This window comes from Barbatula barbatula (assembly GCF_947034865.1).
Source record: "Barbatula barbatula genome assembly, chromosome: 4".
Taxonomy (NCBI): Eukaryota; Metazoa; Chordata; class Actinopteri; order Cypriniformes; family Nemacheilidae; genus Barbatula; species Barbatula barbatula.
The window spans coordinates 4,450,089-4,519,455 of NC_136768.1; the positions used below are offsets into that span (position 1 = coordinate 4,450,089).

At 40.3% G+C, this 69,367-nt stretch overlaps 2 protein-coding genes across 2 annotated transcripts; one reads left to right on the forward strand and one right to left on the reverse strand.

Annotated features, from left to right (window-relative positions):
* The first annotated feature begins 7,563 nt into the window (after positions 1 to 7,563).
* podxl (podocalyxin-like) lies at positions 7,564 to 16,146 on the forward strand. Its single transcript, XM_079455441.1, has 8 exons — positions 7,564 to 8,016; positions 12,506 to 13,243; positions 13,533 to 13,708; positions 13,818 to 13,844; positions 14,198 to 14,309; positions 14,438 to 14,490; positions 14,567 to 14,698; positions 14,864 to 16,146. Exons 1-8 carry the CDS (start codon positions 7,980 to 7,982, stop codon positions 15,056 to 15,058), a joined length of 1,470 nt encoding a protein of 489 aa, XP_079311567.1. The 5' UTR covers positions 7,564 to 7,979; the 3' UTR covers positions 15,059 to 16,146.
* A 439-nt stretch (positions 16,147 to 16,585) lies between these two features.
* Positions 16,586 to 33,173, reverse strand: mkln1 (muskelin 1, intracellular mediator containing kelch motifs). The gene is made up of 18 exons (XM_079455039.1): positions 33,019 to 33,173; positions 30,922 to 30,991; positions 29,314 to 29,456; positions 29,093 to 29,181; positions 28,388 to 28,497; positions 27,698 to 27,890; positions 26,718 to 26,795; positions 26,405 to 26,470; positions 25,790 to 25,902; positions 24,940 to 25,152; positions 24,593 to 24,814; positions 24,316 to 24,445; positions 22,350 to 22,497; positions 21,129 to 21,243; positions 19,757 to 19,896; positions 19,100 to 19,202; positions 18,932 to 18,986; positions 16,586 to 18,825 (listed from the first exon to the last, which is right to left on the reverse strand). The coding sequence occupies exons 1-18, from the start codon at positions 33,096 to 33,098 to the stop codon at positions 18,704 to 18,706; spliced, it is 2,190 nt and encodes a 729-aa protein (XP_079311165.1). The 5' UTR covers positions 33,099 to 33,173; the 3' UTR covers positions 16,586 to 18,703.
* Positions 33,174 to 69,367: the final 36,194 nt, after the last annotated feature.

Sequence of the window (69,367 nt, forward strand, 5' to 3'; positions counted from 1 at the left end):
CTGCAGTTAGTACACTAGAGGGCGCACTGGTTTGTCTTTCCATGTTATAAATATAATACATTTGTTGGAATATGACTTTCTAATCACTAGAAAATATACATAGACATTGTGTAGCCTCCTGAATCCAATACTAGCACTTTGTATTTGTTTAATTGCAAACATGTAACTTATTTTATGTAAATAAAGTATTACTTTGCAAAATGGTACTTTGACTTAATGACTTTTTTTTACAACATACAAAACTATATTAAGGCTTTTGGTTAGCATGCATGGATTTCTGGAAAATGCAATTGGTACACTTTAAGCTAAGACAAAAGAAAAATAATTTTGCACGATTTCAGACAGTGAGCATTTAGCATGTCAGCCGTACAGGTTGTGGCTACAAGCTTTGTCTTCAGAAGGGAAGCATGGAATGAAGTAAAGATATATTTCTTAAACTGCAGGTGGTTTTGGATAATGCTGGCAGGTTCCTTTTAGAAGGTGAAGTTTGGGATAAATAACAAACCTGGTTTGCAAACAGTCAGACAAACAGTATCTATCATCCTTTCCTCCTTTCATGACTGCAGGGATTATCTGAAGCATGGGTGTAATGCCTAAAGAAAACAAATTTAAGAAGAACAAAATATATATATATATATGTTGTTATGCCTATGTTGTTATAATTGCTTCCAATGTTTCCTCATCTGTAAGTCGCTTTGGATAAAAGCGTCTGCTGAATGACTAAATGTAAATGTAAATGTATGACCATTGCTTTCCCTCTCAAAATACTAAATACAAATTTAAAAGTTGATAAAGTGCCAACCTGTCCCTCCACCACGCAACCATGCTTTGCAGTTGTCATCACTCAGGGTGATTTCCATCAGGCCTTATATCAAGTGATCATGCAGAAACATAGAGCCTGTAAAACATGTGTCATCATCATACTTCATATAAAAAGGAAACAAGTTCTTACATTTGATCATTTGAAAATCAAATAAGTCTTCAACACAACAGTGACATGCTGCAGTGATGCAGAGGAAAATAAAACACACAGCATTTCATGAACTGCGACTATGTCGATTACGCAATGAATTACCTTTATGATTGATACTGTCTCTTGTGGTGTTTCCAGACACAATATTACCGCTGACGGCACAAATTACTGTATAAGTAAACACAACACTGACTTCCAGCTGATGCTCTCTTTCTGAAATGCAGTTGGCCCCGCCCTTTCACAATTCTAAGCCCCTCCTCCAAACGGTGTAAAACTATCTATCTATACCAGGGCCACGAGTAGTTCTGTCTTGTTACCATGTTTTATTGTGTTTGTTCGATGTACTTTTTTATTTATTGTTGATTAAATCAAAACAAACCAAATGCATTTCGATTGATATTAATTGGAATAAAACATTTTTTTTTATCTCAGTTCATTTTGGAACCAAACTCTTCATATAATCGTTTTAATAGTAAAAATATATACAATCAGCTAATACAAATGATATAATAAACCATTACAGGAAGCCATACCTCAGGGTTATTACGGTTTCAATGTTGAATAATGTACATAGACAATATACACAATACAGCCAAAAACAAAAAAGGGAAAACGCAATCTTGTGCACAAATAACGCAATTGGATTTTTACATTTTGTAGAAAGCAGTTGGATTGGTGCACAAAGATATGAAAAGCTATTTAGTCTAAATAGCTTCCTGTGGCGTTTCCAAAGAGAACCGTCTTATCTGTCCAAAAAAGCAACAAGTCCCTCTTAAAGAAGATTTTTTTAATTGAAGTGATGGTCTCACTCTCTCTTATGGAGCTGGATTTAAGGAAGCCCAAAACTGCAGGCATAAGTTGTATTTTTTCATTGTTGAATAACATCCACATTGACAACATAAACAATGCTGCCATATGTAAGCAGACGAATGGAAGTTATCTTGTGGACTTGTCGCAATTGCGATTATTTGAGGAAAATTTGATCCGAGACGACTTCCAATTTATTAATAATATGACTAATAAACTGTACTAAAACATCAATATTTAAAGCTAATGGATCTTGTCTTAAATTTAACGTTGAAGGCCAGCTAATATTTCTTATTTTTCTGACCATTAGTATTTGCATTAGTAGGATAAGTAGAGCTTAGTTGTTTTGCATTGTGGAAATGTCTTTGTTTTATATGGGTAAAAAAACTTAACAACATTATACTTGATGAAGTCAAAATGGACAGCAGCCACGGCTACACTTTTTAGTTAGCCACGGAATGAAAAAATAAAAGGCCCAATGTGCCTTTTGTGCATATGCGATGCTTCAACACTTTTCACAAGTTGTTATGAAATTCAACATTAATGAAAACAGATGCAGTCATAACTGCTCAGATAGTCGTTTATTTACATAACATTCACATATCATGCAGTTCAGAAAGCAATCAGGATCAGGAATTAAACAAACAGATATATAAGAGAACAGACCTCACACAGATAAATGAGGAGAGAATTCCACACATAGATCTCAGGGTCAGGGGATAGTGGGAGAGATTTGGTTGTGGGAATGTGCTGTCCTTCAAAGGAAGATCTGTCAAAAGGATGCCTTTGATGAAAGAAACCATATTATCACAAAAGACAGGCATTCTACCTAGATTATTCGCTAGAACTAATCAGATTGTGCTCGTTGTAAAAGAGAGAAAGATAGAGAGAGATTTCCCAGAGGTGGAATGTGTAAAACTGTGACAAATATAGGTGTGTGGAATGGGCAGGAAAGTATTTCCACGGTGTTACGATTTCAGTTCCATTTACACCCGCTATGAACATGACTTTGATGGGAGCTTCCTAACCACAGTTCAACATGTGGCTGTGTCTGCAATGGAAAGCTAATGGTGTCGTATAAATAGCTCCTTACCTCAACGATTCCTGCGTCTGCCATCTATCACCCAGCCCACACTTCCTCTCCATAATGTCCCAAGGGGGCCGGCAAACTCTATCCCTCTCGATTCTTTCCTTTTCCCTATTATGTAAACAGTTATTATTTTATTACATCATTGATGTCTTAAACAAAATAATATTATATGCTATTAAACTTTAAAAGTCTTAATATCATGATCCCTCTGGTGATTTAGAAGTGCAATCACAGGCTACGAAAAAAAAGTTAAAAAGAACTTTACCACCAAATAATAAATGCCCCCATGATTTACTCACCCTTAAGGCATCCTGACTGAAATGGTTTTCTTCTAGAAGGTCAGAGGTATACGTGTAAGCGGTAGAATGGGAATGCATGGGTGTTGACTTTTTGTAGCTCCAAAAAGTGCATCCATCTTTCAGAGAACTGCTGGACACGGCTCTCTGGTCTTAACAAAGGTCTTCTGATGCAAATCGAGGCGTTTGTTTAAGAGAAATGTCCATATTTATAGCACTATTAACATTGATGGGGAAGTGTTTAAGGGGGGCGGTGCTTAACTAACGATAATGTCACAAAGCATAATGGTCTTTAAAATGTATTTTATCAGCCTGTTATTTATTATTAGTCTTTTTGACTGGTGTGAGATATGAACTGAACAATTTTCTACAGATATTGCTGATCATATGCAAACGAGAGCATTTCTTAGCTCTTTGATCTGAGTAGACTGTGGTCTCTTATGATGGATGAGTGTGTTACATGAGTTGCACGTTCACTGCGCGCATTACCACAAAGCAGCAGACTGGAAGTTGCTTCTGGCAGACCCACGCCCACACTTCCCATTTCCTCCTATAGAAACGCAGGGATCGCAACCGTTTCTGCCTGCTTCCTGTGCCCTGACCACACTGTGAATACGGAACATGGATCTGGATCTGACTAATGGATGTCTGGAGCTAGAAAAACTGACTTCTTCCGCTCTGATTGTCTTTCCTTCCTACTGTGACCTTCTATAGTTGGCGTAGTCTTAACTGCGCTGGGCGCTCCCATCGTGTCGCATTTGTCTCGTAAAAATAGCCCAAAACAACTGCATCCTCCTTTGGAGAACACGCCCAGGAAAGGGCCCCATCAAAGGTGACCCAACGCAACTATGGAGCCACCTTGTCACTCTTCTTGTCATTGGGAAGGCCGGTGTTGAACCTGTGTTAGCTCCGTCAGCCTCGCAAGGGGGCTTTACAGTAGCATTCTGAGATAATCCACAGATTACGGGGTATCAGAGCAGAAGCTGACTGATAAAATTCTTGGGGTCAAAGGTCATGTCTTGGCAGCTACATACTGATTGTTTCCTTTGGGAACTTGTGACCTATTCTTGATATGGTTAGCCTGAGGTCTTGAGAGCCTCTCACAAAACATCAATATTTTAAACATCACTAGCTGCCAATATGTTAAGAAATTATAATAATATAGTTTCATCAAGAAATGTTTTTTCCGTTGCTTGCATCAAAATAGCACATTTGTTTACATCTAAATGTTATGACCAACATGCAGATGACATGCCGGCATATATGAATTTAGTGCTTGGATCTGCTTGATAAAGAATGTCACTAAAAAGCTCAGAAATAAGTTTCACGTCCACTTATCAATTTACTTGAGAAGACATGTATTAACCCACAGGAGTGGATTAGTAATGATAGATGTTTGTGTTTTTGGATAATTTTGAGTACCATAAGCGGATAAGAGTCTTAATCAAACAATATACCCCTTACAAAACAAAAATATACGTGAATATACTGAAAAATACAACTCAATAAATAATACATTTCCATAAACCTTAGCCAAGTGCCTGCCTTTTTTTAGAATATATGCAAAGTGACCATTCCTTAGGAATATTTTACTCTATTTTTGTATATAAACTTTACATTTTCATGTTGAGCAAAGCTGCTGTTTCAACCCCCCTGTCTGTTTGAAATGTGGGAGGTTTAAAACACATTAAACCTGAAGTGGTTTGGAATGAAAAAGAGGTGAGATTTGTGGAGAGTGTAACTGTCAGCGGGAGGATCAGGAAAAAAAGACTTATCTGGGTCATAGAATTTGAGTTACTCAATCAAACTCTCTCTCTCTCTCTCTCTCTCTCTCTCTCTCTCACACACAGGGGATGTTCTTCTCTCTGAGATCGACTCCGGTTGGTACCAGGCCTCTGATAAGGAGGTACAGAGTGTTCTGTGTACCGTCAACTCCTGAAACACCCTTTCAAGATAACTTGCATACACAGGTACACAAATGCAGAGTTACAGTAGCACACCATAATACACAAACACGGGACATTAAATGTAATTTCTGTTTGGTCACTGAAGAGCCCAAGCAATATTTTATAGTCAAGCAGTCTGACATGTTTTGAATTTGTTGCATTCTTGTGCGTGACACGTTGCCCTTTTAAACTAAACTTTTTGAGCAGTTAGTGCACACATACTGACCACCTGTTCTTCTGACAGCCCTCTCTGTTTAATCTCGGTTACTTACTAAGAAAGCTGGTATGCATGTTAAAAAAAACGTATGATTTGTTTCGAGTATGTCACGGCGTATGATAAAAACGTGAAGAAATTACACTTCAGTATTGTTTAATAAATTTGGTCTGATGAAAAATGCGAATTCACTCACTCTCACATCATTTACAGATTCTAAAGCACCATGAAAGAGACCCATTTCTACAACTACAGATTCAAAGAATGTACAGACATGGTGTCATCGACAACATACTTAATGCAAGTAAAATCTGATTAAGGGTAAATAATAAAGAAGGAGCTGAACATTAAGCAGCTTGAAAAGTGAAACAAAACATGCAATGTCAACAATTTCAGATGTTGAGATTTAACAGAAAACTGGAACTCCGTTTGCACCCCGTAATGTACATTACAAGCTCTCCACATATTTAAAAAACACATGCCAGAATCTTCAATTTGAGAATGTTTATACACCGTATTTATCACTAAGGAGGGGGGTCGTCTCCGCCTTGTCAGTGTTTGGCACAACGTCTCGACGCATCTTAAGAGGGAGAGATTGAAAAAGCACCCACATTCCTTGAATGCCCCTGCCATTGTCACTCTTTAATGAGGCACGGCCAGCGCGCGCTCTCCCTGTGACAACCCCCCCCGCGCGATGGATGGGAGGCAAAGAGCCAGACGTGAGAGCGCGAGATGCACCGGCAGCGGCGCGACCCCCGAGCTGCTTAACATGCGCTCCGTCGCCCTCCACGCGGTGAAGTGTTAGGGGGACATCCTTGAAGAAGTGTCGCAGCAAACTTCTCAAACACTTGAGAACTGTTTTGTGTGTGAGAGCGCGGGTTCGACTTTATATCATCACATTTATCTTGAAACTAATTTTAATTTATGTGACTATGATAATCTGGTGCTGTATGACTGGGGCCTCCCATAGGGTCTCTGTTAACCGCCCCGAAACAAAAGAGCGGCTAAAGTATATAAACAAAAGGATACACAACAATACAAAACAAAATACCCTCTTCTTCTCTCTCAATAAAGTACTAGTTGCCATTATAAAGTAGTTTGGTGCTTTGGTGTGGGAGGCAATTGGAGTATAAGAATTATACATTTAATAAGAATACAAATGCAATACGCTATACAAATGTAAACCATCACATTCCTCAGAGAGCTTCTGGCGTTTGGCACAATTGTAAGAAATGTTGAGTTTTTTTCACTTGAACACCCCCTCCAGACACGCACACACATCTTGGTTAATCTGTTAGATAAGCAATAGAAGCATATGAAGGAACTTTACATTTCAAAGTTTCAAACTGCAAACAGTGTACAACAGCGACTCTTGACACCCAGGAAGACCAACACCCTTGTGATTATCTCCCTCCGAACAACACCCAACACATTTCCCCTCCACCTTTCAAAATAATACCACATGACATGACAGGAGCTTTGTCACTGCACTGATCGAACATTTCCTATTGACTGGTTACGGCGGACGGCTTCTCCAGTTAATGCCGTAATTAATGGAGCATAAGTAGATGGCAACGAGTGGAGGTCACGGAGGGTCGCTGTTCATGAAACTAATATTGAATGGAGGTATTGTCTTTTATGGCACTTGAGTGTAAACATGAATTTTCGAACGGCAGCTTTGAAGTCTGGTTGTCATGGTTATTGGCTTGGTGACTCTGGAGCGCGCTGGCAGGGTCAGACGTGGCCTTCGCAGCCCAAAACCCGGGTAGCCCAAGCAGCTGCGTTCACATGCGGCCTTCCCAGACGAATTAACTCATTAAACCTCTAGCAAAATGTATATTACTACATGAATAGCATATCCTTATATTCTTCTCACATATATAGAGTTTGGTTCCAAAATGAGATAACTCAGAACTTCACGTTTTTCATGTTTTTATGACGTTATAGTGTTTTTTATTGTGTTAGTTAGCAGTATTTTTGAAGTTATTTTGGCTTAAATCAAAACAAACCAACTGCTGTTTGATTGATATTAATTGGAACCAAACTCTTATGTTATGCTATAATAATAATTGTCTAACATAATTGATTTGTGTATTATTTTAATAATAAAAATGCTCAATAAACTAAACAAACATTGACAATAGGCTACGCTTTCGCATACAATTATACATCTATATAAACATCCTGGCCACGCCCCAAATACTCAGCATCCATCGCGTATTATGGGCAACTCTTGTGCCGGTGTCCAACCCAACAACCTGCTCTATCGGATCCCCTCCTCCGCATAATAAACCAGCAGATCTCACACTTGCCTTTGAGATCATCCTCACACGCGTTGCACCAGCAGCAGTCTGAGTAGAGGCACAGCACGTCTCCGACTCACTCCAGAGGACTCCGCGCAATACTGAATAGATCACAATCCGCGCAGCCAAGGAAACCCAGCAAAAACTTTGCCTCCAAATCCCCGGGCCGTCAGGGTGGGGTTGAGACGCAAACAAAAGCACTCTTCTCGGCTCTGAGATAAAAAAGTGCCAGCTGCAAATTCCCTTAGTTTAGATAGAAATTCAAGAAGATAAGCGGAACCGATTGGCGTCTCCAGCGCAAAACTTTTTCCTTCATAAAAACGCGGAGCGACGAGCATCCCACCGAAAGGATGAAAGTGGAAATAACGTGGACAATCATTGTGCTAGGTGAGTTTACGAGTATCTACGTTTCTAAATCTAAATCTAAATGTGTCGGTATTGGAATTATGTTGTGTTTGTTAGAACAGTTTATACGTCTAATATTTACACACGTTTAAAGTTTCTTTCAATTCATTCTACGTAATAACGGAGTACGTCACTGTAGTTTAAATTGTCTAATGTTATAAGGTTTTCTCTTGCTTTATCAGACATTCACATATGCCACATTTTAATAACTTTCATTACTTTTTCAAAAATCGAAAGAATAATCATTATTCGTGTGCTGTTAAGCAATGACACTGAGATAAAAAACTATTTAGGATTTAAGGGAAATATTTGAATGCAGGACACATCAGCTACTCTTTTACGCATTATGCTGTGACTTGGAAACAGAAAAGTGACTGTGATTCGGTTAAAGTGTTTCCTTCTGTCGAAACCATTGGCAACTTATCTTGACCGCAGGTGTGGGAGTTGATATTTTGTGGCAAACAAATACTCCTAAAGAGTTCTGGGAACACGGCATCTGCGTCTCTAAAGATTGTTGTCAGCTGCTTGCTAAAATAACAAACAGTGGCGTGTGAAGGAGGACTGTTATTCTCTAATTATCAGCGGCGCACCTGCTCGTCCAGTCGGTAGATAAACTGTCCTGTTTTGTTTGACCTAAGCACTTCAATAACTATTCTTCCCCTGGTCAGCCTTTTTCTCAGTGGGCTTTGTTTAAAAATGTCATGGAAAAACAGTAGTGCAGCAGTCAGGACATATAACATTCATTATCACATGCTTTCAAAATTCAAAGTTGAATTTGATAAAACATAAGGCAATGCTTTTTTTGAGCGTTTATGGAGGTTCCCAATGTAGGAAAGATTAGAAAGCATCTACTGTCAGAAAAGGACTTTTTAAACAAGACTAAACCATTTGCAAGAATGTTATCCTTAGGTAAGAGATGCAGCCTTACAGGGTCATCTCACACAAATCTTGGGAAAGTGTAGAACAATGGCTAGGAAAGTGTTCTGCCGACACCCCTGTTCCCAGGAAAGGTGTGGCACTAACTTCCTCTCTCTCTCTCTCTCTCTCTCTCTCTCTCTCTCTCTATATATATATATATATATATATCACCCAGTGTGAGTTTTTTTCTCAAAATTATACTCTTACTTAGATAAATGATAGAATTAGGGATTGATTCGAAATCAGGAAAGAGTAGATGAATACTGTGATGTTAAAAAAAGACCCAATCAAAAGACAGAGCTGTTTAATTTCCCGTGTTGATTAATTTCCTATTGAAACAGGAAGTCGTTATTTTTATTTCTTAATAGCAGCTGTAAAGTGTAATGAGCGTGGTATAATATTGTTATATATACTTTCACTCTAGCACTTTTGGAACCAATGTGGACTCAATCTTACTGAGGTCTTAAAGGGACAGTTCACCCAAAAATGAAAATTCTGTCATCATTTACTCACCCTCAGATTGTTCCAAAACTGTATAAATCTATTTGTTTTGCCGAACACAAAGGAAGATATTTGGAAGAATGTCAGTAACCAGATCTCATCCCTAGGGTTGGTTATCATTTGATTTTTATCGATTGCGATTCTTATCAATTCCCAGTTTCGATTCCATAGTTGAAGTAAAGCATTTAGATATCAATCTGTATGGTCATGTAGCATGCTTATTGACAGGTTTAGGCAACCATGTTTTGTCTGATTTATTACAATTTGTTTTAGCTTAGCTACATCATGGTTAAACTAGTTAATATAATGAAACTATGGTCAATTTGTAGCTCTTGTGCTTTATCACAAGATAATATTATATAAAACTTTTCTGAAAATTTGCACACAGGAATTAAAATTTTCGTTTCAAGTATCCGATTCCTAGCCCTTTGATTCCAATGCTCAATCGATTCCAGTTTTCGATACCCAACCCTACTCATCCCCCATTGATTCCCATAGTATTTATTTTCCCTACTAGGAAGTCAATGTAGGATGAGATCTGTTTGGTTACGGACATTCTTCCAAATATCTTCCTTTGTGTTCAGCAAATAAGTTTATACAGGTTTGGAACAACTCTAGGGTGAGTAAATTATGACAGAATTTTCATTTTTGGGTAAACAATCCCTCTAAACCTTAACTGGCACTAAGGTGAGTTGTAATTCAGTCTCTAACGTGGGAGTGTCAAAACGTTTTATGAGGCAGAAAAGCGTGTAACAAAACGACAGAGAGGGATATCTTGAGATTCCTAAAATGGCCCCTGTCATTCCCTCCCCTCCTCGGCTCAGTTTATAACTTCTGCAACTGGCACCACCACGGCCCTCCACTCATTTCTAATCCAAGATCTAACCCAGGCCTCCCCTCTCTCTGCAAACCATGTCAGTTATATTTTACCATGTCATGTACTTTTAAAAGTTTGTCCTTATACACTCTTAGAAATAAAAGTTCCTACTGTATAAGTTTCTGTAAAACAACCACCCAACCTTTCCAAACGTCCGAGTACCCATTTTACACACATTTACATATATGAAAGTATCCCATATCACATCGAAATCATAATCAGTTCGATTTTTGCTTATTACACTACCATCCAATTAACATATGAATTGAATATAAAAAATCAGCAAGTAAACATAGAAGAAATGCTGTTGGGTACAGTTCTATTAGCAGAGCATATTGGGGTTTGAATGTGTTGTGAGGAACTCATTTGAGTCATGCAAACAAATGCCCAGTGATCTTGTCCGGCCTCTTTCCAGCCCTCTCAACTCCTTCTCGCTTTCTGCTGTCTGTCTTTCATTCATTGTGAGCATTTTTATATTCACAGTCATTCGCCTCACCTCTATAGAGGGGGTTAGTTGTGACTCAGCTCTAAAAGGAGGACCCCTCCTCCAAAATCCCCATCCCCCTCCCAATGGAATGGGCCATTCCAATTACGGCTGGGGCATAGACCAAGAATTGGACCCTGTTTTGAAAGAAAATATGTAAATTACATTATAATGTAACTTTAATAATTCCAAAGAGGCAATGCAGTGACATTTTTACAAGCATATGTCTTAGAATTTGACAGTTGACTAACTTTCAGCATTTTAGACCATTTGTCAATGCAACAAATGCACATTGGTTCTTATTCTGAAACTGGACAACCCATTTCTATTTGCTTCTATTGCAGGATAAGTTCGATTTAGAAAATGGTCAAAGATGAAAGGAATTCTTTGTCACACTAATGCAAACACAAAAGACAACCATGTAATATGCCATACATAACTATTCTAGCAGGGCACTAGCAACGTCAAGATGATGGGTTTGAATCCTAGGGAACGCATACACAGGACAGAAAAATCATTCAGACTTCAAATGTAAGATCCCAGTCTTTTAGCAGAGACTTGGCACAATCCTGTTATCTAGGATTCCTATAATGGTACCTGCAGATAATGTGCATTCATGGGGGGTTACCATGAGTGCCGGAGTATCTATTCCACACAGGTGAAACATCTGCATCTTGTCAAAACAGCCTCTACACTGACAGTGTTAGGACCAGCAGCTCTGACAGTGAAAAATAAACAGACGGACAATGACAGCCAGGTCAACGAGGGTCAATAAAAAAACATGAGATGATAAGACACCAAAATACTTCACACTTTTTCACATCCATTTTAACCCACCAATGATCATTTCCTTAAACCCCTTTTAGATTCTGCTGAAATTTTAAGTAGTTTATCTGTAACTAATCTGGATCTTAAATTAGGACCAATGGATTGAATAAATGTGCTTGGTACTTAAATCAAGTCTGGGGCCATGACAGACAGCTGTACCGATGACCAACGGGCATATTCTCGAGACACAAGGCTGCGAGATAAGATGGTGATTGGACAGAAGACCAAATAAAAGAAACTATTGGCCCACCAACCAAAACCAGCAGCCTCTTGTTACTAACCCCCAATCCAGACGATAACAATGCCCTGTTGCTACAACAACTACTACTGACTGCCGTGACAACCCACTGGGTCAAATTTGACAAGATCTTCAACCTGGGTGGCCACTGAGGAGTCTGGGTTAAAGAATCAAGTAGTAGAAATTATTTGTGCAAAACAGAGGTTGAACATACTGGAACAGTAAACCAGTGGTCCCTGTAGATATGTAGTATAAACTCTGGACATAAGTTAAAGAAAGACTATTGTCTACAGAATCTCCAGAGACCATGAAACAATTGAAGACACTATTGTGTTTGGGATCTGTAATTCCACCCATAACACTAGGTGTGTTACTTCCTAAGTTATTCTATTGTTCGGTCCAGTTTACTAAAAAATAAATATAAGCTTCCACTAGACATGAAGATATTAAAATAGCATTGCAAGAAGCAGAAATAAAGAAACACGGATTAACCATCATCTTAAATTCGGGTAAAAGGGCCAGGCATGTCTTTGAAACTAAACATGAACTCTAGAAATATTGAGGTTACAGATAAGAGAATTGCAATTACTCCATTCTTTACAGGTATTTTTTGTATTCTTCCTAGGTACCCTCCTCCATAGCACGCAATCGGAAACACCCACTCAATCTATTCCTACAGATCCAACCTTTCAAACCAATCCCACAGACCAATCCCCTCAATCTGATCCCACAGACCAATCCCCTCAATCTGATCCCACAGACCCATCCTCTCAATCCAACCCCACAGACCCACCCCCTCACTCCAATCCCACACACCCAACTCCTCAATCTGATCCCACAGACCTATCCCCTCAATCCAACCCCACAGTCCCACCCTCTCAATCCGATCCCGCACACCCAGCTCCTCAATCTGATTCTGCAGACCCATCCCCTCAATCCAACCCCACAGACCCACATGTTCAGTCTAAACCGACAGACCCATCCCCTCAATCCAACCCCACAGACTCACCTGCCCAGTTTTATCCCACAGAGGGAGTCCCTCTAACCCATCCCGCAGAGCCAGCCACTAAAACCGGTCCCACGGACCCACCTCATCAATCGAATCCTGCAGATCCACCTCCTCAAACCGATACCACAGACCCACCCGCTCTGTCCAGTCCCACAGACCCACTCCCTCAATCCAATCCCGCAAACCCTCATGCTCCGTCTAAACCTGCAAACCTGCCCACTCAAATGAATACCACAGACCCACCCCCTCAATCCAATCCCGCAGACCCGACAACTCAATCCGATCCTGATGTTCCTCACCGGCAAACCGATCCTACTGATCTCCATAAACAAAGGCATATTGTTAACAATTCAAGTAAGATCTTCACATTATTACAATGTGTCTATTACCGTCATTTACTCACTTATGTTGTTAAAAACTCCTAGTAGAAATTCTGAAGAAATATTAGTAGAACTACTACTACTAAGTGTACCACAGATAATGTGGAAGGCTGCCATCATTACATGTCACTTCACACTTTACAATCCTATCTAGAAAAGAAAATGTATGAGATTTGCATGACATGAACCTAAATAAAACTACTCACATATAGTTATACTATAGGTGAATCTCCCCATCTCTTTAAAAGGTTTTTCATTTTCAGATGCTGAATCAGTCGACCCAGCAGCACCAGATTCTATTTCTACTGTCACTCCAAGTCAACAGACACTGGAAGCACAAACATCCACTATCCCAATGACATCAGCACCGCATCAAACAAACAACAACTTCATCTCTACTTCAAAAACAGAAAATAAAACTACAGAAACCTTCACTCGTGTAATACAACTAGATGATTATTATTATTCTTAGTATCGTTTTTATTGCATATCTGTTTTTGGTTTTCATGCTGACATTCGTAAAGTGATTTTGGTTTTCTTCTCTGTAGGACTTTGATCTGAGCGAAAACAGTAAGGTGAGAGTACAAATGTTCCAACACTTCTGTCACCCTAATTCAAATGAAAACCTCTAGAACGAAGTAATAATGAAAACAAATATCAAATACTATAACAAAGTTATTAAAGTTCAGCTCATAGAATTTCCACTGACATGACAGGAAAGACTGTAAGAAAGGTTGATGTTCTCATGAGGTGGAAAAATGCCCCAATAGGAAAAGGTCCTGCCTCCCTGAAAGCCTCTCTTTTCCCATCCCTCCCTTTGGTGGGAGGAGTGGAAATGTATACAAAGTGCCACCCCTCAAAAAAATCTACCTTAAACAGTAGAAGAGCTACTGTTAAAATATAAGTATTTTTTTTGTTGTTCACACAGGAGGATGTCCTACTTGAAACCTGTAAGACACTCGGTCAGAAGATAATCGGCAAATGCTCTGTGAAAGTTGAAATAAAAGACAAACAATTAGTTGCAACCATAAAAATAGATGGTGAGGACAATGTTGTTGAATCCACATCTAAGTACTTAAGTACTTCTATTTTGATCAATTTTAACATTCACATTTGATTGTTTCAACATTGAAAAAAACAAGTAATTTACCTTGTCTTCTCTTTACAGCTGACCAATACATACCAAAAGAACACTACAAAGCCTCTCCAAAGACAGAACAGGTATTTCAACACGCTAAGGTGAATTCTCAGGATTGTCGTTTATTGTCATACACACCTGTTCTTTTCTCTCCAAAAGGAGGCTGCGATCAAAGAGACAATACCAGACACACTGATCGCCATTCTGGCCTCATGTGGCGCATTGGTGCTCATTCTGTGCTGCTTTGCCGCATACTGCACATATCATCGCAGATCCTATAGAAAGAACCAGGTAAACGTCTTACTCATAAATAATTGGTGGTTAAACTAATTTCAGGGCTACTGTACCTTCTAAGACTTCTATGTAAATATCCTCCATTAAAACATAAGTTTGAATTCAATTAATGCCTTGAAATAAGAGTGTCCAACGTCCCAATGCATTTCTCTACTACGGAAGCAACACCTGACGGAGGAGCTACAGACGGTGGAGAACGGTTACCATGACAATCCCACGTTGGAGGTGATGGAGGTGCAGCCGGAGATGCAAGAGAAGAAAGTGTCACTAAACCGAGATTTTAACGACAGTTGGATCGTTCCCATAGACAACCTACTGAAAGAGGACATGGTAGATGAAGAAGATACCCACTTGTAAAGACATTGCATCATTTGTCAGCGCTGTAAAACGTGCTATTAACGGTAGACCGTGACCAATGTAAGGAGGGCATAGATTGCGGTTAAAAAGACTATTAAATGACCACAGATTCACGGTGCCCTGATGTATATGCTGTAATGAAGTAGTTAAATGTCAAACACAATCTAAAGAGAGTGGGGGGAAAATCATAAAGCGCTTTGTGTGCTGCTTCTATTGAAAAGGAAAACTGGGACTTCTGTACATATGGATCAAAGCACAGTTTGTGGCTTTTCCTCGTGCCTTAACTTTGTCTTTTTCTGTTTGTCACACTTAGATCATAGTTGACCAAGTGAGCCTTTTGCGCCAAGCATCCTCATAAAAAACAAGATCTTAAAAAATCAGGATTAATTGCGATGCACGTCTTGAGAGGAATGTGTATGTAAAGTTGAATTTTTACGCTCCAATGTGTTTTTGTTAAGGGGCACCTAACACTCATAGTTAATGGATTACACTGTGACCAATGGATGAATCATCCTGGTAAACTATAGGCACATGAATCTACATCTTACAAACACGTAAATATTGTTTTTTCATGCTTGACGAATATATTCAATGATGTTTTAGTGATTTAGGTGTCTTGAGACAACCTAATTTGTGTACATAAATAGACAGATTGTTTTTTTACATTTTAAAGACTGCAACCATTTCACAGTAAAATTCTACACAAAATCATTACATTTATTCACAGGTTTGAAATGTTGATGCGTTTTGTCTATTGTCTTGTTTCGTAAGTTTAGTATATGGATCACATCTTGTTTATGTGTGGGGATATTTTATTTAATTGTCAATGTTGATCTCACCAAACATTCATTGTCTTATGTATGTGCATGCACCCATTTTCAGTTTAAGGGACTCACTGCTGCATCATTTTAGCGGATCTTTGTCCACCAAAGTATTTAGATTGAATGTATAGCTGTATTCTTTATTTTAAGTCAGTTTGCTCACGTGTGCGAACGGCAGGGGTCTGATACACTGGAAGCCGCATCTCTGTCACATCAGATGGGGACGGTCATGTCTTCTTATACAAATAAAAAAGCATTTAGATTTTTAAAGAACGCGTTTTCATGTTGTGTCAGAAATAGGCAGAAACTGGACTGTGGAATGTTTCTATTACTTTTTGTATAATTATTATAAGGGATGCTCTGATCCGATTTCTGTATCGAGTATCGGTGTCGATACTGATGACCACTTGAAAGACGAGTTGTGGGGTGTTTTGAAGGAATAATTCCTTTATAAGGGCGTATAGGCTATATATTTCTAGTCCAGGCAGAGACCAGACAAAGTTTTTACCTTAGTATTGGCCAATACTGCATCTCAGGTATCGGAATCTGAAGAAAAAATGGTGGATCGGAGCATCCCTTATTATTATGCATCCAATGTGACTACACAGAATTTGAAGAAACTCATTTGTCACGCACCACTGGACCTTTAACACACAAGTGGATAAAATATTTGTGTTAAAATGAAGACTTAGACAAAGGAGATTTTGTACAAAACTTGAACAAAATACAATCTTTATTCTTTATGTACATTACATACAATGCAGTTCTTTAATAGGTTCTACACATTCATGAGAGCCACAGTGTAGTGCGGTCATCTCACAGCGTCCTCGCTCGAGAGCACAGGGCGTCGTCGAGATGAAATTTCCAGGACAGAGGAAAAGAAATATTTAATCTGACACTGCAGAATGTACACCAAAAGCAAAAACGTATTTGGCATTAAGTGCAACGAAAGTCCCTTCATGTTAATGACAATCCTTCTGTGTATCCTCCATTTAACTCCATATCGTAGTTTTTTTTACTTCTTTCCTGGCACAAAAACAACGCTAACTACAGAAGGCAAAGAAAGCCCTGAAATCCAGATCACAAATGTAAAATTCCTCCATTCCAGCAATGACAACACCATTAATGAACCCTATAAATCACAAATGGTTTAATCACATAGGTGTCAAACTTCCACGCTCTGCTGGGTTAACAGTATACCCCCACGAACGCCTCGCTGCGCAGGAGCTAAAGCTAATACTTATATCAGGGAATTGGAATATGACATTGAGGGAGGTTGGGATGGTTGACACAATGAGCACAGCGTACTACCTCAATGGTCTTTTTGAGCCTTTGGTTTTGCGTGGGTGAGGCCGGGACTACAGAAAATTTAAGAGCGATACAATTACTTGACGTGCACAGTGAGACAAGCAAAACAAACCGATGTTGCACAAAGTTTCTTGGGTTTTTACAAACTTCAGACCTGACATGCGTGCACACATCTAAAACATAGACGACTAGCAGTCCAACATACACTTTTATCTGTCTGAGATTCAAAACATCCCAAAGTTCATACGGAATGAAGGGCACGTCCAAACAAAAGAGATGAAACAAGACATTCATGGTGACGCTCAAGCTAACCAAAATAACATTATTCATTCTAACAATAAATAGTCAGGGGGCTCTTCGGTGGTCCCAGTAAGGTGGAGTTGGTACCAGTAAGTTTCACACTGAAAAATGAACAGTCCTTGCAGTATGAAATGGATATTAAATATCAGATAAAAGCAGCCGCATGTAGACATTTAGTCAATGCAATCAGCAATCTACACTTCTATAGAACTCAGTGGAATTCATTTCATCCACTTCTTCAGTTTCTCGCTTAAATAGGGTCGCTAATCCATTCGCTAATGGATATGATTGTGATGTACAAGATGTTGTCATAAATGTTGAACGGTGAAACTAATGCATTTCGTTTTAATGCACTCAAAACAACACACAGCAACTGACCACCTGCAACCAATATTTACCCTTTTCATACGCACGCATACAGAGGAAAACATTTCTTGTGCATCTAAATGTGTGTAGGACACATTTACTCTAAACATGTTTATATATTATTTATAAATGTTCGTGGTTAACTCGGAATTTGATGTCTCATCACTATTAAAGAATTGACGCATTGACAACATCAAGTAGCAGCAGCAGGTTTACATAGAAGCCAGGATATTAGATTATGTTTAAAGAGTGGACAATTGCATCAGAATGGTTTCCATTTAATATACATGTAAATGTAAAATTAGGATCCTGTTAAGAACCTCGAGAGTTAGACAGAACAGACCTCGGAAGCTGATCTGATGTTTTCCTCCACCGTCTTATGCGCACGCATGTTTGACCATAAGAACTGGATTTTTTAAAAGAATGACGCTGTAATGAGCTCATGCTGATCACACTTCGCTCATAAATCAAATCCACCCCTATTACAATGTAAACTGTTCCGGATTCACATATATTTCGACCTGTCAGAGAGAAAACTCAAATGAAATCAACATCAAATCAAGCATAAAATAAAAGGAAAATAAGTCTGTTTGCATCTTGGCAGATATGTCGATTTAAAAAATCTGACACATCTTCACAAAACAAAATCACAACCCTGGCACTCCAGAGTAATAAATTATATTTCTGCATTTTAAATAAGCATCAGTTATTTGTAAAGTGGTTTTACATTTGTAGAAGAGGAACACAGATAGGTTGGCATGGCATACCTCAGGTGGAAAACATAGAAAAATAACTTCTATTTTGGACTCTGAGAACTATAAAGAGGGTGTGCTCTAACCGACGGGTGTGGCTACAGGGTGATGAGGTCAACAAGGTTACCCTTGGGTGGGGTCATATTGTCAGGAAAGAAATTGACGAGCGTATCGAAGAGCTGCGTGCGCTGGGCGTAGGTCTGATCCACGTCTGAAAACCCTGTGCATAAAACAAGCAAACAAGACAAACCATAATCTGTTTTAAACATCTATTTTAAACAGCAGTGATACAAGGCCAGTTCTCCTTAGATCTCGAGATCTCTTACCTAGAGGAATGAAGTCTGAGCTGGATTTAAAGAGGGCAGAGGGCAAGAGCTGGAACTACAAGAAACAAACACAACAGGGAAGTGTTACTGATATAGCTCAATCATTCTGTATGTTCCGAAATAAGACATGAAAATGAGAGTCCTGATTGAACACAGGGGAGTTTTGACCTCTTTGGTCTCATCAGGATCAGAGTGGTCCACGGTAAGAGATAAATCATTCTGTAGATACTTGAGTGCATTCAAGGGCTCGGTCTGTGCCTTCTCCTCAAACCTACAAATACACACACATAGACAAGTAATAAGCAAATAATATGACATGTTTCAAATGTGCCCCAGGATTCTCCAGGCTTAAAATAAAATATACAAGATATATTTAGATATAGTTACCATATATATAGCCAACAGAGGGCGCCAAGAGAGCAAAAATAAAAGGAATCAATGGAAACCTACTAGTGTAATTTAATCGCTAGCTGCAATGCTGCATTATACTGCGATTATATAACATGACAGCTGAACCCTAATAGTTTACATACAGACCAGACAAACTGTGCAGCATAAAGGCAGGTTTATGCACAGATTTGGAACAGATAATTTAGGATGGAACACATTTTGCTTAACGTCATTCGGAAGAAAAGCGTATCTTTTAGTTTTATTTTGCTTCAACCTAAACAGACCAGACTTTCCAATTCAGTCAACATTATTTCTGGCCACAAATGCCAATCAATGTTTGGAACCGTGAGGTCAGAATAATAACAACACTGAGACTAAATCTAAAATGAAAGCAGATTAGAGATGATAATCTTGTGTGTTCGTGTATGCCTGTACCTGTATTTGCGAATAAGGTATCTGCAGTGTCGAAGCAAATATTCTTTGGAAGGACGGCACAGCTTTAGAGACCAGAAATCGTCCAACCGCATTTTAGGAGAGCTTGATTTTCCAGGGTTTCCACCAAAAAGGTAATGCACCTGTGTTAACCAAACATCACAGTTTTTGTGGTGGTTGTGTCAATATATAATAATACATTTTATCAATGTTAGTGTGTGAGTGTATACGCAATTACAGCTCTAAACACCTTCAGTTACGCAATAACAGCTCTAAACACCTGCAGCTATGCAATAACAGCTCTAAACACCTGCAGCTACACAATAACAGCTCTAAACACCTGCAGCTACGCAATAACAGCTCTAAACACCTGCAGCTATGCAATAACAGCTCTAAACACCTGCAGCTACACAATAACAGCTCTAAACACCTGCAGCTACGCAATAACAGGTCAAAGCACCTCCCGTTACGCAATTACACCTCCAAACACCTACAGTTACGCAATAACAGCTCTAAACACCTGCACCTACGCAATAACAGGTCTAAACACCTGCACCTACGCAATAACAGCTCGAAACACCTGCCGTTACACAATAAACAGGTCAAAACACCTGCCGTTACGCAATTACACCTCCAAACACCTGCAGTTACGCAATTACAGCTCCAAACACCTGCACCTACGCAATAACAGGTCTAAACACCTGCACCTACGCAATAACAGCTCGAAACACCTGCCGTTACACAATAACAGGTCAAAACACCTGCCGTTACGCAATTACACCTCCAAACACCTGCAGTTACGCAATTACAGCTCCAAACACCTGCACCTACGCAATAACAGGTCTAAACACCTGCACCTACGCAATAACAGCTCGAAACACCTGCCGTTACACAATAAACAGGTCAAAACACCTGCCGTTACGCAATTACACCTCCAAACACCTGCCGTTACGCAATTACACCACCAAACACCTGCAGTTACGCAATTACAGCTCCAAACACCTGCACCTACGCAATAACAGGTCTAAACACCTGCACCTACGCAATAACAGCTCGAAACACCTGCCGTTACACAATAACAGGTCAAAACACCTGCCGTTACGCAATTACACCCCCAAACACCTGCAGTTACGCAATTACAGCTCCAAACACCTGCACCTACGCAATAACAGGTCTAAACACCTGCACCTACGCAATAACAGCTCGAAACACCTGCCGTTACACAATAACAGGTCAAAACACCTGCCGTTACGCAATTACACCTCCAAACACCTGCAGTTACGCAATTACAGCTCCAAAATGTATACCTTGAATTCACGCTGGATAAAAGAATCGTCCAAACATGTAATTGTAAACATAAGTTAAGTGGTGTTACCTTGTGCAACTCATCGTAGACTAGTTGGTGAGCAAAACGGGGACAAGGTTCCTCTTCCTGCAGGGCCTTGGTGGGGTTCTCTTTAACAGCCTGGTCATTCTTATACACACAAGACCTGCAAGTAAACACACATAGGGTTTTCATGCTACGTTCTGCACACACCGACCTTGCATACTACCCACGCACCTAACCCACATAAAGACATTGTCGCAGCTTGCAACTACAAAGATAGACCCTGAAAAGAAAACTGAAAAAATTAAGTATAATATTAAATAAAATCTCAACATTATTAAGAATGTGTGCGCACTGTAAATTAGTTTTTCTTTATTATTAGGTCATTTGGTTTTATTCCAAAACATTATTTGACACAATGACATATTTGGTTTAGCACGAAGGAAACAAATCCTTGTTGCCATAGTAACCCGTTCATTAACTATGGAGATGAAGAGAACATTTCCAACTGAATAGCCAAATACTCAAAACAAAAACTTTGACCTGACTAGACTTCGCCTTGAAAAAAATTAAACCGACTCTTCGCTAGAGGCTTGTTTTTCAAGCCATATAAACAAATGACAGAAACCAGGGCAGCAGATCCAAAGGAATCACTGACAGTCTAATCTTCTGGAAGCTAAAAGCCAAGTGCTTCAATTAGTGTACAGAAAGAACAAAGAGTTTTTCCCCCTGTTGAAGAACAGAGCACATTTAATACACGCACACTCGCTCGCACTAGCAGCCAGAGCCACACGCAAGCAGAAAACATTCTGTTCCTGTTCGATGGTCACCAACTCCCTTTCTGAAGGTCACATGGGCCCTTTGAAATAAGAGTTATTTCGCTATGGCTTTATTTGATATATGCGAACATGTGTGTGTGAACTGAGAACGCACGTTTTGTTTATGTTACAAATATGATGTACATTTGTGGGTGTACACGGTTCAACGTATTGCCTGTTTAATAAACTAAAAAAGCAAACACAACAAACAAAAAGGCCTCGTTCAGCATGGACCAAACAGTTTTCATAACATCTCAAAAGATTTATTCCTTTCCCAGCAAGGCATTGCAATATAAAACCTTAGGAATTAAGCACTTGAAGGTACGTTGTGGATTACAGACGGAGGTTGTCCTTCGGACCGAAGCGCACAAATGCAACTCTAATGTAATCATTTGTATTCACCGCGCGATGCTACACAGTCGAAGAGTGTGTTAATGAGAACTCTACGCACCAGTTGTTGCGTGCGATGTCGTAGATCCAGAAGGAGTTGCGTACATTTTCCTCGCGCTTGTCTTTGTCTTTGCTGAGTCCTGAAAGAACATGAATCTCATTGAGCTCCGGGTCAATGGTGGCACGCTGTGTGAACCCTGTCATTGGCACTGTAACACAAGCACACAAATCTAAACTTCAATTTTATAAACAAGGTATTGTCCTATATAGTGTTGATGCCAATGGTACACAAGTTGAATTTTGGTGTCTTAAATCTATTTATTTAGCGATCTTGTCTTAATAATCTCAGAGTATTTGCAAATGTGTGATCAAGACAACATTGGTGGATTCAGTGTATAACATGCACCAGTTCGGTTTCCCGCCAGCTACTTTAGTTAGTGAATGTAGACACTCCGTATTATTCAGTTAAAGCAGTTTTAAACATTAAGGTCTGGTTGTGAGCAGACTGATTGGGCGCACTGTTTCCTTCCTCGTTGATCGTCTGACGTTCAGTCTTATTTTTGTCTTCCTACTGCCTTCTAGCTCTTGTTCTCTTTCGGTTTTCTCTCCTGTTTTCATCGCGTGCACACATCTCTCTCTCTAATGCGATAACAGACAGAACACAGGTCTTTTTATATTCTCTCATTGCGTCAAAGTCGCCCATTGAGATTTTACACAATCTGTTTATGGGTACAGGAAGTGTGTCACTGCCCTGTGTCTGCACAATCTCTCTCTCTCTCATGATTCACACACCCTTTGCACTTGTTCACCTTCTCTCTCTCTCTCTCTCTCTCTCTCTCTCTCTCTCTCTCCTCAAGGACATTTTCTGGCACAATATCTCCTCAATCATTACTGATTATAGACAAAATGAAGAAAACATTTTTGGGGAAATTATGTGGGTGTGGATATTAAGATCTCTCCAGTCAACAAATTCTTCTGTATTACCATCACAAGACGTTTTACAATGTCTGCTTTGTTATAATTCTTGATTTTATGCGTGACTGTGCATGCGTAGCAAGAGCAAGCGATCAATCCAGTGTGTATTAAGTAAGCGAATCACCACAAGTGTGTGGGCGGAGTACTCAGTTCTCTTGAAGTCATTGAAGGTTCTGAGAATCTCACCAAATTGGAACGGTTTACCCTGCTTTTTGTTCTTACAGGGGGCAGGAACTGTTTTGAGAACCTGCTTTCACATTTACGGTTGCATTTTTGCAGAACATCGTACCTGCGCATGTACTATTATTATCATCATCACTGTGCTAGTAAGGATGATAAAGCAAGTGGATGATATTATCTCCAGCATGGCAAGCCCCAGGTCAGCCCAACTCAAACATTCTTCAGAAATGGTAAAAATACAGTTTTAAATAACTAAAGTATAGTCATTTAGTGTATTTTGATGTTGCAAATTTCCAGCCTAGCAGAGAGCTTTAAATATTAAAATTGTTTTCAGAAAAGCACCCTTCTCAAGAACTTGCTAAAGATGTCATTCATGATGACAGTTGTCATGAGTTATACATCTTCACAATCCAAACCAGTAGATTTGGGTGTATAAGTACCAAGAAGACAGATGATGTCAAAATGGTTTAGCTGCTGGATGGTAAGCTGCAATAGAATATGTGATCGCAGTGACTTAATTCCCACTTGTCTTTAGAGCATGATGTCACTCTCATATTTAAAATTCCTCATCATCATTACGTAATGACTGACAAACATACATCACAGCTGTGTTTTTGAGATCTAAAATTAGGTACCTTCAAATAAATCAGAGAAGCATTGTATTAGCAAGGTCATTGGCTCAATTTTCAGGGAAGACACAGTATATAATGTATAGCATATGAACGCACTTTGGTGACGTGTCTGCCAAATAGATCCACGTAAATTGAACACATTTACTAATTAGTAAAACCATTCTTTACTTTGTACCCCAAAATATTACATAAATAGTTTAGCAAGATTTCAAAATGTACAGCTTGAGTAAGACATCATACCCATGCCTGAGTCCTTCTTGGTGCCATCTGAGATGATCTCCACATGGTCACCATCAACATCGTAACTGAAGAAATCGTTCAAGTAAGTTTTGGACCTCTGACCTCCGAAAACATACAAGCATCGATTTCTCTGTGGGAAGCAAAAGAACTCTGAATATGTTCACACTGCCACCAAAATCTTTTTTGCTCATATGTGACACAGATCTGTTTACTTCATGTGAACAGGACAAACCACATCAATGATTGTGCTTTACAGGTTGTTACTATGGGTACGGACCGTGTGGAAGAGCATACAGTGTCCGATCCGCGATTGGATGTCCTCCGGGCCGGCGTTACACGAGTCTTCTCTGAGCAGACTCCAGTTGCCAGCCTGACAGTGATACGCGTACAGCCCGCTGAACTGCGGTTCTGTCGTCCTGCCGTCATCCACGCTGCCATTGCAGGTCAGAATGCGTCCTCCAAATGTGTAGATCATGTGCTTCTCAGAGTCCATGCACATCTGAGCGAGAACGCAAGACAAACACAAAACTGAATAACTCATGTGACATTAGCAAAAGGGAGACTGCTTGTGGTTGTTGAGTAGCTTCTGTATATAGGTTTGTGTAAGTTGCTTAAAGCTCCCACCTGGTGGTCGAACACAAGTTTGGGCCCCCCATCAGCGGATGTATCCTCACTGAGCAATGTCCACGTGTTACCATTGATGTCGTAGCAGTAGAAGTCGCTCTTTAGGGATTTGCTGTTCCTGACGGAGGAGTCCAGATAGCGGCCCAGAGTGTAGATCTGCCTCCGTTGCGAGTCGATGCACATCTTGTGGCAGGAACGTGCGCTTGGACCGCTCTAAAAGAAACGATTCTTATCAATGTCAATACTGTTACAGTTTTTGGTGACACACGCGGACCAGACATGGCAAGAGCCTCCTCAAAAACCACAAGATCCAATCTAGAAATTTCAGAATTTTAGAAATATTTTTTTAGGTCATTCAAAATTAAATAAATATTTTGTGTCGTATGACCAAAATCGCATTAAGCAGATTTCCATCACTCTAGTTTTATTCGCATGTTGAAGTTTTGCATTAGAAACAAGTGATTTAAAAAACCTTGATTCGCAAAAAATTTTTCACGCTCGCTTAAGGTGGGTTTTCATTTTTGCGAAAAAGGATTCATGCGAATAATGGGAGATGAAAACACATTTGCCGAATAAATTCCTCGAAAAAGTCACGTAACTGCACTATGAGACAGAGAACTTTTATTCTACATATTTGCCATGACAATTATTTCATTTACTTCCTTATCCTCAAAGTATTACAACTATGAGTCAACAATCTCTTTTTAAGTAAACTTCAGAATGCGCAAGACTATCAATGCACTTTCACACAAAAAGCTAAGCATTCGAAACTCGAAGTCCAGGGGATTTTCGTGCGATTCAGCAGAGTCATTACTGTAAACTCCCTTTTGTCTTTTGCTTTCTATTTTACCTCTTTCTCTGTATCCCTGGAGATACAGGCCCATTGGTTCTCCCTTACACTGTAGGCCCAGAAGTCTGCCAAATCCTGTGTTCCGTCCCATCCTCCAAACAGATACACGGTTTCTGCCAGACAATGCAGTGAAAACAAAGACAAACACAGAGAGAGTGCGAGTGGGTGGGTTGTTGAACAACTTTGTGAGAAAGTCAATGCGAAACTGCAGGCTAAAGAAAAATTTGCATTATGGCATTTTCGAGCTACTATAAAAACCTAATATCGTTCGTGAAAGGAAGCTCAATGAAGCCGCAGCCTATGTTCTGAGGGTTGGGAGGCTGATGTCGCCATGGAGATAAGCAGACAGTTGTTTTGAGCTTTTGAGCGTGGCTCAGCTGTGAAGGAGGTTACTGGAGGTCAGTTTGAGCATGAGGGTCACATGAGGGCTGTGGGATCGATTGTTCCTGTAACCCGCTAAAACAACACGCTTGCGGGTTTACGTACACATCTGAACCAGCCCTCGACTGGCCTCCATTGCATTCCATTACATGCAAGCTAGAGCAGGCTAAATGGTGCAGTGATGACAAGTTACGCCCACTGAGACACTTTGCAAATGCCTGATGTAAAACATACCTGTCTGAACATCGATGACCATTTGATGACCTCCTCTCATGCCAGGCCTGTTATCATCGCCATCACCTACACGAGAGAAGTGTAAGGCAGAGTTGAGAAGGTGGGAACATGTGTAAGGAACAAAAAACAAGAAGCAGGAACAGAGCCAGCAGAAAGAGGGAGAGAGAGATTAAATATCAATACAACCCTCAATCTGTCATGCATTGAAAATAAGTCATTTAATACAGCAGGCATGGATTCCCTGCACATAAGATTGAGAGCCAGCAGCCTCTACTGCTCGCTGACTCTTGTGTTTAGTGGGCTGCGTTCGTACCTTTGTTACATTTGGGGATGATCTGACTCCAGCGTGGTTTATAATCCTGCTGACTGATGTACTGATTAAACAAACCATCTGGAAGAAAGAAGATAAGTCAAGTGTGCATTTTAAGATAATAATGCATTCTGGGAAACAACTAAACTACACTTGGTTAGTAAATATTATGTTTACTTTTCAACTACCAAGAGAAGCGCAGGGCTGGTTAAATGTGTAACAGTATGGGACCACTTTAAGGATACGGATTACTGATAGTTCTACATAAAATGACAGTGGTGAAAATGAACCTCGGCTGTCAATGTATTTTTTCCCAACTAAAGTTGTGGATGTTAAGCAGCATGAATGTCTTGGCTTAATTTTACACAAATGAGCAACGAGGTGATGCAGCGACTGCTAATAGCAGAGCAATTGACATTCAGTACAGACATTCACAGATCTCCAGCCATATAATGACTGCCAGCTCTAAACAAGCTTTGTAGCTAAAAACGTTCTGAAATAGGAAATTGCCAAATGTTAGCTTTTTATGTAATAATTCAGGCAAACTCTTAAAAATATAATAGAATACAGGAAAACAAGCCAGCAAAAAAACGGCAATGTGTGGAATTTGTGCCACAGTTTCCGTGAAGGCTTTACATTGCCAACATATATATGGAAATCACAGCATTTACCCAACTTTCTAATGAAATCCATTTTTCCAGCAAGCATAGCAGCAATCACCAGAATGTCTATATTTCCAGCTAAGCCACTGAAAATCACTATTTTTATAGAGATAATGCATGAGGAACTAAAGCTCAGTCTCTGATTTATTTGAACAATATTTTTTTATTATTGAAGAACAGCCTGCTGTAAGACAGATCATTGCCTGAAAATGTACAAGCACAACTTTGGATAACAGTTAATTAAACAACAGTCCCGGACCTTATAACACATTCTTCTACTGGCAGTATATGAGCATGCCCATGTGACACGGGGAGACGTACCTCTCACGGATTTGTCTATGAGCTCCTCGCAGGCATCGAAGTCTCCTCTGAGAACCAGGCGCTCGTGAAGGTGTGTGAGCATGGGGTGCTCCAGGGCGATCCGTGTTTTCTTTTGCAGGGACTCAAAGGCTTCTGTGTAGTTGTGTTGCCGGAAGTGTTTCAGGCACAGACGGATGGCCTCCTGTTCACGGTACTGTTCAGATGACAGACATTTGCTCTAATGTGCTTTCAAACCACGTTTCTGTGTGAAACTGTGCGAATGGATACTATAAAAAACTGATTTGTTATAACTAACACAGCTCGGCAATTAAAAAACATGCAAAATGGTTATGACGTGCAGAGTCAATGACGCAGTTTACAAAACCAACATTCTGGAATCGTCATATTCCATTATTTATCCTATATCGCTTCTTTTATTTACAGACTCTTTTGTTTCAGGATGAAAGGGAAATATAATACGTTGACGGCATGATTGATAAGAATGGCCTGAAAAGCAAGCGTTTTAATCCCTGGATTTTCTCACAATGAAACTTTCTTTGCTCTCTCTTTTTTAAATCATTGAATTAAAAATGTATTCACATCAGGTCAGATTTCTTTAACTTATAATACTTAAGGATGATATGACCTAGACATAACAATGGGTCTCCCCTAATTAAAACAGCTGATGGTGCATGACAGGAGATGACTCACCTTGCTGTACCAGTTAAGGCAGGGCTGGACAACATCTGGATCTTCTATCCCGCGTAACTCAATGTACCATATGCTGAAGTTAAAGCTGGGCCCCCATGACATCAGAGGTACTGTGTAACAAAACAAAACACAGGAGTCAATTCACTACAATTCAACTGTGAAGTTCTGAAATACTACATGGTTTCTATTGAACATTATACAATCGACAGATGCTTTTTCCAATGCACTTAAATGCATTCAGACTTTACAATACATGAATTTCCTGGAAAACAAACCTTGCTGTTTATAATCCATCAGTTGATCTACACATACTAACCACCAACAATCTACTTTAACAAAGTGCTTAAAGCATTGAAATGGAACTGTATCACGTAAATGGGCGAAATAGACAAGAATATCACTTAAAGTATTTACATTACGTTTTTATAAATTAAATCAGTCCAAGTACATGCAATAGCACTCTATGTCTAAAACAACTCATAAGATTAATTGTGTTTAACAGTGGGTCTGATCAACTTGGGCGTTACGTGATTTGAAAAAAGCCCTTTTGAAACAGTTCAGAACAAGCACTTATTTGTTCTGTCAAAGATTTGCAGAGTCATTCAAACGCATTCACAAAGATCGTCGTCTTCTTTTGAAATCATGTGATGGCTGATGTGTCAGCGTGTGAGATCACTTTGGCTCCCTCGTGCTGTAAACACTCACCTATTTTAATGAATCTGCAGGGAAACATCTGCTCATCGATCTTGTGCTTTAGCGTGAATGTCTCCTTGTTAAAGTCATTCTTAAGGCCACTAGGATTAGATCAGAAACACGGTAAGTGACCTCATGACATTACAAGAAGCCAATTTCCCACAAATTCCCCATGTGAAACAACAGACCATCTTTTAATGCCTGAGTAAATGTCGTTTTCCATCCGATCTCACCTGGACAACAGTTCTGTCATGTTTTCTTCGCTCATGCCTCCAAACACCTTGAACTTCTTAAGGTTGCACACATGGGTTTTCTCGTACTTGCCGTAGGTGATGTTCAGGACAATAGCTGGTCTCTCCAGTTTTAAGATTAAGTACTAGGTGGAAGAAAACATTTAAATAGTAGCATCAATATCACAGTTTCGATTTTTACCAAAATAAATCAACATCGGCATCCAGCTTCTTAGAGAGACAAGTGGCGTTCAGCCATGCGAGACAGAGCGATAACAGGCCTTAGATGTCGAGAAGATGATCGAACTTGACTATCTAGAGGTTTAAGTCGGGCAGGGACTTAATCTACGCGGGCTCGTGAACCGCGCAAACTGAGAATTCCTTGTTCGTGGGAAATAGTTGCAAATCCCCGGTGCCGATCACGAGCGGGGTTCACGGGTAGGCACACGCTGAACCGCCCATTGTGCCACGCGTGCAGCCCCGGACATCTAAGGGCATCACAGACCAGTTATCCTCCGTCTCACGTGGCTGAATGAAGAAGAAGTTCTTCTCTAAGAAGTTGGACGTCAAATTTTGTTTTGAGTTGTACAGGACGGAGTAATAATTTATTTCCAATGACTTCTTTAAAACAATTCTATTATTTCTGACGTAAATGACAGACCGACCAGTCTGTGACAGTGCCAGTTTAGAATTGCTGAACAAAAGCGGCTGGCAGGGTTAGAAATGGTTGACTGATTACTGGCACTGCTACGGCCTCGTTGAAAAATTCTTTACAACATTTAGACCATCTATCCTACTGTATGTGTCATATTTATTGCATTTTTCTGTTACATTATGATTTACAACATGTTAAGTGCTCACATGGATTTTCCTCTGGGAGGAAATGTGCAGGCTAATGACAGGAACTGACTAGAACGCAGTTTTCGTGAACTTCTTGTCTCTGCGGGGATGACTGTACTTTTGCTCTTTTGATCAATGAAAGGACAAGAGTAGAAGGACACAAATGTGAAAACAAAAGCCTTTGAGTTTGGGTTGGAGGTTAGAAGTTGAGGTTGCGTGCTACTGTACCGCCAACATGCACTTTCGATTTCATTATTGCCTAACCACAAGTCTTTCTGCGCTGCTTGGTCTGTGCCACGGGGCCAGCAAAGAACAGAGGCTTCCTCTTTTCCAAAATAACATGAAAGAAATTCACACTGTCCATGAATGAACATTTCAACCCACAAAATTACAAAACATACCTCAGTAATCGGTCTAAAAACTGTACACTAAAATGAATGAAGGAAGAAAAACACAAGGAAATCAACACTGGAGCATGTAGAGATTTTTGTCTGTGTCTACATACACATTTATAATTGACAGATTATGTTTTTGCAAACATTCTGAAGACTCTTGATCTTTCGCAACAAAGATTTTAACAAATAAAGTATTTTGGTTGTGAACAACCGTGCCTCTAATATGACCTTCAATCGATTAGGCACAGGCTATGACATCATGACTAAAGCCCATTAGCTTTTTAAAAAATGAAACGTCACTACATGAAAGCTTGAGACGAAAAAAAACTCTCTAATGACGAATTAATGTCCACAGACAAAATGAGCAAAATATTACCTGTGGAGGATAGTTGCTCTCTGATGACCACCTGGAAGACTGATCATTAGGTTTATCCACTAAAATATTCCTGCAAGCAAATATTACAAAGTAGATAAGTGATACAGCAATACGTTTCACTTTCTCATAGTCCTGCTCCAAATTGTGGTTGATCTACTTTCCTTATATCTATGAAATAATTTAGGTGAAAATATAAAATGTTATTACAAAAATACAGTTGAATGATACACCATTGTGTGGTAAATTACTTAATCCTTCCAGTTCTGTTCTGATGTAACGTTAAAAAAAATCTAATAATAACTTTGTATAAAGTCCACGGCAGGATATTTATTGCAATATTTAAAATGATCAATGATGACTTGTAAAAGTGCCATAAGGATCCTTTATTATTTATCCTATAATCATAACTGTTGCTTTGCGGTACGAGTTATAGTATGAAATGGTAGTATTTCATAAAATATGAAATTTTATGAAAAAAAAATGATGGACCTTTAGGCAACATCTATTATTTTGGACAACATTCTCTATGTTAGGCCCGAAGACCTATCGTTTCATACAGTCATGTGACCAAGAACACATTGCTATTACAATAACACGATATCGATAATATTGTTACATCCCTTGATCTCTATATAAAATATTTAATTTGTATATGGGCCTGTAGTAATGCGTGCCTTCTTTGCCAAATTCCATTTACATTTGGAAAAACAACAGCACATTCGAAGTATACATTTTCTTTGTTTGCTTGCATATATGCACTTAAAGAGTAAATATTACAATGTCCCTTAAATTACATATCATGCAGTGATTTGCATCATGGAGTGTGCGAACGAGTCGTCTGTAATTCTAATTTCGGTTCCAGGTCGGATTTGCGTCACTCCACGTAATTCCCCATTTGCGACATTGCACGCGGTAGACCAATTACAGCAGCCTAGACTATATGACCAATCAGAGTAGGCGGACAGAAAGGAGGGAATTAGACAGATGTATCGCCGAATGAATAATCTGAGAGTCTGTCAATAATAACTGCCTATTATTTGAAAATTAAAGTGATTTTACACTGTGCATGTTCATAAACTTGTTGTTCGAGACTCACAAAATATTTACTCTTTAAGGCAAAATGTTACTTGTCTCTCACAATTGCATTATTTTGCATTATTTATTATAAAAGGACAGGAAACAAATCACATGCTTAAAATTGTGTTTCGCCACAATTAACCAAATCATTAACGTTAGCTGTTTCAAAAACCAAGCGAGCTGTCAACCCTCACACCAGCTTTTGACTTCACGTGAAGTTTTATGCAGACAGCTCAGTGTCAACACATTCTGTGCAAAACATAAAAACGCCAACAAGGTATTATGGTTACACTTTTTGGTAGGCTCTGCCACAATACCAGATAAATAAAAGAGAGGATAAAAATAGCATGATCTTGTGGGTGTCCTATTCCCAGACTTTTCAAGCATGTCCCGCCGTAGCATCTTCGTGCATTTATACACATTAATACAGTCCAATCGTTTAAATGAGTTGTATTTCACAAAGACGTCTAAGAAAAGTAAAACAATAGAAATCCTCCCTATGTAGTTAATTTACTCCACTAGCAACCCAGCCACGGACCTAGCTAGCTAATCGCTTCTGTTATTATTTGTTTTTTGAATTTAACAACAATATGCAGTACAAGACAACAACTGTCAGGCTGTTAAAATGATAACAACCTGTATTACGACGTGTAAAATAAAACACACTTTGTGTTTTAAGCGTTTCTTCCTAGTAACTAGCTTAGCATAAGCTAAATGAAGTGCTAACACGACTATCATCAGGATATTTACACAGGTTGGCGCCACGTTCAGTGCTATTTTAGAATAACTGCGCATTTAGATGTCCATAAATGCGTGTGTTTGGAGAATCCTACTGTTGTGTTGCTTACAATTTATCCATTACTGCTACTGCATGTCTCTGTATCCGTCTGCTGTGCCCCGGCCCGTTTGTTAAAGCCACGCACTTGCTTTAAAAACTCTCTAATGGTTGTATGATAAAACTTGTACTTGTATGTAAAATATAAAGGCACATGACATGAGCGTTTGGTGTGCGTTACTCACTCGGGTAAATATGTAGAGGAGTACGAACTCCATTTATAAACACTGTAGGAGAGCACTCCGCTGACAGGAGCCACCGCCATCTTGATGCGAGAACAACACACGCGCGCGCGCACACGCACACGCACACGCTCACGTTGCCTATATTTACATATTACACTCCCATATACACACACACAGAGATGCAGTCTTAAGGTGCCACTGGAAGATGTGAATTAAATAGTCTACTGATTAGAAAATATAAACAATATCTTCATCAATTACACTGCTTTCTTTACTACAAAACGTTTAATACAATGTAATGTAATATAATATAATAAATAAAGTATTATTATTACCATAGGCATATTATTGTTTTTGATGTTTACTTTTTAGAAAATATAAACAATATCTTCATCAATTACACTGCTTTCTTTACTACAAAACGTTTAATACAATGTAATGTAACATAATATAATAAATAAAGTATTATTATTACCATAGGCATATTATTGTTTTTGATGTTTACTTTTTAGAAAATATAAACAATATCTTCATCAATCACACTGCTTTTTTACCACATAACGTTTTATTCTGTTGATTATGATGTTGATACTGTTTTATTTGCAACTTGCCCCTTAAGTCATTATGAAATAAGAAATCATTTATTAATTCTTGTTCTAAAAATAAACACAAATATTCTACTAGTCCACAAATATTTCTAAAAGTAAGCTGTAACAAAGTATTTTGCATGCAACTGAAGGAATTTTGAGCTCATTATGTAGGGTTGCTGTAGAGCACAAATTGTCCCTCTCCTCAATCACCTAAATATTTTTATAAGACCTAGATAACACTGCTTTAAATGAATCATCCGGCTTTGAAAGAGTCATTAATCATTACAATAAGGCACAGAGCAAATTTACTGCAGCTAAGCCTGAAAGTAGGCTATTCTTGACATAAGCAAATGTGACTACTCTCCAAGCATGAGAAAAGGCCATGTATCCTGCCTAGGGTGCGATCCCATGGTTATTGCCAGGGAGCAAATGCAAGGGTTGGATGGGCAGAGGTACTTTATTGTTTGAGTGATCTGTAATCCTCTCTGATTCTGTACATTGGGGGTCTTTTATTAGACATGGATAGATATAGATAGATAGATAGATAGATAGATAGATAGATAGATAGATAGATAGATAGATAGATAGATAGATAGATAGATACCTTTTCTGTGACCACTGAAGAACACAATGTCCTTCTAGAAAAAAACTTTCTACCTGAAAGCTTGGTGATGCTGTCGTTTACTGGAAACAAGCTGATGTAAGAAATGAGAGATAAAGTCATTTCTGCTAAGTGCATGGCCAGATCTTGGCAAGAGCTCTTTTAATTTACCGTAAATGGCTGGGGACAATTTGTGTGTCGTAATTTGTTTAAACGTGCACAATGAGGTAGCAAACTTGTTTTACAGAAAGGGTGGGGGAGCTTAAATTTCCATTTTACATCCATATAGGACAATAAGTCATTTTATTTTTTAAATATTTATTACATCCTCCAAGAAAAACATAAGCTAGTAAAATTGTTTTCAAATGAATGCGGCTGGACAAATAAGACCCTCAAAGAAAATGTGACAAAAGAGCAGGAATTTCAAAAAGTATAAGGCTGTAATACAGAATTAAAGCAAAATGTTGGATAGAGGGATATATATCATCATCTATTGTATTAGTTGTTATATATTTTTATGTAAAATATTACAAATTCTAAAAATAAATATGTAAATTATTGTAAATTTACTGTTTAGTGAAGTGTTTTATAAATGTGAATGTTGTTTTACATACATCATGGACCAGTGGTGTGGTCGGTGCCATAAGCAAACTCCGACCAACCACGTCAAGCGCATCATCTTCAGTGCCAGTAGGAATCCGTCCATTGTTTAGTAGAATCCGTACATTTTCTCTGTATCCTCTTTCACTTTACAGTCATTTTAAACCTCCTCGTTATGTTTATTCTACATATTAAATAATGTAGTCTTTACAACATTTACTTCACACATTAATATCCCCTTATATTGTTCCAAGTATATTGACACAGAGATGGCAGTGAGCGACAAAGTTATCCGTATTCTGTGAAGTCTTGCATATGTTTTTACGTAGTCTTATGTGATGTGTTAAAATGATGCTTTGTAAAAATGTTGTGGTCCACAGTACAGACCTGTTTTTTTCCAACCTTTTCCCCGACCTATTCTTTCCCAATTCTATAACTACATATTCAAAGCATAAGTGAAGAATTATGCATAAATATTTTACTAATTTACAAACACACTGACCCCTACCTTTGGGCCATTTGAGGTTGGGGTTATGGTTTTATAGTACAGTACATCACTTTTTTGGTTAGGGCCACACACCAGTCATGGACATTTTAGCTGCTTTTTTAAAAGTGTCTGAATGTTTGACAGCATGTTGCCAAACATCTACAACGAACGGTGTTAAACCCCTATAGACTGCGTGTCCCACCCGGGACGTTATTCGAAAGGGATACATCAGGAGGAGGTCTCTTTAAGTTTCCCCGTTGAGGGAGGCGGCACTGTCACATGATGGACACGATATAATGAAAGAGCGAACAGAAAGGCTACGCGTGTGTCCATGACTACAAAATAAGACCGTAAAGCAACGCAGCCGTCCGGTAAACGCCCCATTTCACGCATCAGACTTCGAGCTATAGGAGCAGTAGTACGGGTTTCGTTGCGCGGACCGGATTGCACCTGCTACCGCGCAGTAACCTACGCACTTCTTATCGATGCGAGCGAAGATTTCAAGAGAACGCATCTAAATGCCCGTGTGCGCACATCCTAACTGCGTGCGTGAAGTTATATAGGCCTACGGCTTATTTATGTGAAGAATAACACACTGAAATCGCAAACTCATCGCGTTGCTGAAACGCGCTCCGAGTTATGGATCGAGCAACATCTTTTAAGTAAGTGTGTATAATAATACATACTTTACAATTTATGCGTATGTTTTGTTGCTAAGAGTAGATATTTGATTTGATTATGTGTCACATGTTCATTGACATTATGTTCAGACTCTGCCAACGTCCGCATTCCGGGCTCTGTTGCGCAGATTAAAATCCCAAATTGTAGGTAAACTGTGGATATCAATCTGTAGTACTGCGTTTATTGTGGCATTCGGATGACGTCTTATTTAAAAACCTCCACGCTGAAAGTGTGTACTTCTGTCAGAGCAACATTTGTAAGTGCGCAGTTGCAGTACGTTACATGCGTACATAGAATCGACTTCGTTTAACGACGAAATGAATATATGGAGGTGCTTATATTTTATAAAGCTCATAGAAACTCGAAAGGGGTCGTTAGAGATGTAAAGCCTTGAGCACTTTCTGAACTTGCGCTGTTATCTCGGTACCATCGTCACCATCATCATTACGCAAGTTAAAGCGGAACAGGCGCTTCGACGATGAAGCAAAACTTCGCAGAACACAGCCGGCTGGATGTCTCTGAGAAACAAGTAAGACTGGGATTTTTAAAAACTCATTTTAATGTGATTCGTTGTGTTCAAATGTGTTTACATGTGAGCTTGTAACATGTTATTATTTTATAATGGATTTTGCGCGTCCTCACATAGGAAATATAAAGTCGTGCGTTTTCTTGTCCTGTAAAGAACGTACGCACGGTGTTTACATATAAACAAATGTCATTTTATTTTTAAAGCTGATAAAAGCAACATCTCCGTGATAGATAAGCTCGAGCTTATTTTCTTTACAAGTGATTTCTGGACATTGCACGCGAGTGCGCCTCTTCTTATTGTGAAAATAAATAGACATCGTGGATCCAAACTTGAAAGAATATTACAATCCGTGGGCATAATAACGTGCGACGCCACTACATTGTTGTCACGTACGGCTCGGGAAGAACGGAAATCATTTATTATCAGTGACGTATAGGCTACCGGACGAAACGGGTTGTCATAAAGTAGGTCGCTAAGCAACCACTCAGGTAAAGGGCGTGTTAAGAGGATTGATGACGTTGATTCTGCCAATCATGAGTCATCAAAACACCTTTAATAGCTGTAAGAAAAGAGAATTGTACTGAAAAAGTAAATAATAGCTCAGTTCTGTGGATCTGGATCACCCTTTACATTACCCAGACTTTCAAAGAACACAAATGCTTTAATGTTTTAAAGATCAGAGGACACGATCTAGATTTTGATCTTATAAAATGCATCACAACTGGCAGACCAAACCCTCTGTCCTTTAGCCAAAAGTCTAGCTTCCGCTCCAGTTTATGTTGGCTTGGAAACCCGTTGGCTGGATGTCAAATCACTTGACTCGATGTCTCAGAGTTGCAAGTCACTTGATTCAATACGATTGGATTTTTAGGGTTTGTTACGACTCTGTTACCTTGTAAACATTCCCCAATAAGGAGAGCGCTTATAAGACGGGCTCAAGCGAATAGGGAAAATCTAAGTCGAGGTCATGTTGTTCTGGTTGAGTGTTAATGGGATCAGTGTGCTGTAAGAAGTTATTTCCACTCTGGAGTGAATTAACAAGGCACATTTACTCACTACATAGAGGAAAACAATAAGATTAACATGGCATTTGAAATGAACCATGGCCCGCTGACGCATGGGAGCGGCTTGGACGTGTGTTTTTGCGAACGTGTGTTCCTGCCCGCCAAAAACAAACAGACATCATGTTGTGCGTCATCAGCCACGGTATATAGAGTTTACTGATGAAAATGCAGACCACAAAATCTGAAGAGCTGATTCGACATCTCAAGAAGTCAGATCAGCTTCTTTGGTCTATCACTTTTAAAAATCCTATCCGACTGCCTCTCAAAAACTCGTCCAGACAGTAAAAGACCATGCAAATTCACGAGCAGGATGCCACGTCCCATAAAAAAGCAATTAATCCCTGTCGGACTGATGTTCATCGGCTTCCTCTTTTCACGAGTCAACTGTGGCACACTGCTAGTGCAAACATTTTACTGGAAGCCAGTTTAAATGCACAGTTCTGAAGAACAGACTAGAAAAACAGCAGCATGTGCGTTTCATTTCCTGATGAGTACGACTCGATTTATAAGAGCCCTCTGTAGTGTGTTTGCTGCAGTGTTAACGTGTTTGAGTGTTAACATGCCATCGCTGTTGGCGTGCAGGGAGGCATCTGTGTACATGTCATGTTGAATTAGCACGGGAGGTTTGAATTAGCGTGCAGCGATATTCAGTGGCGTGCGTGTGTGTGCACGATCGGGGATTTGTTCTTGTGTGATTCATGCTGGTCTTTAGTTCAGCTGTGAAACCTGCATTTCCGCTGTGGGGTGTGTGGTCATGATATGCTGCTCCCATGTTGCTGCGTGTGTTTACATCCAGCCGTGGACGGGAGGGGAAGTGAGTGATGACGCAGGCACACAGAGGCAGTGGCTGCCGCCATTACCCTGAACAGCGAGACAGGGAGGGAAACGGGACGGATCAAGAAAAGAATAAAAAGGTCAACACGACTCTAGTGAGGAAAAATGCTATCAAACCTATTGAGATGTGAAAAGCTGAGACAGAAAGTGGATAACGCACTTCAATTCTGAATTTCAGATGAATGTAATTCATTTGTGTTCAGCCAATTAAATGTGAATGCTATTTTTAAATCAACATCTTTATTTATACCACATGTAATGTATGGTATTAGCATGGAGCACCAAACGGTTTACTGCATTTGCAGAGTATTTACTCACTGAGTAAATGTGGACACATGCAATGGCATAAATGTGCTCGTCCCCAACCAAAATGAAGTTGCAAATGACATGTGATATCTATGTTTAAATTCAACCTTGGCGTGCAGCCCTTAAACATTCTCACTAAATAATAGCCAAACTCATCAACTCTTTCATCTTGCCTCACAGACTCCAAACATTCAAAGCCGTCCCGTTAACCCACAACCGTTTATAATATTCAAAGCACTAAATGCCCCTTTGTGTTAGAGAAAAACACTAGACCGCTGGTACTTGTAGTTTAAAAGCCTTTACTCAAACCTGGCTTTGTGAGAGAACCCTCCTCTCTTCCCAGGGCTTCTCAGGTTGGCAGGGAGAGTACAGAGATGGCCGATATTTGTGCCACGAGTTCCTGGTTCCCAACGTGTTGAATGGGAGAGGAATGCGCCCGGGCAACCAAAGCTGGCATGGACCCTGCCAGAGCTCTCCGCTGCCTAATGTGAACTCATATCTCACTCAGGGTGCCGTGGACAAAGAGCAACTCTCCATAGGCGCCGTGTTTCGCCCTACTAAAAACCCATCCATCTACCAGGATGGGGTCTGAGCGTGTTTGTGTGAGAGAGAGTTGGAGTGTCGCCCGTGGTTTGGCTTTCAAAGTGACCAGCATAAAGAGGATACATTTTCACAGAGTATAGACACAAGCACGACTTGGCAGCGGTTGACAAAAATGCTTTGATTCTGCCGGCGCCCAGAGGACAAGATGTTTCTTATGCAGAAATCATTGCAGAAGAAGCCTCTCCGTCAGTGTAAACTGTGACAGGAACATTTTAACGTTACAGGATCACATTCATTTATAGTTGCATCAAGAAACCCACGCTTCTGTCCACCCAGAACTGCTCTTATTTCTTACTCTGGAGTTTCCGTCAATGAAGAAAACAATGTGAGTAAGAAATCCCAAGTTAGGTGACTTCCTGGAACCAGTCAGTCATGTAATGATGATAATGAGTCACTTTGCACCGGACTGTTTTCTTGTTGGACAGAAGTTGTTTGGTCAATTCCGGTAAATTCTGAAAACAATTATGCCGCTACAGGCGGGACCCTTAACAAAGTTCTTCGTTGGCGAGTAAAGAAACGTCCTTGGTGGTACATTATCGACTTGTTTTCCCACAAATAAAAGAACCAATGCCAAGTGTTTGTTTAATAGGAATCAAGAGCCGTTTGGAGCAAGAACAAATCAGGTCAATTCAACCGGGTCATCTCTCTCCCTCACTTTCTATTTTTCTTACAGTCCTTTAAGATGCTTTTATTCATCTAGCATATGCCGAGTTATAAAACGCTACAGTTTTCCTTCTCATTACCTCTGGCACTTACTGTATACGTCAGGCTGTCTCGTTCAGATGTCTTTCCGTAATTTGTACAAAAAAATGTCTTCAGTCAGGCTAAACAGGCACATAAACTGCTGACTCATACTATGAGCTAACAACAAGAGAAGAGATGCAGGCAATAGCCGTGTTTTTTCCCCCCTAAATGTATTTATTTGAATGTGACCGACTCGCTAAAGTTTAATTTGTATATATGATTTACGCAGAGGCGTAATAAATGTAGACATCTCCTTTCACAAACAGCGAAAGCAGGGCATACAAGAGGACATACGCCCACATGGCTACACACACTCACAAATATGGCCAGCTTTAACCTTTCCTTCTTATTTCATTTCTGTACTCTCATTAACAACAAAATTGCCAAAGATATACTTTGAAGAATGAACCCAAAGATATAACCACTGACCAGAATGTCATTTAGACGTAAGGGTTTGTATACTGGATGTACTGAATCTGTACAAATAGTTTCCCTATATCGCAAATAATTTTAGTTTGGTTCACGTTGTATAAATAAATATTTTCTTATCAAAATCAAAGGTTTGCACAGCAAGCATTTTATTCGGTTCCATATCTGAACTAAAACAAAGCACAATAACTGAGCTTCGTCAGTACATCTGTTTGCGAATGCTTATATAATGACTGGTAAAGTGTGATTTTTTTCTAACTTGTTAAGATCTTGCGTAATTAAAAATGACACGTTGGGATGATGGAATTATTTCCCTAAAGGCACTTCTGTTCAGGGTTTGTTTTAAAAAGAAGTGGGTGAGAGGCATAGACAGTGAGTTATGTTTTTAAGGCTGAATCTTACATAAACAAACATTTAAAGTAAACAAAATACAGCTATTTGTAAATAATGACAGAATTTGTATTCGTTTTTCACAATGCAAAAAAAAAGAATGGTCTTTTACCTTTAGGATTTCTTTCTCCTTTTACTTTTGTCAGATTCACATACAATCAGCCAAACAGATATCATTATCTCGGTATGCTGACCTATGGATTAGATTCACTACCTCTTTCTGTCTCTCTTTCTTCTCCTGTGTGCCTGACTGGCCTACATGCGATAAAAATGGACTAAGCATGGCTGCCATATTTAGCCAGATCACTGATTTACCCTGAAGAGTTCTCGATAAGAAACACAGAAAGAGGACCGAGTCTGACACACACATCATAAAATTGGCAGACAATGTAGCCTATTAACTTAAACGTAATGTTGTGGGGTCAATAAAGTACTAAACTTATCTAAACATCTAAAGTCGCTCAGGGTGTTATCGCTATCTTGTTGTAACACGTCCTTCAATCCGTTTTTGCATTACATTTGCTTGCTTTTGTTGTCCCACAAACATGAATCCGCGCTCTAATTATTATCTGATCCGTGCATGAGTTTTATCGCTTAATCGCCGTCAGCCTGAAATTTTAAACACGGTCCAGATTGTCTAACATCCACCCATATGGTGCTGTAACATCAGCTTAAATAAACACATCTTATGGCATCATGGGCCAAAGATTAGATTGGCATGACCAAGCAGTATTAACAATGGCTTTGGTGCATGGGGCGCACCTGCCTCCCTCTAGTGGCTTGTAAACACAAGTTTTATGTCTAAAAGCCTCTTCAGCTTTTGTGCCCTTGGCAGTGATTGTTTATCTTATCATGAATCCCATGTTTACCCAGTGAATGTTTTTGCAGTGTCACGCAACGTTTGGCATCATATCTGTAATGTTTGGGCATGAGCTTTTAATCGCTATCGATTAGAAATTCATATTCGGAATTAACATAATTATTTTGAGGATTGTTCGAAAATTGGAACAGGAAATCCTATCATATGAAACAATTTCCCCCATTACTGACCTGAGATCAGTTTTAACATGCTCAAGTAAGGCTTGATGGGCAGAATACCGTTGATTTGTCAGACACGGAAAGAAGGTTGAATCGAGGCCGATGGAGAGGCCTTGTTAGACTTCCAGATCTTTCTTTAGCGTGGGTAGACATAAGCCCGGAAATGCTCACGCCACTGAACTCGTTCTACTGTACAGTACATGCAGGCACGTGTGTGCATATGCAAACACACACATATTAGCCGTGTCAAACATACTCCCATGCAAAGGCGTGATAAATGCAAACATTTCCCTCTACAAACAGTGAGATCAGGACATACGCTCACATGCAGACATGCACAAATAGGGCCACACAGAGAACCACACTATTATGACCTCTAACCCTTCCTCCTTTTTTATTTACTTGTACTGCATTTGTTTCACGTTAAAAGTAAAATCCCACATATTTACTTTCAAGAACGGATGAGTCACATCCATTGACCGGAATCTAATAGAGACACGAGGCTAGCCACTCAAAGTATCCCTAGCAACCGCATAGCAACACTCTAGCAACCACCCGGAATCCCTTAGCAACTGCAGCCATGGAGACCATAATATAATAATAGTGAGAAGGCAAAATGAACAGGTGCTTTTGCCACCTTGTGTTATATTTGTGATCGCTGAGTGGGCGAAGGATGCTATTTGTGAGTGTTGTTACGGTCCGGAGGCTCTATCACACTCTTCGCTGTAGTAGCGACAAAGTTGACACCTCAGGCGAATGACCTGCCATACACACAGAGGAAGTGATGGCTGAGGAAGAAATGAGCCTTTAAGCCAGGATGGCGTGGTTTAGTGAATATGGATGAATCTTTAATAGATTGTAGACTGAGCTGGGAACACACATGGGTTAAAATGTATACAAATAAATGCACATGTATGTACGCATACATGTAAATAAGTAGAAAGTTGCATAAAAACACACATATTATGAGGACGCTGATAAAAAATATTATCCGTCCCTGTATATGCCCTATCTTTGTCTCTAACATGGACATATGGGCGTATATGTGTGTTACATAACCAGCTGTCACACAGCTTCAACGTCATGCACTATTGAGGCTGCTTTTGTATAGGCGGCAAAGTCGAGGGCAAAGGCTCGACTCGGATCTCTCCATTCATAGCAAGAATCAGCCTGGAAAATTTGGATCGTGCTGGAACGCTCCTTGAAATACGTGAGTAGTGCCACCTCAATGTGTTTTCTTTTATGAAACGTACTTTACTTCCACTAGAGGGCTATAGGATGTGATGCTAAGGATTGCAAAGGCTTCTCAGGGGCGAGGTGTGTGTGTAATGTTCCACAATTGCTGGAGAATGTGTAGAATGTTGTTGATCTGTTTCAGCTGCCCATTGGGCATGAACTGGCTGTGTGACCCCGTGTTGTTATTTAATAAACATTGAGCACTAAAATTAGACCTGCGACACAAATAAACACACACACACACGGGCATACACACGCACACATGCAACCAATTACAGTAACATTAATAAACACAGCAAGGATTAGACTCCTTTGTTTTGAGCAGTTGTTGTGCTCTGACTGTTCTATACATCGATTTATGAATATGCATGTATACACTAAAAATGAACACCCGCGATAAACGCTCGCATTCGCTCATCTGCTGAAACGATGACAATGTGCGCAGACACTGTAATATACAAGCCGTTCACACTCGCAAGTACACAGACAACTTGGCACAGGGCACAAATATGTGGCAAAGTGCATAAAAAACAAGCACATGAATAATTCCACAGGGCATAATTGCATTCTGCCCTGTCAGTCATTTTTATCGCATGTAATGCTACATGTTCTCAGGTAATTAAACGTATTACCTTGGCGTGGCGAGCACAATGTTCTACCTGAGCTACAGTGATATTGGTTTGTGGTTTGAGGACAAAGAGTTTTATCATAACTCACAGATGGACTGATGGCATTTTTATTGTCTTTTATTATGCATCATGTAAAGCCTATTCATCACAAACAATCATCAAAAAAAGTTTGTATTCTTACGGCAATGCGTTTGTGGTAGTATTCTTTTATCAAGAGACAAGGGTGTGGATGCTGAACCCAACTGAATGCATTTTTTATGTTGTTGCAATATTCATTTTCAACCTCTCTGCCCTGGAACCATTCTGCTTTCTACAGTTCTTTCCTTATCGCAATGACAATATTCCCTGCCAATAAGATGCATGCACACATACACACACACACTCACAAGATGTAGAAGCAGGTCATTCTGACACCATTGCCACCAGATACTCTCAGACATTTCCTCAATCCTATTTGTCCATAACATAAAAAAACAACTATGCCATTGTAAAAGTCCTTAGTCATGGGGATTATTACAAAATAGCTCTGTCGAACTGACGGTGCTTATCCTCAGGCCAGCTTTCACTATAATTTGAATGTTGCGTTTGATTTTCCACCGTCACCATGTATACAATTTGCTTAAATTTGTGTGGCTCCGTTCTAATGAAGTGAGTACAGGTGGATGCTCCCTGTACTTGCCCTGTGATTGGCTCATGTCAGTGATGTAACGAGTCGCCTCCGATTGGCTGAATGAGAGTGCTGAGGGACATTTGAGTTTGAGGCCATCTCCATAGTGTGGCATCTCTATGGCAACCTCAAGGAGGTCAGTGGCTGGGAAAGTAGCATGAGTAATATCTCATATTGTACAGTACATACAGGATAACAGATATGTCAAGAGTAGGACATGAGCTGCTCTTACAGTAAAATCTGTTGGGGTTTTTTGCATTTGCATTTGAATATATTTAGCACACGTTCTTAAAGAAACAGTTCACCCAAATATGAAAATTCTTTCATCATTAAAACACCCTCAAGTTGTTCCAAATCTTTATACATTTGTTCTGTTGAACACAAAAGAAGATATTTTGAAGAATGTAGGAACAGTTCTGGGGCACTACTGAATACCATTGAAATGTTCCTACTGTAGTCAATGGTGGCCAAGAACTGTTTGGTTACAAGCATTCTTCCAAATATCTTTCTCTGTGATCATCAGAACAAAGAAATGTATAAAGATTTGGAAAAACTCGCAGGTGAGTATATGAAGACCGAAGTAAAATTATTTGGTGAACTGTCCCTTTAAAGAAACAGTTCATACAAAAGTGTAAATTATCACCTTTCATTATTCTTCACAGTGTTCCAATGGCATATTATCTTAACATTAAATTACATCTTAGACTTGTTGTAAAAATTCTCAATGTAAAGATTTTAGTTAAAAAAACTAAGAAATATTAATAGCTTTTATAAGTTATATGAACTAGTAGCTATATACTAATCTTATTACAGGTAAAATGCCCTTTGGAAAATGCAGTTACCTATACTTAATGTTACTAATACAAAGTAGTTTGCCATCTTTCAGATCATTAACAGATGTTTAAAAATAAATGCATTTCAAGCTCAAGTTTTCAATTAGATGAGTTTTAAAAATACCATTACCATTTAACTATTCAAAATATAAAACGTACTTAAAAGCATGTGGCTTTTCTAACCATTGCGCAGATATCAGTAATGATAAAACTAATTTCAACAGATATCATTTTGCTCATCTGTTTTTCATCAAAATGCACTCAAATCTTCTAAAGATGCAGAAATGCGCTTTACTCTCTTTTTATAGTATCTCGTAGAGGCTTCCGAACATTTGCCGTGTATGAAAATGAGTCGTGACAGCAGAGAGGGGAGAGTAATGTGACTCATTGCCAGTCAACACCCATTTTCCACAGTAAATGTACCATTATTCCCTAAATCTTCCCTAAAACCTCTACGTCTGTCTCTTCTCTTTATCTCCCGTATAAAAAACACGGATGAAATCTCCTTTTTATATCTGTCTTTTGAAGAAAAAGTCCCAGAAATTCCCACTAGTATTAGGGATCTTATAATTGTCCCAATTTAAGTGCAGACTTGAAAATTAAAAGATAATAGTAACCAGATTCATTTAGCTATACATCTACATATATTTCTTTAACTCTTTATGTATTTCTTCCAAGTTATTTCAGAGTAAAAAAATATTTATAGACATATACATTTGACATTACCAGAATTGAATTGCTGAGAAAGGTGGAATGTGGAAAGGCCTTATATGGAGATGGTTTGGGCGTGTGCTAATTTTTAACTGCAGGTATGGTGCATTTATAAAAATGCAGATAGATCGGTTCTACAATGAAGGTAGGAACTACACAAAACTTGCACCCAATGTGTGTATCTTCCGCGCTATGTGTCTGCTAATATCTACAAGACAAAATGAATGAGCTCTGGTGTTCAGTGTGTTTATAGCCGAGTTAATGATTTCTAATGAAATCTAGCTGTAGGAAATACCCAAGTCGCCTAATTAAACCATCAAGCCAATTGTATTTCAGGAAGGACAGTAAGTTTATTTCAAGCGAACAGCATAAAGCGGCAGAGCAAAAGAGAGATAATTGTTTTATTGCCCATAGGTTGCTTTTAAATAGCTTTAGGTAGTTCTCAGATGTTTCATTAAAGTATCAACTTTGTCTCAGATGTTTCTCCTAAAATTACTCAGAACTTTCTCTGGGGTGACTTGCAGTCACATGCTACAATTAAAAATAATAATAATGTATAAAATCGTAATTGCTTAACATGTTCTGTTATTTACCAGCAATGTGCATTCCATTCAAAACTTTTAAAAGCGATAAGGGAAAATGTTAAATGGGCCCTCGTTTGTATTCTTCTGCGATTTTGGCACCTATTCACGCGTTTCTATGAACGTAGAGATTTTAGAGACAAGCACCGCTCTCATTTCAAGCAAACTGACAGTATTGAAGAGATGCAACATGCAGTTAACTGCGGAACCCTTTTGGGACGTTGAGAGACTCAATCAGAAACTGGTCCAGTCATCGCATTCAAACCAAGACAGCAACCGTCAAATAAATGTGGCTTTATGATGCAATGCTGATGGCTTGAACTGATGTATCTGCATTTTCATAAATGCACAATAACTGCAGTTCAAAATGAGCACACACCCAAACCATCTCCATGTAAGGGCTTTCCACATAAACTCTCAGCAATTCACCACTTAAAGCAAACATAGCAGATCTTCGGGTAAAATAACTTCAAGTCCCTTTTAGGGGAGATCCTGCTGACCATTTCCTTCCTTTTAGGAAAGAACAAGATGTCTGATCATCTTAATTCATGTTTACTCATTCTTGAAAAAGTCATAGAACTACACTAAGGCGTACAACCACAATCGCAATATGTGCAATGGACTTGACCCGAAAGGCTTGAGAATAGCTGTAAACTGAATTGTCATTCATATCTAGACCCTGTAGAGCTGTTTGGTGTTGAATAACATGTGAAGTTTGCTCTGTGGGCTGTGTTCATTGAGTGTTTAGGGTTTTTACAAAGCCAATCATATCTCAAGTGTGTGCGTGAAGATTGGTCAGTCATGTCAGATTTGTACGATTATGTGTTAGCTGTTAAAGTTGTGGGTTGTAGTATTTGTTCATGGCGTAAACTCGTGCCCCCCATGGGGGGGGGGTGATGTATGTCTTGGACGTAAGATCTGGCTGGATAAGAATAGATAAAGAAATAAAAGTTTGAGATATGAAGGGGAAATACATAAATGAAAGAAAATGTGAGTATACCAACCGCCTGTTTGTATACATTTAAAAGAATGATCTGGGCACAAAAAATCAACACTGTCAATAGCATCTGTGTCATGTTGTTGAATACCATATAAAACCATCTTTCGTTGTGTAAGAAAGAAAAAGAATTGTGTTTGAAACAACTACCTTCAAAGTCCATGGGGTAGAAAATGTGCTTATAATAATTCTTCCATTAAATTAAGCTATATTCTCTCAATAATCCATTTAAAGGTGAAACTGCCATGGATGCAGGTGGATTAATGTAAACACTACTTTGTGGATTGTAAATTATGGATAACCATGTCCATTTCTAGTATTCTTGCACATATTTTGCATAAAATACATCTTTATGGGTAAGAAAGACAAGCTATATTTACAAATTGAGAGATGATTCTGGTGCTTTGTGCTTATCGACAGCATGTCTCAGATGAATACAGAGCACTTTTTTAACACTTTAGATAAGTTATCTTATTTCTGAACTTTTTACCCATGCCAACATAATATGGCTGAAATAAAAAAAATTTAAACATTCGTAGAAATCGTCTACCCTTCATAACATCCTAACTCTTTTGAGTCTTGTTTTTTTTCGGAGTCTGTTGTTGTTGTTGTTTTTAAACATGGCATTAGATTGCATCAGACCCTCTCAAATCTGCCATATTGGCCAATATGAATGAGAATCGAATTACCCTTCAAACTCTTATGCCATCGCATCCGATTTTATCCCACGCCAACCACGCAAACTAGATTGAGTAAGCTTCTAAGTTTGCCGAGTGATTTTCGGCTGAAGCAGGCACCGAATTTAAGCTCTTTTTCGGAGGATAATTTTGAGAGTTTTTAAAATTTATGTCCGATCTACATTTTTAGATTTGTGCGGTCCTTTTGTCTTTCTAACACACATTTATTTAAAGAAAATCTCAATTCTGACGTGCTATCGTCTTTCAGACTCCCAATATGTTTATATTCAGCATATCATAACTATAATAGCTTAACCGTAGCAAAAAAAAAAAATTGCATACTTTACATCGCTTTTACAAAAGGGAAATTTGAGACTTAGCTCACTGTTAGGGACATTCACGTACAGAGAAGAACACACCCCCTTTGTATACTACCTGCTCTGTATTACTTAGTGTAGGAGGAAGGAGATTACACTCAGTTGTTTTGTGTGTTCAGATGTGTGATCCCTGCTTTGCCTGGTTGTGCAACCAACGTGAATCATCAGGCCACAGGTCATAAAATACTTACTCAAAGAACTAAAACACAGATACTGGACTTTAGAGACGACCGGAGAGAGGTTGCGCAGCTGTACCGGTGGCAATGTGCGTGTGTTTCTTACACATAACAGTTTCATAACTGGGAGAAATAGACGTGGTTTGTTTTCAACTGAAACAAAGAAAGACAGAAGACCGAGTGATGTGAGAGATCATTCGACGAGGGGAAACAGCATTGCGCACTTGTCTGTTATTCTCTGCTAACACCTGTTCTTCAGTGTCTAAATAGATGAAGAGCGAGAGACACAGAGAGAGAAAATACTGAGGTGAGTACACATCGTCCTTCAACATTATTTTGGAGGGACGGTCTGTTTTTTCCATCTGAACTTCAGTGTTTACTTTGAGTTTGAGTGTTTATGTGCCTGGGACGGTTACGCTCACATGGGTCACTTCTTTTGGCTTCCTTCGGGAATTTACACTTTCCGGATTGTAAAACGAAATTGTGCTATTTAAAATAAATACACTTGCATAAGTGAGTGAAATAGCGATGCTTCTTTCTGAAGGTTAGATTTTAATATTTTATATAACAATGTAAAATATGTGTGACCAATTTGTGTTGCTATTTCTTATGTATTATATAAATGGGATTATGATGTTTTAATGAGTCATAGAAAATGTTCCTAGACTTCAAAACTCATGACAGACAGCATTGGGGGGTTGTAGGACAACAACCTGCATGTAATAATCACTTGTTGATGAATCACAAATGAGATTTCTTTATAATCTGACTAAAACGAGATCAAATTGAGAATTTTGCTAAAGTCTTTGAGATTTGCATCAAGAATTATTTTATTTCAAAATCATTTTTCCCGTTAAATAAAGTAATAGAATAAATTAGAGCTTTGTGCATCAAAAGTATGAAATGTAGGACAAATAGATGAACTTTATACAATCCAGATCTTTACTTAGCTCTAAAGGTGCAGACCCTGAGCAATGAAATTCACAGTGAACTTTACCAAAAGTTTGGAGTAGAGTGTGTGGTTACAATAACACGCACAGTCAGAACAGCAGAGGAAGGGGTGTGACAAGACTCTTGAAATGAATATGAGATGAATACAGTGATTGGCTAAATGACGTGTCTGTCAAACTTGTTTTGCTTGTGGTTGGACGGCCGGTCCCTGGCTGAATGCCAGACCTCCTGCGGGGATTTACGTCTTTCTGAGGAAAAAGATGTGCACCCTGGGGTTTCCGGGGGACTGAGGCCATTTACAATTACATTTATTCATTTGGCAGACGCTTTTATCCAAAGCGACTTACAAGAAGTTTTTTCGGCCACACAAGAGTTGTGCGAAAGAAACTCTTTGACTCTCGCTGCAACTGAAAGTGGCTCGTACTTAAAGCCATATCAGCCGCTTGAAAGCTGAGAAACGTTTAGTCAAAAAAAAATGTGTAATGACGTATTTTCTCACTCACTTTCTCAGACAGTTCTGAATTGAGTTGCAAAGGTTAACGTGAAAACTCCTGCAAATTGCCGCGAGGAAGAAACGTGGTCCAAAACCACTTGCAATTCATATCTACTCAATTTATCAATAAAATGGATAAATAAAATAGTAAAATAGAAAGTAGATACTAATTGTAAAGGGTTTTAGCTACAGTCTTAAAAACAAAGGTACTTCAAAGGTTCTTCACAGCGATGCCATAGAAGAACCATTTTTGGTTCCACAAAGAACCATTCTTACTTTTTTTATAATCTAAAGCAGTAGTTCTGAAACTTTTCAGTGCATCGCTTTGTGGTCCCCCCAAATAAAGACTTAATAATCCTAAACTTAGAATTGTAATTAAACCAAAAACATTTTAAGTTATACCACGGCCCCAAGTTTAAGAAACACTGATCCAAAGAACCTTTTTTCGACACCAAAGAACCTTTCTGGTCCTTCAGATGTTAAAGGTTCTTTTTGGAACCAAAAGGCTCTTCAATGACATCGAAGAACGTTTTGAAGCACCTTTTTTTTCAAAATCTGTTTTTGCTACGCATGTTAAAGATACCTATCCTGATACCTTACAGAGTTTGGTTTGCTATTATCACGACATCATTCTAGCAAAATGAGGGGTATGCTAAAAGGGAAGATAATTGAAAGCAAATAGTTTGAAATTTAGTATAGAGAGAGAAACCTGGAGTCCAAGCAGTGCTGAAGGTGACGCCAAAAAAGAACATTCTTTGGCCGGACTAAAGGTTGTTGTAAAAAGACACTAAGGAACACAATGTTCAGCTCTGTGTTTGCCAAGAAGTGCCGCCATGATAAACAAGGATCTTGTGGGTCCGGAAAATGTCACTGAGATCCTAATAAAAAAACATGAAGAATGTATTTTTGTTAAACAAAACCTGGCTCCATTGCCTGAAACTATTATTTTTGTGATTGACGTATTATGGGGCTGCCGTGCGACGGCAATGCAACCTGGGGACAGCCGGCTGTCATACATGATAAGCCAGGCATGTTGTATAGGATGAACATTGTCATTTTGCGACCAATCCAGCGTCAGTATCCATGTGTCAGAAAAACTTCCAAACTGAGAATTTAACCCTTAAAGGGATGGGATACATTTAGTGCCACTTGCTAAAACAGGCATTGCTATTACTATTGCTCAAAGCTTGGATTGGGGAAGGAGGGTGGGCTTTTAAATATTTTGGACTAGCTCCCAATCACCTTGCAAAAAATCTGCAATTCCTTCAACTGACCACAAGATGGCAGCATCCACACTTGCCTGATCCCATTTCCTAAAACCATCACATAAGCTGCTATTATGTTTCTCCAACAAACCTTGGTGAGTCCCCGGCCACAATCGTTGATTTAGGACCCGCAGCCCGTTCCAACCCACCCCATTCGTCCTGTTAATGTCTGCAACACAAAAAGTTGAGACGTTGGATTTTGAATGCCAGTTAAAATAACAACGCACTCCATTTCAAAGAAAACATGACGGCGTGCATGTGTGTGATCTACTGCCGCAGTGTCATTACCCAGAGTCGAGGGACCACTCAGCAGTGACAGGCCTTTTAATGAGCCCATTAACAGAGCCGCAAAGACCAGGCATCATTAGTGACACAGCGGACGCAACGCCCTGGGGAGAGGCTACTTCTGGCGAGCACGCAGGACCGGTGAGGGCAGAAGCCTGGGTGGGTGGTACTAGCGTACTGTTGGCACACCGGAGCAGGATGGGCGTTCTCCTGTGGTTGTGTGGTAATTTCTTAGAAATACCAAAAAATGCAGTTATAAAAGCATTAGACCGGGACTTGAGGTTCTGTAAACAGCTAGTGTGGGCTACTCATCACCAATGTCCCGAAGAATCTGCATTAAGCTTTATGTGGGTTTGGCATCGCTGGGTTTTGTTTAGAGGTTTTTGATCGAAGACACAGAATGTTAAACATTGTACGTCCTTTGAGCCTCCCACACTCTATAAGAAGACAGGTCCAGTGTTCTTTCACTGGGTTATTGTGAGGGTTGCACGGCACCTTTCCTTTGAAGAAAGCGATTATTCAGTCATTAGTCATCTACAGCCTACATTGGCATGTCGGAACGCAGGCTTCAACTGTATTAATACGGCTTAAAAACTAATGTAAATTCATATATTAAGTTATAAAATAGATAATAATACATCCCGGATGCTTTATATGTACTTTATATAGTACATAATGCTTATCTATATTCACAATAGCCGCTTATACATTATTGCCCAGTTATACACGGACATATTGATTAATATATATTTTTTATTTCATTCAAAATAATGGAACTGTTATCAAATGGAGCTAAGCAAACGCCACCCTCATTGAAAGCACTATCAAAAAAGCCGAAGTACGACAGAAATGTGGACTTAGGTTAGTACCTGTGATGTATAGGCCTACCTATGATCTGTTGTCGAGCATTATTACTTCTTGCACATGTGGATGACTGGCTCTGTTTATTTCCCGGTCCCACCTCATCCCCTTCTGTAAAATGAAGAATTCTTTAGAAGAGCTTTCCATAGAACTCTGCATCTGCCGTGCAGGCCTACTCACGTACTATAAATCTACATCAATACATTCCCCTCATAAATCTCATAAACATCCCCTAATGCGTTTTACTCATTAGTACTGTGAAGTTATTATGAGTCTCTCGTTCACACAGATGAATTCTGATCTCCTTGTGCGAGCCATATATAGTCATGTTCTGGTCTTCTATTGATTGTGTGTCGTCAGAAATAAATGGCCCAGCGCTGACTACCGTGCAAGTGATACTGAAAGATGAGGGGGCAGGGATCACAGTAAGATGTCCTTTAAGTTAACCATCTTTAATGGTGACAGATCGCCATGGCAATGAGACAGGCGCATCACATTTACAAGACTCAACATAACCAATGGAAAATACATGTCCTCTAGGGAGAGGAGCCCTTCATGATTGGTCTTTTTCACACGTGTTGGTTTTACAGGAGGGGTAAGGTTGAAGTATGACTGACATTTTGACGTTCTCTTTGATTATACAGAGCGGATGCTTATAAACCAGATCAGTTTAAAATTGCACACCTGATGCAGAAGAGGCTTTCATGCAAACCTCAAATGGAGGGTTGTGTTTATGTGTTTGAATGTCCTTGCACACAACATAATAGCAGTTATTAGAGGTTCTTGCTATGGTAAGCATCACTATTGCTGTGGCTCATAAGTGTTTTAATGTTTAAATGTATTACTTGTATATAAAATGGTGTGGATTATTAGGAGAGGTGTGCAATTTGTGCATGATATGAAAATACTAGATTTATAAAATTCTATCAATTTGCCCCCATTCACTTTCCATAGTGATTTGTATTCCTACTATGGAAAGTCAATGGGATTTTCAAAGTGAACTTCTCTTATAATTGGTTAATCATTGCAACCAAGAACCACATTCAACTTCTAATTGGTTGCCAGGGCATTTCAATTTGGTTGCTAGGTTGATGTCTTAATGGTATAACCCTTAGAAGGGCACACCCTTAACATTAATAATATACATTTATGTATGTAGCGCAAAGGATTTAACTAAATCCCAATAGTAATAATGATGCTTGCCTTTGTAAACAGCACTGAGATTGATCTATGGGGTCAGGGGTCACTATGTAGTTTGTCTATGTGTGTAATCCAACATCTGTCAACTGCAATGATAAATGCTCCCCTATGTCTGTTTCTGTGCAGAGGTGTCCTTGTTTACCTGACTAGGGGAACATGAGGAATGTGTGTCAATGGATGTGTGGGCAGGTGTTTGCGTGATGGTACACGCTGTGAAAAGGACACACCGTCTTCTTCTGAGCCACAGTTTACGGCTGAGAGGCCATGGAAATGGGTCACATCGCATGGTGTCCACCAATCATAATCGATTTCAGAGGTAACGCAAGTCTGGGGCGTGAATACTGGTCAGGTATATAGTTTAACAAAGGGTTCATTTTGGTGATATCCTGCAAGGTATCGGAGCCCATCGTCTTCCATTGTTTGGGCAACAAGCCACAGAGACATTTCTCAAAATATCTTTTGTGTTCCACTGAGGGTAAATAAATGAGGACTTTTTTGTGAGCTGTCCCTTTAAAGAATTTTTGTCATTATTTTGATAAAATATCATGCAACATACAAACACATCTTGTGAAAAGCGTTTGTATACAAATTGATATGATGCATCTTTTTAAGCACATGATGACGGAATGTAAATATTTAGCAATGAATTTGATTCTTTGTCAAAACATCCTATTTTCATCTGCATAGATCTCATTCGTAATGTAAGATGTAAATTACACAAGCAACATTAGGGATGACAGAAACGCATTTTAATGGCCACCAATAAACTGGTGACCTCCAGCGATAGTCAGTGTAAATTGGCCACAGAGAAGAAATGTCCTTTTATGTCCAGACAGGAGCAAAATCGAGAATCACCAGCTACACATATTTCCATTAGAGATCCCGAGAGATTAAAGACTGTCAGAGAATGCGGGTTAGCTAGACAGCAGGAGGAAGTGGCTGATTTTGGCAAAGAGAGCTGCTGGCGGATTGTGGGTAGTGATCGACAAATTAGAGTGAAAGTGAAGGATCATGTGACTCACTTGCATGTGAAGGAAAGATGGGATGCTGTACTGGGTGAAGGGTCAGCGATGGGACCGTAGAGGAGCGTGTCACACACACTTGAGTTACACACCCTCGCATTCCTTTGAGCTAAGGGGAAATGACTGTAGTATGAGTCGACCATCCAAGCCTGTGATCTCTTCGCAGTGCGGCGCCAGCGTTGACTCCGTCTGGCCTTTTGAATGCATTTGTCTGAGGTCCGCCACTGGATTCCATTGCAGTGAGTGCAAAACGGCACCTGTAACAGTGGCCGGCTTTGCGTTACCGGATCCGTTTTGTGGCGGTGATGAGTATGTGCACATGCGGAATTCCCCCTGAGTAACAAAAGAGTTAGAAAGAGAGCTAGAGATGGACTTGCCTTTCTTTAAAACTGTAAAACTTTCATTTTCGTTCTCAGAATTGGCTCTGCTGGGAAATTGTGCACGTTCATCTGCCTTTCATTATTTATAGATTTTTAATCACAATAATAGTAATGTATATTAAAACGAGCTAAACACTGTTTTATATAATTGGAAAAAATTCTATTTGATCATAATAAATATCATTGAAAGTTTTTGTCCCATGCAGCAAGTGGTAGCTGTGCTGTGTAGCCCCGCCCACAGTAAAAGCATATTAGTTAAATTTCTTGCTGTATATTAATCATCAAATATGTTTCTGGTTGTCGGTGAATATGTTGCGTCAGGCAGCATTCTTGCTTTTAACACACAGATTAGTTACTTCTACGTACTGTACATGACCTGTGTCATGTGTCTTGTCATTTTGTTTACGGGCATTCCTGTACACTCCCAAAACAGACATAAACTTAGAATATACAAAAGTACCTTATTATTCAATTGGCAAGTGAATTGTAACTGTATTGAGTATTTCTGAGTTGATTTGTACGTGTGTGCGTGTGTTGTACGTGTGTGCGTGTGTGTGTTAAATCTAAAAACTACGACTCATTCGGTTTTACTGGAGCATTGGTGTTTACAACTACTACTTAGGGCAAAAATGTCCCTTTCACTTTCCAGATGATAACAGATATTTTCTTTAAAACATCTGTTGTGGTGACAAGTTGTTTGGATTGAGGCTATTCGCTTCCATTGGTCCTCCCTCGTGCTCTCGACGCAACCTCACACAACATGTTCCCAACCTCGAAGCAACGTTCCTGCGTAACCACAGCCTCTGAGGCAACATGTTTTTAAAGTCACCCAATTCGTGTTAAACAGCACACCCTAGCGGTCACGACTTCAGCAATGGATCAGAATGTGATAGATGACACATAAAGCTTTTACTGAAAGAAAGACAGAGGGGAGGAGGGAGAGAGAGAGAAAGTGAGGGAGGGAGAGAAAGAGAGATTGCCAGCGGACTCACTTGGCAGGAATCGTTTGACTGGATGTGTCGTGTATGACTGTGCAAAAAGCGTGCACGCAGTCAGTGCAAAGTAACAGGAGAGGTTGTTAGCGATCACTCCGTTGTGGAAAGCAAAGCAGCGAGGCGCATTATTGGATTCTCTCAGGATGGATGGTCTGTGGGGTCGGGAGACTTGTTTGGTAAGTGTTACACTTGAAATCTGAAAATCATTAATGAGTAATGAGTTTTACTGAGATATGTCGAGAACATTTGTGTCTCGGTATCGGTTTCCAGGACCGGAAGGCTTCAGCGTACAGGTGTACCGGCATCCGAGATGTAGCTCTGGGGTGTCTTTAAATACTGGATAAACAAAATATTTCATATTAAATTAACATTAAATCTATTCAGATGGTGGGTAACACTTTTTATAGGTATTTATTTTTCAGTATGCATGTCCTCTCTGACTTGAACTCTCTTGTTTTGCATCTGTGTCCACCCACTTCTGTTCTATCTGTTGTTGAACGCAGCTGTAGGCGTGGGTGAGGCCAGGACGCACCTTGACCTATTACATCCACCTGTCCGTCTGTTAATCTTTTTCAGCTTTATTACCGTCTTTATCACCTCCCACATACGCACCACAACTGAAAGTTTCGGACAAATTTAGTAGTTCGTTTTATTACTCTTTTCCTTGTTTTGGAGCAGTAGTACCACCCTAGATAACAGGTGATCTGATCTATTTGAAAAACTGTTTTCGAAGTCATCGAAATACAGGTACAATTGATATTTGCCTACAAATCTAATATTACGACTAAATGTTTAAAAACCAGGAGAAACATCAGCTCTTTCAAGCGCATCCACACATTTGACTTGCAGGGTATTTTACATGTGTGTACATTGTAACTTCCATTTGCAAAGTCAGTGTACATACGCATTCTTGTTAAAGATTTTGCATATTTGCATACAGTAGGTTTGTGTGCGTTTGCATTCTCGAAGGCCTTATTCTGTCCTCTGGTTTAAAGTTCACGCTCATTAACGCCGCATTAAGTCGCTACTATGCGGCTTAATCATCGCCGGCTTTAATGAGTCTCTGACGCAGACAGGTGATGTCACAGCCCTTGAGATATTCTAGGTCAGGCCCGAGTTTAATCAATGGTAGTGTTCAGATCAGGACGAAAAACATGTACATCTGTGTTTTAGAAGGGGGCGACAGTGTGTCCGCAGTTGGACGGGAGAGGGACACTTCCTCTCCTCCCCGGTCTCCATGGTAACCGCTCGGGCTCCACGATTAGACTTACTCAGTGTTTAAGTGTTAGAGGAGTTTGTGACGGAGTCCACATTTAAAAACGTTTTCTTGCCCCTCAGAGCGGAACGGGTTTCAGGATTACAGGGCTCGATGAGGAAGAAAACATGTTAGTTTTGTGAGTGCGTCTGTTGGGTTCAGAAAATATATTTATATCTATATTTAGAAGACCTGTTTTTATTTATCTTGTGTCTGATATGTTTCTTCTGAAATGTGGATATTCATTATAAATAATCATTATAGACTTTTTAATACAGATTTCAAAAGATCTGAGCATGAGACATGTTTGGGGAGATGTGACATCACAATGGTCTTTTTCCTCAGAAGAAACATCTGAGAAACATAAGACATACATGAAGCGCATGAGAGTATCATTTCATCTCTGTATATTATCTCAGTGCTGTCTAGCAGAAAAGTTGTGATATTGAAGAGCTCTTTTTAGTGTTTTTCTCCTGTAGGGATCGGAGGGCGTAGGAGCTGAAATGCCAGTCTGGTTGTAGCTTATGTGACTGTTGTAAAAGCGTAAGCTCCACTTGACTTTTTGAGCCAAAATTTTACTATGAACAAAAACATCACAGCCTAAATCCTGACTACACACCACATAGTAATATTGACACAGTAACCTCTTAGATTTTACATGCGTGCATGTGTGTGGGGGTGTGATAGAAAAAAGCAAACACCAGTGCCAGAGAAAGATGAGAGATACAGTTTCATTTTCTCACTAGGTTTCAGATTTTTTCCCAAGGGGTGTGTGCTTCCTTTACTTTTGTATGTGTGTGCGTGCCTGTACGATTGGGCAGGCTCAGGGGGACACACCCTCTGTTATAGAGAGAGATCTTCATGTGCTTTCTCTTTACCTGTTTTACAGTGGAGCTGTATTTGTGGTCCCAGGACAGGTGCTTTCTGGATCATGGGGGCAGGAAAGCATTCAAATAGGCCAAGCAGAGTCTAGTGTGCAAAATACAAGGTAAGGTAAGTTACAGTCCTAAACCGTCAGTGAATATATTTTTGATAGGAAGCATGCATGAAAAGTGTGTTTGTGGATGTATTTGTATGTTTTTGTGTGCGTGCGTATGTTCAACATTGGGATATCTTGTTATCTTATGTGAACAGCTTTTGATTTTGGGACAAGATTATGTTGGCTTGGTAGATAGCACACTAGGTTTGGAACCTGTGTTGGGGAGAATAGGCAGAGAGAGGGAGAGAGAAACTATGAGCCATAAGTACGTCAAAAGGAAAGTAACTCAATCTGGGCAGCTGTGAATCATACCACTGCAATGCCACGTCTCAGTGCATTGACGTAAAGAGAATACCTGCTCGGCTGCGCGCATTCGCAACAACGGTTCATCTCCACGCCAGTCCTGCGTAAAGGAGAATACTAAGGATTCAGAGATGCAACAATTTGAATGAGAGATTAAATGATGACAGCCTTTGCCGTACATACACAACGAACAAAGTGCCACTCTTCTTCTTACATGTGCTCTCGGGCAAAAACTGTGAATTTGTGTGCGATGTGCAAACAAATCGTGCCCTCGAGAGGAAACATGTTTTGCGATGCAAAGTTGAGTAACTTAATTGGCCCGTCCTACTTTGAGCTGGGAGAAAGTGACAAGACAAGATTACATCACTCTTTGAGCGCCAATGGCGTATGAAAAGCTTGTGGGTGGTTTTATAACATGTTTCAGGTTGGTATGGTATGCTACAGGTGTAAGCTCACGGCTTTGTATCTCGGGTAATCCTTAAATTTTGAGGTGTACAGCACTATTCCCGCAAAACAAAAGGATCTTGTTTAATTAAATCAAGCATTTGGTCGTTCGCACTGAAAACAAACATGCTGTGCGGTCACATAGACAGCCAATTAATTTAATACAGTTTTGTGAAGCAAAATGTTGGACCATTGAGGTTTCACAGTGGGTGGGGCGAACTGGCGCAATGCCACACAAAAACAAGCAAAGGTGTCTTGTTGCTTGTCGCACTTGGATCCGAATGAACACAGAAAAAGGTCTTATTTTGTCACGAAGCACCTGGTTACAACACATTGTTAATTCAGTGTTTATTTGGGAGGTACACCCTTCTGTGGAGGTCAGTAGGCAAGAATGACATCATTGTTCTTGTGCTACCAGCTCGAAGGCTGCGAAGATAAAAGTAGAAATCCAATCGCAATTAAGTCTTTAAGACAGCCAAACGATTTTGGTTTCCTCTCATAGCAACATTTAGTCTGTAAATAATTCCAAATATTAAAATGTTTATGGTTTCGGTAATATTTCATGTTTCACTTGATAACGTTCACAACGAAGGACTTTGCCCACCTACGTAACGTTGAGGAAATGTTGATTTAACATGCGCATTACAACCCAGTGGACAATGAAGCACATTGCAGTTCAAGGCTGGCATGACGCCCAGGCTTTCTTATGAAAACTAGATTAATTCCTCCACCCTGACATTTAGACTCTCTCACTCTCTGCGAAACATTTTCTGGGCTGTATTGAACGAATTGAACTTCTTTCATCCTATAAACAGAAAGCGGCTCTGCATCAGAGGCATACCGCTTACAATCATTAAACAACCTCATTATTCATTTATTGCCGGGAAAAGATATTGAAAAAAATGACCTTTTTTTATTCAACGCTGTACAGTCATTGAAGCAGGACGTCATTGTGGGATTTGAAGCTGAAAGAAATGACGTTGAAAAGATTGGGGTTATTTGAACGCTCATATTAGTCAACACTTTCACTTTTCAGAAATGACAGGTTACAATTATCCAGCAGGAAATAAAAGTGTAGGCAGTCGTTCTATTTTATTTCGCTCGTCTCGGATATTGTGTATCCCCGGCAGACTTCAATTCATCCTAGCATGGGATGTGGGGCCATTGTAATGTAACATGATGTGGGTGGTAACTTAATTCACAAAAAAACCTGGAAGCATAATCCTATCAGGCGTGTTTTAGGATCTCAAACAGTCTGAGAGTTTATAACTGAGTGTTTAAGAGACTGACAGTCTTAGATCTGGATCATTTACAGAACGATCGCAGTGAATCTGAGTTAATAACTAATAAAACACACAGTCTAGACTTCAGAACAACCCAAAATAGACTTTATCTGTTATGCATGCTGAACTGTAACGTCACCCAGGCCCCACACAAGATTTCTGGGAATGAGACGTTTACTGTAAAACTTTTTTCTCAAGTACTTCACTTTTGGGAAGTAGATTTGGCTCTGAGCCCCTATTAAGGAGCCTCTGCTTTATGACTCGTTCTTGCGGTTAGCTGGAAGCCTGACCCGTGTCGCTGACAGGCTTTCAAAGAAAGACTGCGTGAACAACACGCAGTCAGCTGCATCCCGCTTTTCTTTCCTTACGGTTAATCACCACTGAGATGGACTCGCTGACAGATGATCTGATTTAAGCGACGTGACTCAGAGGAAGTGCACTTCAACGCAAGTGCAGGGAAATGAGGAACAAATGTGCGGCGTAAACCTGCGGGGAGGGAGACTGGTGGTAACACGGACATCCCAAAGGATTGTGGGGGTTGGGGAGGTGAGAGTTATGCGTTCCATAGCTTGTGGCTAGACGTGAGTCAGTTAAGACTCATGGCCTTGGAACTTAAATTCAATTATGTAAACAGTACAGTAATATTTGAGGCTGTGAGACTTCCAAGAGCAGATATTCCCTCATAGACAGGGACGTGTCATTTCTCAGAAACTCTGCTGGTTTGAATTTAAGAGCTGGTTGTTGCACAATGTGTTTTGGTCATGTTAAAATGAAAAGCTACAGATTGTGTGTAGGTTCCTTAAAGGAACAGTTCTCCCAAAAATGTATTTCTGTCATTATTTATTCACCCTCATGTCATTGAAACCCTGTGTATGTACCCTGTGAAATACGGAAGAAATACAATTGAGAAAAGTCTTGATGGTTTTGTGTTCAAACAATGGAAGTAAATGGGGATGTGTTTGAATACCAACATTGTTCAAAAGATCTTCTTTTGTGTTGTGTAGAAGAGAGAAAGTCATACTGAATTAAAATGACAAGAGGATGAGTAAATGACGAAAGAGTTTTCATTTTTGGAAAAGTTGTGGATGTAATGATTCAAGTTGGCTAATAAAAGGCTCCCATCACCATTGTGACCCTCAGCAAAGTACACGAAAGGTGAGTTCACCAAGCAAATCAAAATAATTGACCTTATCCTGTTTCATTATTTCCCCCAACAGGTTGGTTAAAGACAAAATGACACAGGCGTGTTTACAATGCTGTCTGTATGCACCAAAATCGACCCAAGCTCTCATTTTTGTTATACGGCAAAGAGCGGTGTAAATATTCAGCATGATTCCTCTTTGTTGTGTTCCACATTAGAATTCAGTCTAGGAACTGAATGAATGCTAGAAATAACACAGCTTTCTTGTTTGGGTGAATTCTCCCCTCACGTTACTTCAGGGAAATTGCCCGTTACAAGTGAACTTTAAGTTCCTGGACAAAAGCGTCTCTAGCATACGAGCAGACAGCAGGTTTAGATGTTATCAGAGAATTGTCACGCTAATAAGAACAGTGGAGGCAAATGCAGGTAATCTGGTTTATTGTACAGAGTAATCCAGCTAAACAATTTAGCCGTAAATAATCCTCAGTGACAGTCAGAGAGTTCACAGACAGAGTCCGAAAGGAAGAGTAGCGCAGGCAAGTCCAGGGCAACTCGGTAGTCCAGAGGATCAGAGAGGTGATGTGGTAATTCCAACAACAAGGCGTGAGACGAGAACTGGAAACATAAACACGGGTAACCAGAGCTGCAACACAGGGACACGAGGAAAGACTGCACAACACCGGAGACAACGATCTGACAACACAAGATGTTCAAGGTGAGTATATATATACAATTGATGATGAGAACCAGCTGGCGCTGATTCTCCCTGAGGATCATCAGTGACCACGCCCACAACAATGCAGTAAACACATAAAAACAGTGCAAGGAGGAATCAATGAATCTCTCAACCGTGACAGTACCCCTTCCCCTAGGAGCGTCTCCTGACGCTCCCAGAAGAGCCTACCTGCTGATTGTAATCATCAATAAGAGACTGATCCAGGATGTCCCCAGCAGGAACCCAACTTCTCTCCTCCGGACCGTAACCTTCCCAGTCCACCAAATACTGAAATCCGCGTCCCCTCCGTCTCGAGTCCAGAATGCGATTAACCGAATATGCTGGTTCCCCATCTACGAGTCGCGGCGGTGGGGGAACCGGGACCGGCGGATTAATGGGAGAAAAAAATACGGGCTTTAATTTGGACACATGGAACACGGGATGAATTCTCCTGTACGCAGGAGGAAGTTTTAGTCGGACTGTCACCGGGCTAATGATCTTGGTCACAGAAAACGGGCCAATAAATTTAGGAGCTAGTTTATTGGAAACGGAGCGAAGCGGAATGTTCTTTGTAGAAAGCCACACTTTGGAACCGACGACGTATACGGGAGGTTTCGACCGGTGGCGATCGGCTTTAACCTTGGTGCGTGCCCCCACCTGGAGCAGAGTCTCACGGGCTCTGGTCCATGTGCGGTGACACCTCTGGACAAAGGCGTGGGCGGAGGGGACCGCGACTTCGGATTCCAGGCTAGGGAAAATAGGTGGCTGGTACCCTAAGCTGCACTCAAACGGAGAAAGGCCCGTAGATGACACTGGTAACGAGTTGTGTGCGTACTCCACCATAGAAAGTTGCTGGCCCCAGGAGGAAGGGTTCTTAGAAGCCACGCATCGCAACATTCTCTCCAAATCTTGGTTGGCTCTCTCGGTTTGACCATTGCTCTGGGGGTGATAACCCGAAGACAGACTGACAGTCGCCCCCAGTAACTTACAAAACTCCCGCCAAAATTTGGACACAAACTGGGGCCCCCTGTCAGAGACCACGTCTGTCGGGAGGCCATGTAAACGAAAGACGTGGTCGATGACAGCCACCGCTGTCTCCTTGGCAGATGGTAATTTAGGCAAGGGGATGAAATGTGCCGCCTTCGAGAACCGGTCCACTACGGTCAAAACAACCGTCTTGCCTTGGGAGGGTGGGAGGGCGGTAATAAAATCTAGCGCTATATGGGACCAGGGTCTCGAAGGGACAGGCAGCGGTTGGAGTAACCCATCTGGGGGTCGATTGGACGTCTTACCCGTGGCGCAAACCGAGCAAGCCAAAACAAAATCTCGAATATCACGAGCCATTAAAGGCCACCAGAACCGTTGCTTGACCAAAAAACTGGTACGATTTACTCCTGGATGACATGCCATGTTAGAACAATGACCCCATCGAATAACGTCGGACCGTAATCCCTCCGGCACAAACAACCGACTCGGCGGGCAGCCAGGCGGAGGCGTTACCCCTTCTAAGGCCGTCTTGACCTTCGATTCGACCTCCCATGTGAGTGCGGAGACGAATAGAGTCTCTGGTAAAATACACTCGGGAGTAGACGGGCGTTCGGAATGATCAAAAATACGAGATAAAGAATCGGGTTTGATGTTTTTGGAACCCGGGCGGTAAGAAAGCGAAAAATCAAAACGACCGAAAAAAAGTGCCCACCGTGCCTGCCTGGAGTTGAGTCTTTTAGCAGATTGAATGTATTCCAGGTTCTTGTGGTCAGTCCAGACGATAAAGGGTACCCCCGACCCCTCTAACCAATGTCGCCATTCCTCCAACGCTAACTTGACCGCCAACAATTCCCTGTTACCAATGTCATAGTTACGTTCGGTCGGGGACAAACGATGAGAGAAAAACGCGCATGGGTGCATCTTGTCGTCTGTGGAAGAGCGTTGGGATAGTACTGCACCTACCCCCACCTCTGACGCGTCGACCTCCACCACGAACTGACGTGATGGATCAGGGGCTACAAGAATTGGAGCCGAAACGAAGCGGCTCTTCAGTTTGGCGAATACAGTTTCGGCTGTATTGGACCACCTGAACATCGTTCTGGGAGAGGTCAAGGCGGTCAGAGGAGCGACTAGTTGGCTGAAGTTACGAATGAAACGTCGGTAAAAATTGGCAAACCCCAGAAATCTCTGTAGGGCCTTACGAGAATCTGGACTTGGCCAATCCACCACAGCCTTAACCTTGTCAGGATCCATACGCACTCCCTCAGGCGAGATGATGTACCCTAGGAAAGGAACAGACTGTGCATGAAAAACGCATTTCTCCGCCTTGACAAAAAGCCCATTCTCTAGCAACCTCTGAAGCACTCGTCTGACGTGCTGAACATGTTCCTGGAGAGACGAAGAGAAAATCAATATGTCATCCAGGTAAACATATATGAACTGGTCTATCATGTCTCTCAGCACGTCATTGACGAGTGCCTGAAAAACCGCTGGGGAATTGGAAAGACCAAAAGGCATGACCAAGTATTCAAAATGTCCCCTGGGGGTGTTAAAAGCGGTCTTCCATTCATCCCCCTTCCTGATGCGGACCAAATGATAAGCATTACGTAAATCCAATTTTGTGAAGATAGAAGTTCCCTGCAATCGTTCGAAGGCTGATGACATCAATGGCAAAGGATAGGTATTCTTTACCGTGATGTTATTCAGCCCTCTGTAATCGATGCACGGTCGCAGGGAACCGTCCTTCTTCCCCACAAAAAAGAACCCCGCCCCCGCCGGAGAAGAGGAAGGACGGATGAACTTGGATGCCAGAGAATCAGAAATGTATTTCTCCATGGCCTCCCTCTCGGGAATAGAAAGAGAGTATAACTTGCCCTTAGGCGGAGACGTACCTGGCAGAAGATCTATAGCACAGTCATAGGGACGATGTGGAGGAAGAGAAGCAGCTCTGGACTTACTGAACACTTCCTTCAGGTCAAGGTACTCAATGGGCACGTTTGACAAATTCACGAACTCCTCCTGCAAGACAGTACTAGAAAAACAAGAACCTGCAGACATTAAACAAGAGGCGTGACACTCTGTGCTCCAGGAAGAAATGGAATTATGTCCCCAATCTACCCTGGGGTTATGCTGCACGAGCCAGGGATGACCGAGGACGAGGGGAGTGTGAGGAGAGTCCAATAGCAGAAAAGAGAGTCGTTCGGTGTGATTGCCAGATGTGGTGAGTGTCAATTGAGTGGTGGTGAAGGATATGGGGGGTAACTCCTGACCATTGAGTGCGTTGACGGAAATCTTGCTGGTGAGGGGTATGGTGGGTATCAGAAGCTTCTGTGCCAGAGACCAATCCATAAAATTACCCTCTGCCCCAGAGTCGATGAGTGCTTGACATTGGTGAGACCGAGTTGCCCATTGCAATCTCACCGGAAGGAGAGTGGAAGAGGGTTTCTGGATGGAGACCCCGCCCGACAGAATCCTCTTCTTTAGTGTCGGGCCCGATCTTTTACTGGGCATTCACTGATGAAATGACCCGTACCTCCGCAGTAAAGACAAAGCCCCCGGGATCTCCTTCGCTCTCTCTCCTCCCGGGAGAGCCGGGCTCGACCCACCTGCATGGGTTCGTGATCGTCCCTGGCTCTGACCGCATCACTGCCGCTGGCGGCCTGAGAAAGTCTAAAAGTTCTAGGTACCGGAACGGAAAGGTTGCGTTGATCCAGACGATGCAGACGAGCATCCACCCTCAGCGCCAGTTCCATGAGACCATTCAAGCTGGTAGGTAGATCCAGGATGTAGACCTCTCGTTGGATGCGGTCCGCCAGCCCATGCAGGAATCTATCCCACTGCGCCTCCTCGTTCCAGCGACACTCTGCCGCGAGGGTGCGGAACTCGATGGAGTAATCCGCCACGGATCTATCGCCTTGGTGGAGGTCTGCGAGTAGTCTTGCCGCCTCCTTCCCGGCAACCGCGCGATCAAACACCCTCTTCATCTCCTCTGAGAGTGCCGCGAACGATGAACAGCATGGGTGTTGATTCTCCCAGACTGCCGTTCCCCACAAAGCTGCACGACCCGACAGCAGCGTAAGTACGAAAGCCACTCTCGAGTTCTCCGTGGAAAATGTCTGTGGCTGAAGAGCAAAAAACATAGAGCATTTAGTTAAGAAAGCTCTACAAAAATTTGGCTCACCCGAATAAGGCTCAGGATTGGGTCAGAGAGTTCACAGACAGAGTCCGAAAGGAAGAGTAGCGCAGGCAAGTCCAGGGCAACTCGGTAGTCCAGAGGATCAGAGAGGTGATGTGGTAATTCCAACAACAAGGCGTGAGACGAGAACTGGAAACATAAACACGGGTAACCAGAGCTGCAACACAGGGACACGAGGAAAGACTGCACAACACCGGAGACAACGATCTGACAACACAAGATGTTCAAGGTGAGTATATATATACAATTGATGATGAGAACCAGCTGGCGCTGATTCTCCCTGAGGATCATCAGTGACCACGCCCACAACAATGCAGTAAACACATAAAAACAGTGCAAGGAGGAATCAATGAATCTCTCAACCGTGACAAGAATGGCAGGGTGTACAGATACAGGAAAAAAATGACTGAATTGTGCAGTGGTGTTACTGTTGGCAAGACCGTTCAAGATGAGCACACACTTGGTTTTCCAGGACAGTTACTCGGAACATCTCATTTGGGTTTGGGACTGTCTGGAAATTTGTAGTTGCAGGTCACGGTAAATTCCTGACCTTCTTTGTCGCCACTTGTTATTTTTAAGGTAATTTCAACATACACTTTAAACTAATCTAGACATTTCAATTAACACCTGTTTTTGTCCAAGGAAATAATCCCCCCAAAACCCCCTCCACCAATAAGCAGGCAGTAAATCGCGTTTCATGGCTGTGACATAACAAAAGCGACAAACCCTTAGCTATATCCCACCCGAACTTTCTGTTCCATTAGGAAACATGTCAACACAGCACAGGCTTGTACCAAAATAAACCTGTTCACAGTTGTCACTGCGAGTTGTTTTAAAAAGGCGTCCCGCAAAGAAAGTTTAGTATGACTCAGGTCAGCACCCCATCCGCTCTATCAGCCCACTCACATCACACATCACTAAAGTATTAAGAAGCAGTATATGTATGTGCCTGTCTGTTGTTCCTGGAAACGTTGCCTTCTTATCTCAAACTTCTTTTCTCTTCTTTTCCACTGTTTCATACGGTGTTTACTCTGGATTAGTTAAGGGTGATTATGATTGTTTATCTGTTTTTGCCCAGAAAGGAACATTCTCCTGTGGCTTTGTCACACTGTGTGTCCACAAGTGGGCCAAAGTTCAGCATGTTCCGGTAAATAGATCAAAAACACCAACCACATGTCTGAAATTCCTTCATAGTCAGAAAAAATACAAAATCTAGATAATTTAGGCACCGAGACAATGTTCGAGATTGCCAGAAAATAGAGAGAAAACATATTTGGGATATTATGACAAATATTTGCTATAAAGCTCTTCGGATGAAGTAAACAACGCATGTTCCAGAAGAACTTTCCGTTTCAGTGAGACAAACATTTGAACAAAATACAATCAACAGAACGTTTACAACAGATTTAATTATCTTTGAGATTGAATATTTAAGATAAAAAATACAAATAAAAAATAAATAAATGAAAACATGCAAAGCAGTCTGTATGTAAACCCTTGTGGGAAGTGTGTTTATGTAACTACGTATGCTGTATGCAATATACAAATATCAATTATGTGAATGAAAGATATTCTGTAACACATGCTGCAGTCGTTGGATTTAAGCACCTCACACTCATGCAGGAGCACCACTTTTAAGCTATAATTTTTAAAATGTGACATTCTCCTTTGAAGATCACTTTAAAAAAAGGAGATAAAGTGAGAAAGATCAACCTGCTGTCCTTACAGCCATCATTCTCTGTGAACTATGTATGAACTCAGGAGCACATGCTAAGCCATATTAACACAGTGCTGAACTCGGACTCTCTCTTTCTCTCACACACACACTGCAGCGTTAAAGCCATCCATCTTCACAGCAGTGCCCGTGCCAGTGTTTTTTGTCAGTAGGCAGTGTAGGTTGGGGACTGTGATACAGAATTAATACACAAAGTTGAAGTTCAATATATCAACTGATCCGAAGCTTCAAGTGTGGTACCATTTAACATTTTAATCTGTTGCGCAAAATAAAGCCTTCTCCCAAAAATCACTGTAAAAATTCAAGAATTTTATCTGGACCTGCATAAATATAATCTTATCGATTACCAACATTGTTCTAAGCTAGATAACGTTCCTGGAACTGGAGACCCTGGAGGAGCCATTTACAGAAACGGGTAAATTTTCTGCGATCAGACTTTCTTTGCTTTTTTAACGCCATGCCTTGGCAGGTAGGGGTTATGTACGCTTTTGTACATGTGTCACAGTCTGACGGTTCAGAATATCAGGATTAAAATAAAACACACCTTGCAATTTATGACTCACGTCTGACTCATCAGGTAAAATATTCATCCCTTCAGCCTTCTCTCGCGCTCTTATATCTCAACCAGCAAAGATGCATTCGGAAAGAGGCAAACTGCTGGTTTCATGAAGAAGTGAGACTGGGCAGAAGAGTGTGTTGTAATGAGAAAGGACCACACTTGCTGTATAATGGTGTGTGTTATGAATAGGCCCACACAGAATCTGTGCTATCCGTGTTCGCTTTTTGTTAGGCTACAATTTATGTTTTCAGCTACCAATATGGTTTCAGATCCATTTAACACATTTTACCAGTTCAAGTATACTAGTATACATCATCACAATACGATATGTTTGAAGCATTTATTTAACATTAGAAAATGGGTTGAGGGGTGGGTTTAATGTTTAATAGAAGTGAGTTTCTATAAACTGTAGATGTGTGATGAGTCACTATCCCATAGGCCAGAACGCACAGTAGGGGTTTAAACATTAAATGGAGACGCTGTGTGGTTAAGCATATGCTATACGTTTATACATAATGTG

Coding starts and splice junctions, on each gene's coding strand:
- mkln1 (XM_079455039.1), bottom strand. CDS start 33,098: ATGGCGGTGGCTCCTGTCAGCGGAGTGCTCTCCTACAGTGTTTATAAA. Junction 25,153..25,789: donor CCAGGGATACAGAGAAAGAG/GTAAAATAGAAA, acceptor CGTTTCTTTTAG/AGCGGTCCAAGCGCACGTTC. Junction 21,244..22,349: donor GACATCGCACGCAACAACTG/GTGCGTAGAGTT, acceptor GTTTACTTGCAG/GTCTTGTGTGTATAAGAATG.
- podxl (XM_079455441.1), top strand. CDS start 7,980: ATGAAAGTGGAAATAACGTGGACAATCATTGTGCTAG. Junction 13,845..14,197: donor ATCTGAGCGAAAACAGTAAG/GTGAGAGTACAA, acceptor TTGTTCACACAG/GAGGATGTCCTACTTGAAAC. Junction 14,491..14,566: donor CCTCTCCAAAGACAGAACAG/GTATTTCAACAC, acceptor TCTCTCCAAAAG/GAGGCTGCGATCAAAGAGAC.